Source organism: Lepisma saccharinum, unplaced genomic scaffold (assembly GCF_977018435.1).
Source record: "Lepisma saccharinum unplaced genomic scaffold, izLepSacc3.1 HAP1_SCAFFOLD_326, whole genome shotgun sequence".
NCBI classification, from domain to species: Eukaryota; Metazoa; Arthropoda; class Insecta; order Zygentoma; family Lepismatidae; genus Lepisma; species Lepisma saccharinum.
This window is the reverse complement of record NW_028143055.1, coordinates 1-72,089: the sequence shown is the minus strand read 5'-3', so window position 1 is coordinate 72,089 and position 72,089 is coordinate 1. Positions and strand designations below refer to the sequence as shown.

At 39.5% G+C, this 72,089-nt stretch overlaps 2 pseudogenes; both read left to right on the top strand.

Annotated features, from left to right (window-relative positions):
* Positions 1–30,950: 30,950 nt before the first annotated feature.
* Positions 30,951–32,346, top strand: LOC145982682 (large subunit ribosomal RNA; annotated as a pseudogene).
* Positions 32,347–70,318: 37,972 nt separating this feature from the next.
* LOC145982685 (large subunit ribosomal RNA) lies at positions 70,319–71,828 on the top strand (annotated as a pseudogene).
* The last annotated feature ends 261 nt before the right edge of the window (positions 71,829–72,089 follow it).

Sequence of the window (72,089 nt, the reverse complement as noted above, 5' to 3'; positions counted from 1 at the left end):
TGAGTATGTAGTTTTTGACCTTATCTGGAACCTCCTATCTGAAAATTTGAAAATTCTTAAAAAATTCGTCCAAAATCTTGATGTCTCCAATCTCTTGTTTTGTACGTTTTTTCCACGTGTCTCGACCTCCAATGTATCCCTGCAAAGTTTGGTGAAGATCTGAGTATGTCGTTTTTGACCTTATCTGGAACATCCTTTCTGAAAATTTGAAAATTGCTAAAAAATTCGTCGTAAATCTTGATGTCTCCAATTTCTTGTTTTGTACGTTTTTTCCACGTGTCTTGACATCCAATGTATCCCTGCAAAGTTTGGTGAAGATCTGAGTATGTAGTTTTTGACTTTATATGGAACCTCCTTTCTGAAAATTTGAAAATTCTCAAAAAAATCGTCCATAATCTTTATGTCTCCAATCTCTTGTTTTGTACGTTTTTTCCACGTGTCTTGACATCCAATGTATCCCTGCAAAGTTTGGTGAAGATCTGAGTATGTAGTTTTTGACCTTATATGGAACCTCCTTTCTGAAAATTTGAAAATTCTTAAAAAATTCGTCCAAAATCTTGATGTCACCAATCCTATGTTTTGTATGTTTTTTCCACGTGTCTTGACATCCAATGTATCCATGCAAAGTTTGGTGAAGATCTGAGTATGTCGTTTTTGACCTTATCTGGAACCTCCCATCTGAAAATTTGAAAATTCTCAAAAAATTCGTCCAAAATCTTGATGTCTCCAATCTCTTGTTTTGTACGTTTTTTCCACGTGTCTTGACATCCAATGTATCCATGCAAAGTTTGGTGACGATCTGAGTATGTCGTTTTTGACCTTATCTGGAACCTCCCATCTGAAAATTTGAAAATTCTTAAAAAATTCGTTGAAAATCTTGATGTCTCCAATCTCTTGTTTTGTACGTTTTTTCCACGTGTCTTGACATGCAAAGTATCCCTGCAACGTTTGGTGAAGATCTGAGTATGTAGTTTTTGATCTTATCTGGAACCTCCTATCTGAAAATTTGAAAATTCTTCAAAAATTCGTCGAAAATCTTGATGTCTCCAATCTCTTGTTTTGTACGTTTTTTCCACGTGTCTTGACATCCAATGTATCCGTGCAATGTTTGGTGGAGATCTGAGTATGTAGTTTTTGACCTTATCTGGAACCTCCTATCTGAAAATTTGAAAATTCTTCAAAAATTCGTCCAAAATCTTGATGTCTCCAATCTCTTGTTTTGTACTTTTTTTCCACGTGTCTCGACCTCCAATGTATCCCTGCAAAGTTTGGTGAAGATCTGAGTATGTCGTTTTTGACCTTATCTGTAACATCCTTTCTGAAAATTTGAAAATTCTTTAAAAATTCGTCCAAAATCTTGATGTCTCCAATCTCTTGTTTTGTACGTTTTTTCCACGTGTCTTGACATCCAATGTATCCCTGCAAAGTTTGGTGAAGATCTGAGTATGTAGTTTTTGACCTTATATGGAACCTCCTTTCTGAAAATTTGAAAATTCTCAAAAAATTCGTCCATAATCTTGATGTCTCCAATCTCTTGTTTTGTACGTTTTTTCCCCGTGTCTTGACATCCAATGTATCCCTGCAAAGTTTGGTGAAGATCTGAGTATGTAGTTTTTGACCTTATATGGAACCTCCTTTCTGAAAATTTGAAAATTCTTAAAAAATTCGTCCAAAATCTTGATGTCACCAATCCTATGTTTTGTATGTTTTTTCCACGTGTCTTGACATCCAATGTATCCATGCAAAGTTTGGTGAAGATCTGAGTATGTCGTTTTTGACCTTATCTGGAACCTCCCATCTGAAAATTTGAAAATTCTTAAAAAATTCGTCCAAAATGTTGATGTCTCCAATCTCTTGTTTTGTACGTTTTTTCCACGTGTCTTGACATCCAATGTATCCCTGCAAAGTTTGGTGAAGATCTGAGTATGTAGTTTTTGACCTTATCTGGAACCTCCCATCTGAAAATTTGAAAATTCCTAAAAAATCCGTCCAAAATCTTGATGACCCCAATCTCTTGTTTTGTACGTTTTTTCCACGTGTCTTGACATTCAATGTATCCCTGCAAAGTTTGGTGAAGATCTGAGTATGTAGTTTTTGACCTTATCTGGAACCTCCAATCTGAATATTTGAAAATTCTTAAAAAATTCGTCCAAAATCTTGATGTCTCCAATCTCTTGTTTTGTACGTTTTTTCCACGTGTCTTGACATGCAAAGTATCCCTGCAACGTTTGGTGAAGATCTGAGTATGTAGTTTTTGACATTATATGGAACCTCCTTTCTGAAAATTTGAAAATTCTTAAAAAATTCGTCCAAAATCTTGATGTCCCCAATCCTATGTTTTGTATGTTTTTTCCACGTGTCTTGACATCCAATGTATCCATGCAAAGTTTGGTGAAGATCTGAGTATGTCGTTTTTGACCTTATCTAGAACCACCCATCTGAAAATTTGAAAATTTTGAAAAAATTCGTCCAAAATCTTGATGTCTCCAATCTCTTGTTTTGTACGTTTTTTCCACGTGTCTTGACATCCAATGTATCCCTGCAATGTTTGGTGAAGATCTGAGTATGTAGTTTTTGATCTTATATGGAACCTCCTTTCTAAAAATTTGAAAATTCTTAAAAAATTCGTCCAAAATCTTGATGTCCCCAATCTCTTGTTTCGTACGTTTTTTCCACGTGTCTTGACATGCAAAGTATCCCTGCAACGTTTGGTGAAGATCTGAGTATGTCGTTTTTGACCTTATCTGGAACCTCCCATCTGAAAATTTGAAAATTCTTAAAAAATTCGTCGAAAATCTTGATGTCTCCAATCTCTTGTTTTGTACGTTTTTTCCACGTGTCTTGACATCCAATGTATCCCTGCAAAGTTTGGTGAAGATCTGAGTATGTAGTTTTTGACCTTATATGGAACCTCCTTTCTGAAAATTTGAAAATTCTTAAAAAATTCGTCCAAAATCTTGATGACCCCAATCTCTTGTTTTGTACGTTTTTTCCACGTGTCTTGACATGCAAAGTATCCCTGCAACGTTTGGTGAAGATCTGAGTATGTAGTTTTTGACCTTATCTGGAACATCCTATCTGAAAATTTGAAAATTCTTAAAAAATTCGTCCAAAATCTTGATGTCTCCAATCTCTTGTTTTGTACGTTTTTTCCACGTGTCTTGACATCCAATGTATCCCTGCAAAGTCTGGTGAAGATCTGAGTATGTAGTTTTTGACCTTATCTGGAACCTCCTATCTGAAAATTTGAAAATTGTTAAAAAATTCGTCCAAAATCTTGATGTCTCCAATCTCTTGTTTTGTACGTTTTTCCCACGTGTCTTGACATCCAATGTATCCCGGCAAAGTTTGGTGAAGATCTGAGTATGTAGTTTTTGACCTTATCTGGAACCTCATTTCTGAAAATTTGAAAATTCCTCAAAAATTCGTCCAAAACCTTGATGTCTCCAATCTCTTGTTTTGTACGTTTTTTCCACGTGTCTTGACATCCAATGTATCCCTGCAAAGTTTGGTGAAGATCTGAGTATGTAGTTTTTGACCTTATCTGGAACCTCCTATCTGAAAATTTGAAAATTCTTAAAAAATTCGACCAAAATCTTGATGTCCCCAATCCTATGTTTTGTATGTTTTTTCCACGTGTCTTGACATCCAATGTATCCATGCAAAGTTTGGTGAAGATCTGAGTATGTCGGTTTTGACCTTATCTGGAACATCCTTTCTGAAAATTTGAAAATTCTTAAAAAATTCGTCGAAAATCTTGATGTCTCCAATCTCTTGTTTTGTACATTTTTTCCACGTGTCTTGACATGCAGAGTATCCCTGCAAAGTTTGGTGAAGATCTGAGTATGTCGTTTTTGACCTTATCTGGAACCTCCCATCTGAAAATTTGAAAATTCTTAAAAAATTCGTCGAAAATCTTGATGTCTCCAATCTCTTGTTTTGTACGTTTTTTCCACGTGTCTTGACATGCAAAGTATCCCTGCAACGTTTGGTGAAGATCTGAGTATGTAGTTTTTGACCTTATCTGGAACCTCATTTCTGAAAATTTGAAAATTCCTCAAAAATTCGTCCAAAATCTTGATGTCTCCAATCTCTTGTTTTGTACGTTTTTTCCACGTGTCTTGACATCCAATGTATCCCTGCAAAGTTTGGTGAAGATCTGAGTATGTAGTTTTTGACCTTATCTGGAACCTCCTATCTGAAAATTTGAAAATTCTTAAAAAATTCGTCCAAAATCTTGATGTCTCCAATCTCTTGTTTTGTACGTTTTTTCCACGTGTCTTCACATCCAATGTATCCCTGCAAAGTTTGGTGAAGATCTGAGTATGTAGTTTTTGACCTTATATGGAACCTCCTTTCTGAAAATTTGAAAATTGTTAAAAAATTCGTCCAAAATCTTGATGTCACCAATCCTATGTTTTGTATGTTTTTTCCACGTGTCTTGACATCCAATGTATCCATGCAAAGTATGGTGAAGATCTGAGTATGTCGTTTTTGACCTTATCTGGAACCTCCCATCTGAAAATTTGAAAATTCTTAAAAAATTCGTCCAAAATCTTGATGTCTCCAATCTCTTGTTTTGTACGTTTTTTCCACGTGTCTTGACATCCAATGTATCCCTGCAAAGTTTGGTGAAGATCTGAGTATGTAGTTTTTGACCTTATCTGGAACCTCCCATCTGAAAATTTGAAAATTCCTAAAAAATCCGTCCAAAATCTTGATGACACCAATCTCTTGTTTTGTACGTTTTTTCCACGTGTCTTGACATTCAATGTATCCCTGCAAAGTTTGGTGAAGATCTGAGTATGTAGTTTTTGACCTTATATGGAACCTCCTTTCTGAAAATTTGAAAATTCTTAAAAAATTCGTCCAAAATCTTGATGTCTCCAATCTCTTGTTTTGTACGTTTTTTCCACGTGTCTTGACATGCAAAGTATCCCTGCAACGTTTGGTGAAGATCTGAGTATGTAGTTTTTGATCTTATCTGGAACCTCCTATCTGAAAATTTGAAAATTCTTCAAAAATTCGTCGAAAATCTTGATGTCATCAATCTCTTGTTTTGTACGTTTTTTCCACGTGTCTTGACATCCAATGTATCCCTGCAATGTTTGGTGGAGATCTGAGTATGTAGTTTTTGACCTTATCTGGAACCTCCTATCTGAAAATTTGAAAATTCTTCAAAAATTCGTCCAAAATCTTGATGTCTCCAATCTCTTGTTTTGTACGTTTTTTCCACGTGTCTCGACCTCCAATGTATCCCTGCAAAGTTTGGTGAAGATCTGAGTATGTCGTTTTTGACCTTATCTGGAACATCCTTTCTGAAAATTTGAAAATTGCTAAAAAATTCGTCGAAAATCTTGATGTCTCCAATCTCTTGTTTTGTACGTTTTTTCCACGTGTCTTGACATCCAATGTATCCCTGCAGAGTTTGGTGAAGATCTGAGTATGTAGTTTTTGACTTTATATGGAACCTCCTTTCTGAAAATTTGAAAATTCTCAAAAAATTCGTCCATAATCTTGATGTCTCCTATCTCTTGTTTTGTACGTTTTTTCCACGTGTCTTGACATCCAATGTATCCCTGCAAAGTTTGGTGAAGATCTGAGTATGTAGTTTTTGACCTTATATGGAACCTCCTTTCTGAAAATTTGAAAATTCTTAAAAAATTCGTCCAAAATCTTGATGTCACCAATCCTATGTTTTGTATGTTTTTTCCACGTGTCTTGACATCCAATGTATCCATGCAAAGTTTGGTGAAGATCTGAGTATGTCGTTTTTGACCTTATCTGGAACCTCCCATCTGAAAATTTGAAAATTCTCAAAAAATTCGTCCAAAATCTTGATGTCTCCAATCTCTTGTTTTGTACGTTTTTTCCACGTGTCTTGACATCCAATGTATCCATGCAAAGTTTGGTGACGATCTGAGTATGTCGTTTTTGACCTTATCTGGAACCTCCCATCTGAAAATTTGAAAATTCTTAAAAAATTCGTCGAAAATCTTGATGTCTCCAATCTCTTGTTTTGTACGTTTTTTCCACGTGTCTTGACATGCAAAGTATCCCTGCAACGTTTGGTGAAGATCTGAGTATGTAGTTTTTGATCTTATCTGGAACCTCCTATCTGAAAATTTGAAAATTCTTCAAAAATTCGTCGAAAATCTTGATGTCTCCAATCTCTTGTTTTGTACGTTTTTTCCACGTGTCTTGACATCCAATGTATCCGTGCAATGTTTGGTGGAGATCTGAGTATGTAGTTTTTGACCTTATCTGGAACCTCCTGTCTGAAAATTTGAAAATTCTTCAAAAATTCGTCCAAAATCTTGATGTCTCCAATCTCTTGTTTTGTACGTTTTTCCACGTGTCTCGACCTCCAATGTATCCCTGCAAAGTTTGGTGAAGATCTGAGTATGTCGTTTTTGACCTTATCTGGAACATCCTTTCTGAAAATTTGAAAATTCTTAAAAAATTCGTCCAAAATCTTGATGTCTCCAATCTCTTGTTTTGTACGTTTTTTCCACGTGTCTTGACATCCAATGTATCCCTGCAAAGTTTGGTGAAGATCTGAGTATGTAGTTTTTGACCTTATATGGAATCTCCTTTCTGAAAATTTGAAAATTCTCAAAAAATTCGTCCATAATCTTGATGTCTCCAATCTCTTGTTTTGTACGTTTTTTCCCCGTGTCTTGACATCCAATGTATCCCTGCATAGTTTGGTGAAGATCTGAGTATGTAGTTTTTGACCTTATATGGAACCTCCTTTCTGAAAATTTGAAAATTCTTAAAAAATTCGTCCAAAATCTTGATGTCACCAATCCTATGTTTTGTATGTTTTTTCCACGTGTCTTGACATCCAATGTATCCCTGCAAAGTTTGGTGAAGATCTGAGTATGTAGTTTTTGACCTTATCTGGAACCTCCTATCTGAAAATTTGAAAATTCTTAAAAAATTCGTCCAAAATCTTGATGTCTCCAATCTCTTGTTTTGTACGTTTTTTCCACGTGTCTCGACCTCCAATGTATCCCTGCAAAGTTTGGTGAAGATCTGAGTATGTCGTTTTTGACCTTATCTGGAACATCCTTTCTGAAAATTTGAAAATTGCTAAAAAATTCGTCGAAAATCTTGATGTCTCCAATTTCTTGTTTTGTACGTTTTTTCCACGTGTCTTGACATCCAATGTATCCCTGCAAAGTTTGGTGAAGATCTGAGTATGTAGTTTTTGACTTTATATGGAACCTCCTTTCTGAAAATTTGAAAATTCTCAAAAAAATCGTCCATAATCTTGATGTCTCCAATCTCTTGTTTTGTACGTTTTTTCCACGTGTCTTGACATCCAATGTATCCCTGCAAAGTTTGGTGAAGATCTGAGTATGTAGTTTTTGACCTTATATGGAACCTCCTTTCTGAAAATTTGAAAATTCTTAAAAAATTCGTCCAAAATCTTGATGTCACCAATCCTATGTTTTGTATGTTTTTTCCACGTGTCTTGACATCCAATGTATCCATGCAAAGTTTGGTGAAGATCTGAGTATGTCGTTTTTGACCTTATCTGGAACCTCCCATCTGAAAATTTGAAAATTCTCAAAAAATTCGTCCAAAATCTTGATGTCTCCAATCTCTTGTTTTGTACGTTTTTTCCACGTGTCTTGACATCCAATGTATCCATGCAAAGTTTGGTGACGATCTGAGTATGTCGTTTTTGACGTTATCTGGAACCTCCCATCTGAAAATTTGAAAATTCTTAAAAAATTCGTTGAAAATCTTGATGTCTCCAATCTCTTGTTTTGTACGTTTTTTCCACGTGTCTTGACATGCAAAGTATCCCTGCAACGTTTGGTGAAGATCTGAGTATGTAGTTTTTGATCTTATCTGGAACCTCCTATCTGAAAATTTGAAAATTCTTCAAAAATTCGTCGAAAATCTTGATGTCTCCAATCTCTTGTTTTGTACGTTTTTTCCACGTGTCTTGACATCCAATGTATCCGTGCAATGTTTGGTGGAGATCTGAGTATGTAGTTTTTGACCTTATCTGGAACCTCCTATCTGAAAATTTGAAAATTCTTCAAAAATTCGTCCAAAATCTTGATGTCTCCAATCTCTTGTTTTGTACTTTTTTTCCACGTGTCTCGACCTCCAATGTATCCCTGCAAAGTTTGGTGAAGATCTGAGTATGTCGTTTTTGACCTTATCTGTAACATCCTTTCTGAAAATTTGAAAATTCTTTAAAAATTCGTCCAAAATCTTGATGTCTCCAATCTCTTGTTTTGTACGTTTTTTCCACGTGTCTTGACATCCAATGTATCCCTGCAAAGTTTGGTGAAGATCTGAGTATGTAGTTTTTGACCTTATATGGAACCTCCTTTCTGAAAATTTGAAAATTCTCAAAAAATTCGTCCATAATCTTGATGTCTCCAATCTCTTGTTTTGTACGTTTTTTCCCCGTGTCTTGACATCCAATGTATCCCTGCAAAGTTTGGTGAAGATCTGAGTATGTAGTTTTTGACCTTATATGGAACCTCCTTTCTGAAAATTTGAAAATTCTTAAAAAATTCGTCCAAAATCTTGATGTCACCAATCCTATGTTTTGTATGTTTTTTCCACGTGTCTTGACATCCAATGTATCCATGCAAAGTTTGGTGAAGATCTGAGTATGTCGTTTTTGACCTTATCTGGAACCTCCCATCTGAAAATTTGAAAATTCTTAAAAAATTCGTCCAAAATGTTGATGTCTCCAATCTCTTGTTTTGTACGTTTTTTCCACGTGTCTTGACATCCAATGTATCCCTGCAAAGTTTGGTGAAGATCTGAGTATGTAGTTTTTGACCTTATCTGGAACCTCCCATCTGAAAATTTGAAAATTCCTAAAAAATCCGTCCAAAATCTTGATGACCCCAATCTCTTGTTTTGTACGTTTTTTCCACGTGTCTTGACATTCAATGTATCCCTGCAAAGTTTGGTGAAGATCTGAGTATGTAGTTTTTGACCTTATCTGGAACCTCCAATCTGAATATTTGAAAATTCTTAAAAAATTCGTCCAAAATCTTGATGTCTCCAATCTCTTGTTTTGTACGTTTTTTCCACGTGTCTTGACATGCAAAGTATCCCTGCAACGTTTGGTGAAGATCTGAGTATGTAGTTTTTGACATTATATGGAACCTCCTTTCTGAAAATTTGAAAATTCTTAAAAAATTCGTCCAAAATCTTGATGTCCCCAATCCTATGTTTTGTATGTTTTTTCCACGTGTCTTGACATCCAATGTATCCATGCAAAGTTTGGTGAAGATCTGAGTATGTCGTTTTTGATCTTATCTAGAACCACCCATCTGAAAATTTGAAAATTTTGAAAAAATTCGTCCAAAATCTTGATGTCTCCAATCTCTTGTTTTGTACGTTTTTTCCACGTGTCTTGACATCCAATGTATCCCTGCAATGTTTGGTGAAGATCTGAGTATGTAGTTTTTGATCTTATATGGAACCTCCTTTCTAAAAATTTGAAAATTCTTAAAAAATTCGTCCAAAATCTTGATGTCCCCAATCTCTTGTTTCGTACGTTTTTTCCACGTGTCTTGACATGCAAAGTATCCCTGCAACGTTTGGTGAAGATCTGAGTATGTCGTTTTTGACCTTATCTGGAACCTCCCATCTGAAAATTTGAAAATTCTTAAAAAATTCGTCGAAAATCTTGATGTCTCCAATCTCTTGTTTTGTACGTTTTTTCCACGTGTCTTGACATCCAATGTATCCCTGCAAAGTTTGGTGAAGATCTGAGTATGTAGTTTTTGACCTTATATGGAACCTCCTTTCTGAAAATTTGAAAATTCTTAAAAAATTCGTCCAAAATCTTGATGACCCCAATCTCTTGTTTTGTACGTTTTTTCCACGTGTCTTGACATGCAAAGTATCCCTGCAACGTTTGGTGAAGATCTGAGTATGTAGTTTTTGACCTTATCTGGAACATCCTATCTGAAAATTTGAAAATTCTTAAAAAATTCGTCCAAAATCTTGATGTCTCCAATCTCTTGTTTTGTACGTTTTTTCCACGTGTCTTGACATCCAATGTATCCCTGCAAAGTCTGGTGAAGATCTGAGTATGTAGTTTTTGACCTTATCTGGAACCTCCTATCTGAAAATTTGAAAATTGTTAAAAAATTCGTCCAAAATCTTGATGTCTCCAATCTCTTGTTTTGTACGTTTTTCCCACGTGTCTTGACATCCAATGTATCCCGGCAAAGTTTGGTGAAGATCTGAGTATGTAGTTTTTGACCTTATCTGGAACCTCATTTCTGAAAATTTGAAAATTCCTCAAAAATTCGTCCAAAACCTTGATGTCTCCAATCTCTTGTTTTGTACGTTTTTTCCACGTGTCTTGACATCCAATGTATCCCTGCAAAGTTTGGTGAAGATCTGAGTATGTAGTTTTTGACCTTATCTGGAACCTCCTATCTGAAAATTTGAAAATTCTTAAAAAATTCGACCAAAATCTTGATGTCTCCAATCCTATGTTTTGTATGTTTTTTCCACGTGTCTTGACATCCAATGTATCCATGCAAAGTTTGGTGAAGATCTGAGTATGTCGGTTTTGACCTTATCTGGAACATCCTTTCTGAAAATTTGAAAATTCTTAAAAAATTCGTCGAAAATCTTGATGTCTCCAATCTCTTGTTTTGTACATTTTTTCCACGTGTCTTGACATGCAGAGTATCCCTGCAAAGTTTGGTGAAGATCTGAGTATGTCGTTTTTGACCTTATCTGGAACCTCCCATCTGAAAATTTGAAAATTCTTAAAAAATTCGTCGAAAATCTTGATGTCTCCAATCTCTTGTTTTGTACGTTTTTTCCACGTGTCTTGACATGCAAAGTATCCCTGCAACGTTTGGTGAAGATCTGAGTATGTAGTTTTTGACCTTATCTGGAACCTCATTTCTGAAAATTTGAAAATTCCTCAAAAATTCGTCCAAAATCTTGATGTCTCCAATCTCTTGTTTTGTACGTTTTTTCCACGTGTCTTGACATCCAATGTATCCCTGCAAAGTTTGGTGAAGATCTGAGTATGTAGTTTTTGACCTTATCTGGAACCTCCTATCTGAAAATTTGAAAATTCTTAAAAAATTCGTCCAAAATCTTGATGTCTCCAATCTCTTGTTTTGTACGTTTTTTCCACGTGTCTTCACATCCAATGTATCCCTGCAAAGTTTGGTGAAGATCTGAGTATGTAGTTTTTGACCTTATATGGAACCTCCTTTCTGAAAATTTGAAAATTGTTAAAAAATTCGTCCAAAATCTTGATGTCACCAATCCTATGTTTTGTATGTTTTTTCCACGTGTCTTGACATCCAATGTATCCATGCAAAGTTTGGTGAAGATCTGAGTATGTCGTTTTTGACCTTATCTGGAACCTCCCATCTGAAAATTTGAAAATTCTTAAAAAATTCGTCCAAAATCTTGATGTCTCCAATCTCTTGTTTTGTACGTTTTTTCCACGTGTCTTGACATCCAATGTATCCCTGCAAAGTTTGGTGAAGATCTGAGTATGTAGTTTTTGACCTTATCTGGAACCTCCCATCTGAAAATTTGAAAATTCCTAAAAAATCCGTCCAAAATCTTGATGACACCAATCTCTTGTTTTGTACGTTTTTTCCACGTGTCTTGACATTCAATGTATCCCTGCAAAGTTTGGTGAAGATCTGAGTATGTAGTTTTTGACCTTATATGGAACCTCCTTTCTGAAAATTTGAAAATTCTTAAAAAATTCGTCCAAAATCTTGATGTCTCCAATCTCTTGTTTTGTACGTTTTTTCCACGTGTCTTGACATCCAATGTATCCCTGCAAAGTTTGGTGAAGATCTGAGTATGTAGTTTTTGACCTTATATGGAACCTTATATCTGAAAATTTGAAAATTCTTAAAAAATTTGACCAAAATCTTGATGTCCCCAATCCTATGTTTTGTATGTCTTTTCCACGTGTCTTGACATCCAATGTATCCCTGCAGAGTTTGGTGAAGATCTGAGTATGTCGTTTTTGACCTTATCTGGAACATCCTTTCTGAAAATTTGAAAATTCTTAAAAAATTCGTCCAAAATCTTGATGTCTCCAATCTCTTGTTTTGAACGTTTTTTCCACGTGTCTTGACATCCAATGTATCCCTGCAAAGATTGGTGAAGATCTGAGTATGTAGTTTTTGACCTTATCTGGAACCTCCTATCTGAAAATTTGAAAATTGTTAAAAAATTCGTCCAAAATCTTGATGTCTCCAATCTCTTGTTTTGAACGTTTTTCCCACGTGTCTTGACATCCAATGTATCCCTGCAAAGTTTGGTGAAGATCTGAGTATGTAGTTTTTGACCTTATCTGGAACCTCATTTCTGAAAATTTGAAAATTCCTCAAAAATTCGTCCAAAATCTTGATGTCTCCAATCTCTTGTTTTGTACGTTTTTTCCACGTGTCTTGACATCTAATGTATCCCTGCAAAGTTTGGTGAAGATCTGAGTATGTAGTTTTTGACCTTATCTGGAACCTCCAATCTGAAAATTTGAAAATTCTTAAAAAATTCTTCCAAAATCTTGATGTCTCCAATCTCTTGTTTTGTACGTTTTTTCCACGTGTCTTGACATGCAAAGTATCCCTGCAACGTTTGGTGAAGATCTGAGTATGTAGTTTTTGACTTTATATGGAACCTCCTTTCTGAAAATTTGAAAATTCTTAAAAAATTCGTCCAAAATCTTGATGTCCCCAATCCTATGTTTTGTATGTTTTTTCCACGTGTCTTGACATCCAATGTATCCATGCAAAGTTTGGTGAAGATCTGAGTATGTCGTTTTTGACCTTATCTAGAACCACCCATCTGAAAATTTGAAAATTTTGAAAAAATTCGTCCAAAATCTTGATGTCTCCAATCTCTTGTTTTGTACGTTTTTTCCACGTGTCTTGACATCCAATGTATCCCTGCAATGTTTGGTGAAGATCTGAGTATGTAGTTTTTGACTTTATATGGAACCTCCTTTCTAAAAATTTGAAAATTCTTAAAAAATTCGTCCAAAATCTTGATGTCCCCAATCTCTTGTTTCGTACGTTTTTTCCACGTGTCTTGACATGCAAAGTATCCCTGCAACGTTTGGTGAAGATCTGAGTATGTCGTTTTTGACCTTATCTGGAACCTCCCATCTGAAAATTTGAAAATTCTTAAAAAATTCGTCCAAAATCTTGATGTCTCCAATCTCTTGTTTTGTACGTTTTTTCCACGTGTCTTGACATCCAATGTATCCCTGCAAAGTTTGGTGAAGATCTGAGTATGTAGTTTTTGACCTTATATGGAACCTCCTTTCTGAAAATTTGAAAATTCTTAAAAAATTTCTTCCAAAATCTTGATGACCCCAATCTCTTGTTTTGTACGTTTTTTCCACGTGTCTTGACATGCAAAGTATCCCTGCAACGTTTGGTGAAGATCTGAGTATGTAGTTTTTGACCTTATCTGGAACATCCTATCTGAAAATTTGAAAATTCTTAAAAAATTCGACCAAAATCTTGATGTCCCCAATCCTATGTTTTGTATGTTTTTTCCACGTGTCTTGACATCCAATGTATCCATGCAAAGTTTGGTGAAGATCTGAGTATGTAGTTTTTGACCTTATCTGGAACCTCATTTCTGAAAATTTGAAAATTCCTCAAAAATTCGTCCAAAACCTTGATGTCTCCAATCTCTTGTTTTGTACGTTTTTTCCACGTGTCTTGACATCCAATGTATCCCTGCAAAGTTTGGTGAAGATCTGAGTATGTAGTTTTTGACCTTATCTGGAACCTCCTATCTGAAAATTTGAAAATTCTTAAAAAATTCGACCAAAATCTTGATGTCCCCAATCCTATGTTTTGTATGTTTTTTCCACGTGTCTTGACATCCAATGTATCCATGCAAAGTTTGGTGAAGATCTGAGTATGTCGGTTTTGACCTTATCTGGAACATCCTTTCTGAAAATTTGAAAATTCTTAAAAAATTCGTCGAAAATCTTGATGTCTCCAATCTCTTGTTTTGTACGTTTTTTCCACGTGTCTTGACATGCAGAGTATCCCTGCAAAGTTTGGTGAAGATCTGAGTATGTCGTTTTTGACCTTATCTGGAACCTCCCATCTGAAAATTTGAAAATTCTTAAAAAATTCGTCGAAAATCTTGATGTCTCCAATCTCTTGTTTTGTACGTTTTTTCCACGTGTCTTGACATGAAAAGTATCCCTGCAACGTTTGGTGAAGATCTGAGTATGTAGTTTTTGACCTTATATGGAACCTCATTTCTGAAAATTTGAAAATTCCTCAAAAATTCGTCCAAAATCTTGATGTCTCCAATCTCTTGTTTTGTACGTTTTTTCCACGTGTCTTGACATCCAATGTATCCCTGCAAAGTTTGGTGAAGATCTGAGTATGTAGTTTTTGACCTTATCTGGAACCTCCTATCTGAAAATTTGAAAATTCTTAAAAAATTCGTCCAAAATCTTGATGTCTCCAATCTCTTGTTTTGTACGTTTTTTCCACGTGTCTTCACATCCAATGTATCCCTGCAAAGTTTGGTGAAGATCTGAGTATGTAGTTTTTGACCTTATATGGAACCTCCTTTCTGAAAATTTGAAAATTCTTAAAAAATTCGTCCAAAATCTTGATGTCACCAATCCTATGTTTTGTATGTTTTTTCCACGTGTCTTGACATCCAATGTATCCATGCAAAGTTTGGTGAAGATCTGAGTATGTCGTTTTTGACCTTATCTGGAACCTCCCATCTGAAAATTTGAAAATTCTTAAAAAATTCGTCCAAAATCTTGATGTCTCCAATCTCTTGTTTTGTACGTTTTTTCCACGTGTCTTGACATCCAATGTATCCCTGCAAAGTTTGGTGAAGATCTGAGTATGTAGTTTTTGACCTTATCTGGAACCTCCCATCTGAAAATTTGAAAATTCCTAAAAAATCCGTCCAAAATCTTGATGACACCAATCTCTTGTTTTGTACGTTTTTTCCACGTGTCTTGACATTCAATGTATCCCTGCAAAGTTTGGTGAAGATCTGAGTATGTAGTTTTTGACCTTATATGGAACCTCCTTTCTGAAAATTTGAAAATTCTTAAAAAATTCGTCCAAAATCTTGATGTCTCCAATCTCTTGTTTTGTACGTTTTTTCCACGTGTCTTGACATCCAATGTATCCCTGCAAAGTTTGGTGAAGATCTGAGTATGTAGTTTTTGACCTTATATGGAACCTTATATCTGAAAATTTGAAAATTCTTAAAAAATTTGACCAAAATCTTGATGTCCCCAATCCTATGTTTTGTATGTTTTTTCCACGTGTCTTGACATCCAATGTATCCCTGCAGAGTTTGGTGAAGATCTGAGTATGTCGTTTTTGACCTTATCTGGAACATCCTTTCTGAAAATTTGAAAATTCTTAAAAAATTCGTCCAAAATCTTGATGTCTCCAATCTCTTGTTTTGAACGTTTTTTCCACGTGTCTTGACATCCAATGTATCCCTGCAAAGATTGGTGAAGATCTGAGTATGCAGTTTTTGACCTTATCTGGAACCTCCTATCTGAAAATTTGAAAATTGTTAAAAAATTCGTCCAAAATCTTGATGTCTCCAATCTCTTGTTTTGAACGTTTTTCCCACGTGTCTTGACATCCAATGTATCCCTGCAAAGTTTGGTGAAGATCTGAGTATGTAGTTTTTGACCTTATCTGGAACCTCATTTCTGAAAATTTGAAAATTCCTCAAAAATTCGTCCAAAACCTTGATGTCTCCAATCTCTTGTTTTGTACGTTTTTTCCACGTGTCTTGACATCCAATGTATCCTTGCAAAGTTTGGTGAAGATCTGAGTATGTAGTTTTTGACCTTATCTGGAACCTCCTATCTGAAAATTTGAAAATTCTTAAAAAATTCGACCAAAATCTTGATGTCCCCAATCCTATGTTTTGTATGTTTTTTCCACGTGTCTTGACATCCAATGTATCCATGCAAAGTTTGGTGAAGATCTGAGTATGTCGGTTTTGACCTTATCTGGAACATCCTTTCTGAAAATTTGAAAATTCTTAAAAAATTCGTCGAAAATCTTGATGTCTCCAATCTCTTGTTTTGTACATTTTTTCCACGTGTCTTGACATGCAGAGTATCCCTGCAAAGTTTGGTGAAGATCTGAGTATGTCGTTTTTGACCTTATCTGGAACCTCCCATCTGAAAATTTGAAAATTCTTAAAAAATTCGTCGAAAATCTTGATGTCTCCAATCTCTTGTTTTGTACGTTTTTTCCACGTGTCTTGACATGCAAAGTATCCCTGCAACGTTTGGTGAAGATCTGAGTATGTAGTTTTTGACCTTATCTGGAACCTCATTTCTGAAAATTTGAAAATTCCTCAAAAATTCGTCCAAAATCTTGATGTCTCCAATCTCTTGTTTTGTACGTTTTTTCCACGTGTCTTGACATCCAATGTATTCCTGCAAAGTTTGGTGAAGATCTGAGTATGTAGTTTTTGACCTTATCTGGAACCTCCTATCTGAAAATTTGAAAATTCTTAAAAAATTCGTCCAAAATCTTGATGTCTCCAATCTCTTGTTTTGTACGTTTTTTCCACGTGTCTTCACATCCAATGTATCCCTGCAAAGTTTGGTGAAGATCTGAGTATGTAGTTTTTGACCTTATATGGAACCTCCTTTCTGAAAATTTGAAAATTCTTAAAAAATTCGTCCAAAATCTTGATGTCACCAATCCTATGTTTTGTATGTTTTTTCCACGTGTCTTGACATCCAATGTATCCATGCAAAGTTTGGTGAAGATCTGAGTATGTCGTTTTTGACCTTATCTGGAACCTCCCATCTGAAAATTTGAAAATTCTTAAAAAATTCGTCCAAAATCTTGATGTCTCCAATCTCTTGTTTTGTACGTTTTTTCCACGTGTCTTGACATCCAATGTATCCCTGCAAAGTTTGGTGAAGATCTGAGTATGTAGTTTTTGACCTTATCTGGAACCTCCCATCTGAAAATTTGAAAATTCCTAAAAAATCCGTCCAAAATCTTGATGACACCAATCTCTTGTTTTGTACGTTTTTTCCACGTGTCTTGACATTCAATGTATCCCTGCAAAGTTTGGTGAAGATCTGAGTATGTAGTTTTTGACCTTATATGGAACCTCCTTTCTGAAAATTTGAAAATTCTTAAAAAATTCGTCCAAAATCTTGATGTCTCCAATCTCTTGTTTTGTACGTTTTTTCCACGTGTCTTGACATCCAATGTATCCCTGCAAAGTTTGGTGAAGATCTGAGTATGTAGTTTTTGACCTTATATGGAACCTTATATCTGAAAATTTGAAAATTCTTAAAAAATTTGACCAAAATCTTGATGTCCCCAATCCTATGTTTTGTATGTTTTTTCCACGTGTCTTGACATCCAATGTATCCCTGCAGAGTTTGGTGAAGATCTGAGTATGTCGTTTTTGACCTTATCTGGAACATCCTTTCTGAAAATTTGAAAATTCTTAAAAAATTCGTCCAAAATCTTGATGTCTCCAATCTCTTGTTTTGAACGTTTTTTCCACGTGTCTTGACATCCAATGTATCCCTGCAAAGATTGGTGAAGATCTGAGTATGTAGTTTTTGACCTTATCTGGAACCTCCTATCTGAAAATTTGAAAATTGTTAAAAAATTCGTCCAAAATCTTGATGTCTCCAATCTCTTGTTTTGAACGTTTTTCCCACGTGTCTTGACATCCAATGTATCCCTGCAAAGTTTGGTGAAGATCTGAGTATGTAGTTTTTGACCTTATCTGGAACCTCATTTCTGAAAATTTGAAAATTCCTCAAAAATTCGTCCAAAATCTTGATGTCTCCAATCTCTTGTTTTGTACGTTTTTTCCACGTGTCTTGACATCTAATGTATCCCTGCAAAGTTTGGTGAAGACCTGAGTATGTAGTTTTTGACCTTATCTGGAACCTCCAATCTGAAAATTTGAAAATTCTTAAAAAATTCTTCCAAAATCTTGATGTCTCCAATCTCTTGTTTTGTACGTTTTTTCCACGTGTCTTGACATGCAAAGTATCCCTGCAACGTTTGGTGAAGATCTGAGTATGTAGTTTTTGACCTTATATGGAACCTCCTTTCTGAAAATTTGAAAATTCTTAAAAAATTCGTCCAAAATCTTGATGTCCCCAATCCTATGTTTTGTATGTTTTTTCCACGTGTCTTGACATCCAATGTATCCATGCAAAGTTTGGTGAAGATCTGAGTATGTCGTTTTTGACCTTATCTAGAACCACCCATCTGAAAATTTGAAAATTTTGAAAAAATTCGTCCAAAATCTTGATGTCTCCAATCTCTTGTTTTGTACGTTTTTTCCACGTGTCTTGACATCCAATGTATCCCTGCAATGTTTGGTGAAGATCTGAGTATGTAGTTTTTGACCTTATATGGAACCTCCTTTCTAAAAATTTGAAAATTCTTAAAAAATTCGTCCAAAATCTTGATGTCCCCAATCTCTTGTTTCGTACGTTTTTTCCACGTGTCTTGACATGCAAAGTATCCCTGCAACGTTTGGTGAAGATCTGAGTATGTCGTTTTTGACCTTATCTGGAACCTCCCATCTGAAAATTTGAAAATTCTTAAAAAATTCGTCCAAAATCTTGATGTCTCCAATCTCTTGTTTTGTACGTTTTTTCCACGTGTCTTGACATCCAATGTATCCCTGCAAAGTTTGGTGAAGATCTGAGTATGTAGTTTTTGACCTTATATGGAACCTCCTTTCTGAAAATTTGAAAATTCTTAAAAAAATTAGTCCAAAATCTTGATGACCCCAATCACTTGTTTTGTACGTTTTTTCCACGTGTCTTGACATGCAAAGTATCCCTGCAACGTTTGGTGAAGATCTGAGTATGTAGTTTTTGACCTTATCTGGAACATCCTATCTGAAAATTTGAAAATTCTTAAAAAATTCGACCAAAATCTTGATGTCCCCAATCCTATGTTTTGTATGTTTTTTCCACGTGTCTTGACATCCAATGTATCCATGCAAAGTTTGGTGAAGATCTGAGTATGTAGTTTTTGACCTTATCTGGAACCTCATTTCTGAAAATTTGAAAATTCCTCAAAAATTCGTCCAAAACCTTGATGTCTCCAATCTCTTGTTTTGTACGTTTTTTCCACGTGTCTTGACATCCAATGTATCCCTGCAAAGTTTGGTGAAGATCTGAGTATGTAGTTTTTGACCTTATCTGGAACCTCCTATCTGAAAATTTGAAAATTCTTAAAAAATTCGACCAAAATCTTGATGTCCCCAATCCTATGTTTTGTATGTTTTTTCCACGTGTCTTGACATCCAATGTATCCATGCAAAGTTTGGTGAAGATCTGAGTATGTCGGTTTTGACCTTATCTGGAACATCCTTTCTGAAAATTTGAAAATTCTTAAAAAATTCGTCGAAAATCTTGATGTCTCCAATCTCTTGTTTTGTACGTTTTTTCCACGTGTCTTGACATGCAGAGTATCCCTGCAAAGTTTGGTGAAGATCTGAGTATGTCGTTTTTGACCTTATCTGGAACCTCCCATCTGAAAATTTGAAAATTCTTAAAAAATTCGTCGAAAATCTTGATGTCTCCAATCTCTTGTTTTGTACGTTTTTTCCACGTGTCTTGACATGCAAAGTATCCCTGCAACGTTTGGTGAAGATCTGAGTATGTAGTTTTTGACCTTATATGGAACCTCATTTCTGAAAATTTGAAAATTCCTCAAAAATTCGTCCAAAATCTTGATGTCTCCAATCTCTTGTTTTGTACGTTTTTTCCACGTGTCTTGACATCCAATGTATCCCTGCAAAGTTTGGTGAAGATCTGAGTATGTAGTTTTTGACCTTATCTGGAACCTCCTATCTGAAAATTTGAAAATTCTTAAAAAATTCGTCCAAAATCTTGATGTCTCCAATCTCTTGTTTTGTACGTTTTTTCCACGTGTCTTCACATCCAATGTATCCCTGCAAAGTTTGGTGAAGATCTGAGTATGTAGTTTTTGACCTTATATGGAACCTCCTTTCTGAAAATTTGAAAATTCTCAAAAAATTCGTCCAAAATCTTGATGTCACCAATCCTATGTTTTGTATGTTTTTTCCACGTGTCTTGACATCCAATGTATCCATGCAAAGTTTGGTGAAGATCTGAGTATGTCGTTTTTGACCTTATCTGGAACCTCCCATCTGAAAATTTGAAAATTCTTAAAAAATTCGTCCAAAATCTTGATGTCTCCAATCTCTTGTTTTGTACGTTTTTTCCACGTGTCTTGACATCCAATGTATCCCTGCAAAGTTTGGTGAAGATCTGAGTATGTAGTTTTTGACCTTATCTGGAACCTCCCATCTGAAAATTTGAAAATTCCTAAAAAATCCGTCCAAAATCTTGATGACACCAATCTCTTGTTTTGTACGTTTTTTCCACGTGTCTTGACATTCAATGTATCCCTGCAAAGTTTGGTGAAGATCTGAGTATGTAGTTTTTGACCTTATATGGAACCTCCTTTCTGAAAATTTGAAAATTCTTAAAAAATTCGTCCAAAATCTTGATGTCTCCAATCTCTTGTTTTGTACGTTTTTTCCACGTGTCTTGACATCCAATGTATCCCTGCAAAGTTTGGTGAAGATCTGAGTATGTAGTTTTTGACCTTATATGGAACCTTATATCTGAAAATTTGAAAATTCTTAAAAAATTTGACCAAAATCTTGATGTCCCCAATCCTATGTTTTGTATGTTTTTTCCACGTGTCTTGACATCCAATGTATCCCTGCAGAGTTTGGTGAAGATCTGAGTATGTCGTTTTTGACCTTATCTGGAACATCCTTTCTGAAAATTTGAAAATTCTTAAAAAATTCGTCCAAAATCTTGATGTCTCCAATCTCTTGTTTTGAACGTTTTTTCCACGTGTCTTGACATCCAATGTATCCCTGCAAAGATTGGTGAAGATCTGAGTATGCAGTTTTTGACCTTATCTGGAACCTCCTATCTGAAAATTTGAAAATTGTTAAAAAATTCGTCCAAAATCTTGATGTCTCCAATCTCTTGTTTTGAACGTTTTTCCCACGTGTCTTGACATCCAATGTATCCCTGCAAAGTTTGGTGAAGATCTGAGTATGTAGTTTTTGACCTTATCTGGAACCTCATTTCTGAAAATTTGAAAATTCCTCAAAAATTCGTCCAAAATCTTGATGTCTCCAATCTCTTGTTTTGTACGTTTTTTCCACGTGTCTTGACATCTAATGTATCCCTGCAAAGTTTGGTGAAGATCTGAGTATGTAGTTTTTGACCTTATCTGGAACCTCCAATCTGAAAATTTGAAAATTCTTAAAAAATTCTTCCAAAATCTTGATGTCTCCAATCTCTTGTTTTGTACGTTTTTTCCACGTGTCTTGACATGCAAAGTATCCCTGCAACGTTTGGTGAAGATCTGAGTATGTAGTTTTTGACCTTATATGGAACCTCCTTTCTGAAAATTTGAAAATTCTTAAAAAAATCGTCCAAAATCTTGATGTCCCCAATCCTATGTTTTGTATGTTTTTTCCACGTGTCTTGACATCCAATGTATCCATGCAAAGTTTGGTGAAGATCTGAGTATGTCGTTTTTGACCTTATCTAGAACCACCCATCTGAAAATTTGAAAATTTTGAAAAAATTCGTCCAAAATCTTGATGTCTCCAATCTCTTGTTTTGTACGTTTTTTTCCACGTGTCTTGACATCCAATGTATCCCTGCAATGTTTGGTGAAGATCTGAGTATGTAGTTTTTGACCTTATATGGAACCTCCTTTCTAAAAATTTGAAAATTCTTAAAAAATTCGTCCAAAATCTTGATGTCCCCAATCTCTTGTTTCGTACGTTTTTTCCACGTGTCTTGACATGCAAAGTATCCCTGCAACGTTTGGTGAAGATCTGAGTATGTCGTTTTTGACCTTATCTGGAACCTCCCATCTGAAAATTTGAAAATTCTTAAAAAATTCGTCCAAAATCTTGATGTCTCCAATCTCTTGTTTTGTACGTTTTTTCCACGTGTCTTGACATCCAATGTATCCCTGCAAAGTTTGGTGAAGATCTGAGTATGTAGTTTTTGACCTTATATGGAACCTCCTTTCTGAAAATTTGAAAATTATTAAAAAATTCGTCCAAAATCTTGATGTCCCCAATCTCTTGTTTTGTACGTTTTTTCCACGTGTCTTGACATGCAAAGTATCCCTGCAACGTTTGGTGAAGATCTGAGTATGTAGTTTTTGACCTTATCTGGAACATACTATCTGAAAATTTGAAAATTCTTAAAAATTCGTCCAAAATCTTGATGTCTCCAATCTCTTGTTTTGTACGTTTTTTCCACGTGTCTTGACATCCAATGTATCCCTGCAAAGTCTGGTGAAGATCTGAGTATGTAGTTTTTGACCTTATCTGGAACCTCCTATCTGAAAATTTGAAAATTGTTAAAAAATTCGTCCAAAATCTTGATGTCTCCAATCTCTTGTTTTGTACGTTTTTCCCACGTGTCTTGACATCCAATGTATCCCTGCAAAGTTTGGTGAAGATCTGAGTATGTAGTTTTTGACCTTATCTGGAACCTCATTTCTGAAAATTTGAAAATTCCTCAAAAATTCGTCCAAAATCTTGATGTCTCCAATCTCTTGTTTTGTACGTTTTTTCCACGTGTCTTGACATCCAATGTATCCCTGCAAAGTTTGGTGAAGATCTGAGTATGTCGTTTTTGACCTTATCTGGAACCTCCTATCTGAAAATTTGAAAATTCTTAAAAAATTCGACCAAAATCTTGTTGTCCCCAATCCTATGTTTTGTATGTTTTTTTCACGTGTCTTGACATCCAATGTATCCATGCAAAGTTTGGTGAAGATCTGAGTATGTCGGTTTTGACCTTATCTGGAACATCCTTTCTGAAAATTTGAAAATTCTTAAAAAATTCGTCGAAAATCTTGATGTCTCCAATCTCTTGTTTTGTACGTTTTTTCCACGTGCCTTGACATGCAGAGTATCCCTGCAAAGTTTGGTGAAGATCTGAGTATGTCGTTTTTGACCTTATCTGGAACCTCCCATCTGAAAATTTGAAAATTCTTAAAAAATTCGTCGAAAATCTTGATGTCTCCAATCTCTTGTTTTGTACGCTTTTTCCACGTGTCTTGACATGCAAAGTATCCCTGCAACGTTTGGTGAAGATCTGAGTATGTAGTTTTTGACCTTATCTGGAACCTCATTTCTGAAAATTTGAAAATTCCTCAAAAATTCGTCCAAAATCTTGATGTCTCCAATCTCTTGTTTTGTACGTTTTTTCCACGTGTCTTGACATCCAATGTATCCCTGCAAAGTTTGGTGAAGATCTGAGTATGTAGTTTTTGACCTTATCTGGAACCTCCTATCTGAAAATTTGAAAATTCTTAAAAAATTCACCAAAATCTTGATGTCTCCAATCTCTAGTTTTGTACGTTTTTTCCACGTGTCTTCACATCCAATGTATCCCTGCAAAGTTTGGTGAAGATCTGAGTATGTCGTTTTTGACCTTATCTGGAACATCCTTTCTGAAAATTTGAAAATTCTTAAAAAATTCGTCCAAAATCTTGATGTCTCCAATATCTTGTTATGTACGTTTTTTCCACGTGTCTTGACATCCAATGTATCCCTGCATAGTTTGGTGAAGATCTGAGTATGTAGTTTTTGACCTTATATGGAACCTCCCTTCTGAAAATTTGAAAATTCCTAAAAAATCAGTCCAAAATCTTGATGACCCCAATCTCTTGTTTTGTACGTTTTTTCCACGTGTCTTGACATCCAATGTATCCCTGCAATGTTTGGTGAAGATCTGAGTATGTAGTTTTTGACCTTATCTGGAACCTCCTATCTGAAAATTTGAAAATTCTTAAAAAATTCGTCCAAAATCTTGATGTCTCCAATCTCTTGTTTTGTACGTTTTTTCCACGTGTCTTGACATCCAATGTATCCCTGCAAAGTTTGGTGAAGATCTGAGTATGTCGGTTTTGACCTTATCTGGAACATCCTTTCTGAAAATTTGAAAATTCTTAAAAAATTCGTCGAAAATCTTGATGTCTCCAATCTCTTGTTTTCTACGTTTTTTCCACGTGTCTTGACATGCAGAGTATCCCTGCAAAGTTTGGTGAAGATCTGAGTATGTCGTTTTTGACCTTATCTGGAACCTCCCATCTGAAAATTTGAAAATTCTTAAAAAATTCGTCGAAAATCTTGATGTCTCCAATCTCTTGTTTTGTACGTTTTTTCCACGTGTCTTGACATGCAGAGTATCCCTGCAAAGTTTGGTGAAGATCTGAGTATGTCGTTTTTGACCTTATCTGGAACCTCCCATCTGAAAATTTGAAAATTCTTAAAAAATTCGTCCAAAATCTTGATGTCTCCAATCTCTTGTTTTGTACGTTTTTTCCACGTGTCTTGACATCCAATGTATCCCTGCAAAGTTTGGTGAAGATCTGAGTATGTCGTTTTTGACCTTATCTGGAACATCCTTTCTGAAAATTTGAAAATTCTTAAAAAATTCGTCCAAAATCTTGATGTCTCCAATCTCTTGTTTTGAACGTTTTTTCCACGTGTCTTGACATCCAATGTATCCCTGCAAAGATTGGTGAAGATCTGAGTATGCAGTTTTTGACTTTATCTGGAACCTCCTATCTGAAAATTTGAAAATTGTTAAAAAATTCGTCCAAAATCTTGATGTCTCCAATCTCTTGTTTTGAACGTTTTTCCCACGTGTCTTGACATCCAATGTATCCCTGCAAAGTTTGGTGAAGATCTGAGTATGTAGTTTTTGACCTTATCTGGAACCTCATTTCTGAAAATTTGAAAATTCCTCAAAAATTCGTCCAAAATCTTGATGTCTCCAATCTCTTGTTTTGTACGTTTTTTCCACGTGTCTTGACATCTAATGTATCCCTGCAAAGTTTGGTGAAGATCTGAGTATGTAGTTTTTGACCTTATCTGGAACCTCCAATCTGAAAATTTGAAAATTCTTAAAAAATTCTTCCAAAATCTTGATGTCTCCAATCTCTTGTTTTGTACGTTTTTTCCACGTGTCTTGACATGCAAAGTATCCCTGCAACGTTTGGTGAAGATCTGAGTATGTAGTTTTTGACCTTATATGGAACCTCCTTTCTGAAAATTTGAAAATTCTTAAAAAATTCGTCCAAAATCTTGATGTCCCCAATCCTATGTTTTGTATGTTTTTTCCACGTGTCTTGACATCCAATGTATCCATGCAAAGTTTGGTGAAGATCTGAGTATGTCGTTTTTGACCTTATCTAGAACCACCCATCTGAAAATTTGAAAATTTTGAAAAAATTCGTCCAAAATCTTGATGTCTCCAATCTCTTGTTTTGTACGTTTTTTTCCACGTGTCTTGACATCCAATGTATCCCTGCAATGTTTGGTGAAGATCTGAGTATGTAGTTTTTGACCTTATATGGAACCTCCTTTCTAAAAATTTGAAAATTCTTAAAAAATTCGTCCAAAATCTTGATGTCCCCAATCTCTTGTTTCGTACGTTTTTTCCACGTGTCTTGACATGCAAAGTATCCCTGCAACGTTTGGTGAAGATCTGAGTATGTCGTTTTTGACCTTATCTGGAACCTCCCATCTGAAAATTTGAAAATTCTTAAAAAATTCGTCCAAAATCTTGATGTCTCCAATCTCTTGTTTTGTACGTTTTTTCCACGTGTCTTGACATCCAATGTATCCCTGCAAAGTTTGGTGAAGATCTGAGTATGTAGTTTTTGACCTTATATGGAACCTCCTTTCTGAAAATTTGAAAATTATTAAAAAATTCGTCCAAAATCTTGATGTCCCCAATCTCTTGTTTTGTACGTTTTTTCCACGTGTCTTGACATGCAAAGTATCCCTGCAACGTTTGGTGAAGATCTGAGTATGTAGTTTTTGACCTTATCTGGAACATACTATCTGAAAATTTGAAAATTCTTAAAAAATTCGTCCAAAATCTTGATGTCTCCAATCTCTTGTTTTGTACGTTTTTTCCACGTGTCTTGACATCCAATGTATCCCTGCAAAGTCTGGTGAAGATCTGAGTATGTAGTTTTTGACCTTATCTGGAACCTCCTATCTGAAAATTTGAAAATTGTTAAAAAATTCGTCCAAAATCTTGATGTCTCCAATCTCTTGTTTTGTACGTTTTTCCCACGTGTCTTGACATCCAATGTATCCCTGCAAAGTTTGGTGAAGATCTGAGTATGTAGTTTTTGACCTTATCTGGAACCTCATTTCTGAAAATTTGAAAATTCCTCAAAAATTCGTCCAAAATCTTGATGTCTCCAATCTCTTGTTTTGTACGTTTTTTCCACGTGTCTTGACATCCAATGTATCCCTGCAAAGTTTGGTGAAGATCTGAGTATGTCGTTTTTGACCTTATCTGGAACCTCCTATCTGAAAATTTGAAAATTCTTAAAAAATTCGACCAAAATCTTGTTGTCCCCAATCCTATGTTTTGTATGTTTTTTCCACGTGTCTTGACATCCAATGTATCCATGCAAAGTTTGGTGAAGATCTGAGTATGTCGGTTTTGACCTTATCTGGAACATCCTTTCTGAAAATTTGAAAATTCTTAAAAAATTCGTCGAAAATCTTGATGTCTCCAATCTCTTGTTTTGTACGTTTTTTCCACGTGCCTTGACATGCAGAGTATCCCTGCAAAGTTTGGTGAAGATCTGAGTATGTCGTTTTTGACCTTATCTGGAACCTCCCATCTGAAAATTTCAAAATTCTTAAAAAATTCGTCGAAAATCTTGATGTCTCCAATCTCTTGTTTTGTACGCTTTTTCCACGTGTCTTGACATGCAAAGTATCCCTGCAATGTTTGGTGAAGATCTGAGTATGTAGTTTTTGACCTTATCTGGAACCTCATTTCTGAAAATTTGAAAATTCCTCAAAAATTCGTCCAAAATCTTGATGTCTCCAATCTCTTGTTTTGTACGTTTTTTCCACGTGTCTTGACATCCAATGTATCCCTGCAAAGTTTGGTGAAGATCTGAGTATGTAGTTTTTGACCTTATCTGGAACCTCCTATCTGAAAATTTGAAAATTCTTAAAAAATTCACCAAAATCTTGATGTCTCCAATCTCTAGTTTTGTACGTTTTTTCCACGTGTCTTCACATCCAATGTATCCCTGCAAAGTTTGGTGAAGATCTGAGTATGTCGTTTTTGACCTTATCTGGAACATCCTTTCTGAAAATTTGAAAATTCTTAAAAAATTCGTCCAAAATCTTGATGTCTCCAATATCTTGTTATGTACGTTTTTTCCACGTGTCTTGACATCCAATGTATCCCTGCATAGTTTGGTGAAGATCTGAGTATGTAGTTTTTGACCTTATATGGAACCTCCCTTCTGAAAATTTGAAAATTCCTAAAAAATCAGTCCAAAATCTTGATGACCCCAATCTCTTGTTTTGTACGTTTTTTCCACGTGTCTTGACATCCAATGTATCCCTGCAATGTTTGGTGAAGATCTGAGTATGTAGTTTTTGACCTTATCTGGAACCTCCTATCTGAAAATTTGAAAATTCTTAAAAAATTCGTCCAAAATCTTGATGTCTCCAATCTCTTGTTTTGTACGTTTTTTCCACGTGTCTTGACATCCAATGTATCCCTGCAAAGTTTGGTGAAGATCTGAGTATGTCGGTTTTGACCTTATCTGGAACATCCTTTCTGAAAATTTGAAAATTCTTAAAAAATTCGTCGAAAATCTTGATGTCTCCAATCTCTTGTTTTGTACGTTTTTTCCACGTGTCTTGACATGCAGAGTATCCCTGCAAAGTTTGGTGAAGATCTGAGTATGTCGTTTTTGACCTTATCTGGAACCTCCCATCTGAAAATTTGATAATTCTTAAAAAAATCGTCCAAAATCTTGATGTCTCCAATCTCTTGTTTTGTACGTTTTTTCCACGTGTCTTGACATGCAAAGTATCCCTGCAAAGTTTGTTGAAGATCTGAGTATGTAGTTTTTGACCCTATCTGGAACCTACTATCTGAAAATTTGAAAATTCTTAAAAAATTCGTCCAAAATCTTGATGTCTCCAATCTCTTGTTTTGTACGTTTTTTCCACGTGTCTTGACATCCAATGTATCCCTGCAAAGTTTGGTGAAGATCTGAGTATGTCGGTTTTGACCTTATCTGGATCATCCTTTCTGAAAATTAGAAAATTCTTAAAAAATTCGTCCAAAATCTTGATGTCTCCAATCTCTTGTTTTGTACGTTTTTTCCACGTGTCTTGACATCCAACGTATCCCTGCAAATTTTGGTGAAGATCTGAGTATGTAGTTTTTGACCTTATCTGGAACCTCCCATCTGAAAATTTGAAAATTCTTAAAAAATTTGTCGAAAATCTTGATGTCTCCAATCTCTTGTTTCGTACGTTTTTTCCACGTGTCTTGACATGCAGAGTATCCCTGCAAAGTTCGGTGAAGATCTGAGTATGTCGTTTTTGACGTTATCTGGAACCTCCCATCTGAAAATTTGAAAATTCTTAAAAAATTCGTCGAAAATCTTGATGTCTCCAATCTCTTGTTTTGTACGTTTTTTCCACGTGTCTTGACATGCAAAGTATCCCTGAAAAGTTTGGTGGAGATCTGAGTATGTCGTTTTTGACCTTATCTGGAACATCTTTTCTGAAAATTTGAAAATTCTTAAAAAATTCGTCCAAAATCTTGATGTCTCCAATCTCTTGTTTTGTACGTTTTTTCCACGTGTCTTGACATCCAATGTATCCCTGCAAAGTTTGGTGAAGATCTGAGTATGTAGTTTTTGACCTTATCTGGAACCTCCTATCTGAAAATTTGAAAATTCTTAAAAAATTCGTCCAAAATCTTGATGTCTCCAATCTCTTGTTTTGTACGTTTTTTCCACGTGTCTTCACATCCAATGTATCCCTGCAAAGTTTGGTGAAGATCTGAGTATGTCGTTTTTGACCTTATCTGGAACATCCTTTCTGAAAATTTGAAAATTCTTAAAAAAATCGTCCAAAATTTTGATGTCTCCAATATCTTGTTATGTACGTTTTTTCCACGTGTCTTGACATCCAATGTATCCCTGAGAAGTTTGGTGAAGATCTGAGTATGTAGTTTTTGACCTTATATGGAACCTCCCATCTGAAAATTTGAAATTTCCTAAAAAATCCGTCCAAAATCTTGATGACCCCAATCTCTTATTTTGTACGTTTTTTCCACGTGTCTTGACATCCAATGTATCCCTGCAAAGTTTGGTGAAGATCTGAGTATGTAGTTTTTGACCTTATCTGGAACCTCCTATCTGAAAATTTGAAAATTCTTAAAAAATTCGTCCAAAATCTTGATGTCTCCAATCTCTTGTTTTGTACGTTTTTCCACGTGTCTTGACATCCAATGTATCCCTGCAAAGTTTGGTGAAGATCTGAGTATGTCGGTTTTGACCTTATCTGGAACATCCTTTCTGAAAATTTGAAAATTCTTAAAAAATTCTTCGAAAATCTTGATGTCTCCAATCTCTTGTTTTGTACGTTTTTTCCACGTGTCTTGACATGCAGAGTATCCCTGCAAAGTTTGGTGAAGATCTGAGTATGTCGTTTTTGACCTTATCTGGAAACTCCCATCTGAAAATTTGAAAATTCTTAAAAAATTCGTCCAAAATCTTGATGTCTCCAATCTCTTGTTTTGTACGTTTTTTCCACGTGTCTTGACATGCAAAGTATCCCTGCAAAGTTTGGTGAAGATCTGAGTATGTAGTTTTTGACCCTATATGGAACCTCCTATCTGAAAATTTGAAAATTCTTAAAAAATTCGTCCAAAATCTTGATGTCTCCAATCTCTTGTTTTGTACGTTTTTTGTACGTGTCTTGACATCCAATGTATCCCTGCAAAGTTTGGTGAAGATCTGAGTATGTCGGTTTTGACCTTATCTGGATCATCCTTTCTGAAAATTAGAAAATTCTTAATAAATTCGTCGAAAATCTTGATGTCTCCAATCTCTTGTTTCGTACGTTTTTTCCACGTGTCTTGACATGCAGAGTATCCCTGCAAAGTTTGGTGAAGATCTGAGTATGTCGTTTTTGACGTTATCTGGAACCTCCCATCTGAAAATTTGAAAATTCTTAAAAAATTCGTCGAAAATCTTGATGTCTCCAATCTCTTGTTTTGTACGTTTTTTCCACGTGTCTTGACATGCAAAGTATCCCTGAAAAGTTTGGTGGAGATCTGAGTATGTCGTTTTTGACCTTATCTGGAACATCTTTTCTGAAAATTTGAAAATTCTTAACAAATTCGTCCAAAATCTTGATGTCTCCAATCTCTTGTTTTGTACGTTTTTTCCACGTGTCTTGACATCCAATGTATCCCTGCAATGTTTGGTGAAGATCTGAGTATGTAGTTTTTGACTTTATATGGAACCTCCTATCTGAAAATTTGAAGGTTCTTAAAAAATTTGACCAAAATCTTGATATCCCCAATCCTATGTTTTGTATGTTTTTCCACGTGTCTTGACATCCAACGTATCCCTGCAAAGTTTGGTGAAGATCTGAGTATGTAGTTTTTGACCTTATCTGGAACCTCCCATCTGAAAATTTGAAAATTCTTAAAAAATTCGTCGAAAATCTTGATGTCTCCAATCTCTTGTTTTGTACGTTTTTTCCACGTGTCTTGACATGCAAAGTATCCCTGCAACGTTTGGTGAAGATCTGAGTATGTAGTTTTTGATCTTATCTGGAACCTCCTATCTGAAAATTTGAAAATTCTTCAAAAATTCGTCGAAAATCTTGACGGAAGGCGTAGAGGTCGCAGCAATGTGGCGTGCCTGGCAGTGTCCCCCCGTCTCCCCGGTCGTCCGGCGGGGTTCGCCGGGGGCGTACTGTGAGCCCCTGGCCCGTGCGGTGTTCAACGAGTGGCCCATCCGACCCGTCTTGAAACACGGACCAAGGAGTCTAGCGCGTGGGCGAGTCTAAGGGAATCACTAAACCCGAAGGCGCAGTCAAAGCGACTGGGACGATCGAGGTGACCCGGAGTCGCTCAACGAAGGGCCCTCGCGCAGTCCCGGGGCGATCCCCCACCTCCGGGTGCGGGGATCGTACCTAAGAGCCCACTCGCTGGGACCCGAAAGATGGTGAACTATGCTCGGCCAGGACGAATCCAGGGGAAACCCTGGTGGAAGTCCGAACCGCCTCTGACGTGCAAATCGACCGTCTGAGCTAAGCATAGTGGCGAAAGGCCAATCGAACCGTCTAGTAGCTGGTTCCCTCCGAAGTGTCCCTCAGGACAGCTGGCGCTCGCAAGGGGGGTCCATCCCGGTAAAGCGAATGACCGGGGGCCTCGGGGCCGAAACGGCCTCGACCCACTCTCAAACTCTGAACGGGATGGAGGTCCCGCTTGCCCCTAGGGCGAAGCGGGGCCTTCTTTTCAGGACCCGAGTGCTCAGTGGGCCGCTCCTGGTAAGCAGGACTGGCGCTGTGGGATGAACCAAACGCCGGGTTAAGGTGCCTGAATCGACGCTGCTCAAACCATGAAAGGCGTCGGTTGCTCAAGACAGCAGGGCGGTGGCCATGGAAGTCGGCATCCGCTAAGGAGTGTGTAACGACTCACCTGCCGAAGCAACCGGCCCTGAAAATGGATGGCAATCGAGCGTCGTGCCTATACCCGGCCGCCGCCGCAATGCTCCATGCATAGGCAACTATGTAAGAATGACGCGGCGGTGAGTAGGAGGGCGCGGCGGTGAGCGTGGAAGGGTCTGGGCGCGAGCCTGCCTGGAGCCGCCGTCGTTGCAGATCTTGGTGGTAGTAGCAAATAATCTGATGAGACCTCGCTGAGGTCAGACGTGGAGAAGGGTTCCGCCTCAACAGCAGTTGCAGGCGGGTGAGCCGGTCCTTAGACCGCGGAGAACTCCCACCGATGCGTCGGGTCAGTTTCGCGACTGTCACCGCACCTTCGGGTGTAGTGGTTAGCGCGACGCGCCGACGTCTCGGCCGCGATCGAAAGGGAAGTGGGGTATCCAGCCCTCCGCCGCGTCTCGGGACCGGGAGTGCGTCGCGGGTTCCCTCGAAGTCCGTAAGTCCAGGTAACTGGTGGCACCAGGAGAATCCGTCGGGTCCCGGGGGCAGAGTTGTCTGTTCTGTCAGAGCGATCCCCTACGCTCCCCGGAATCTTCCCAGAAGGAGAAGGGGACACTGGGGAAAGCTAAGAGAACCGTAGTTGGGTGCGGTTTCCCCGGGTGCCCGTCGGACCTTGAAAATCTTGGTGGGAACAGCGCAGCAGAGTCCCGAGGCCTGGCCGTACCCGAATCCGCATCTGGCCTCCGAGGTAAAGAGCCTCTTGACGATAGACTAATGTGGGTAAGGGAAGTCGGCAATCTGGATCCGTACCTTCGGAACAAGGATTGGCTCTGAGGACCGGGGCCGGTCGGGGCCCGGGGGGCCACCGCGGGTTCGGTCCGGCGTGGGTCTTCGCGAGGGGCGGGCAGTTCCTGCTCGTCCCGAGCGTGGACCGCGCGTCGGACTTCCGCGAGCGTCCCTGGGCTCTCTGAGGGGAACGCACCGAACCCCTTGCCCCCCTCGGGGGCGCCGGGGGGAACGTGCCTCCCCTCGAGTCGGCCGCCGACGAACGGTCGACTCAGAACCGGCACGGACCAGGGGAATCCGACTGTTTAATTAAAACAAAGCATCCCGACAGCCCGAGAGGGTGTTGACGGGATGTGATTTCTGCCCAGTGCTCTGAATGTCGCGCTGAAGAAATTCAGGGAAGCGCGGGTAAACGGCGGGAGTAACTATGACTCTCTTAAGGGAGCTAAGTGCCTGGCACTACGAGGGTAGAGGTGAAACTCGTCGATCCTTGCACCCAGGTACTACGGGGCGAGGGATGGTACTCGTTGACCCCCGCATGAAGGTTCCCTTAAGAACCCTGCCTCAGGGTACAGAGCGGGTCACAGGTGGCGGATAGTGATACGGCTTGCAGATATGTGAGCTAGTGGTGTACACCACCCCGGACCAGAGGCTAGGGGAGGAAACCCCGACAACCCGCTGCCTTGCGGGCGGGTTTTGACCCAAAGGCTAAGGGAGAAAACCCTGACAGAAAACCCTACTCCCAGAACAGCGAAGGGGGTAGGTGAAGCCGCACTCTCGCTTTGTCATGGGGGGATGTTGAGTCCAGAATGCCTAGTACTGTTCAAAACCTCATCCATAAGGCTGGGGCTGGATGAGGAGACCTGCCCAGGGGGGACTGGTGACAGGAAACCCTTAGGGAACGAGCCAAGCGGAGATAGAGGCAGTGGTGGGAGAGAGAAGGACTAGGAAGCATGGCAAGTTCATTGAACGGGGTCCACAACACTGAAGACTCGGTGGTGCCGACCCTCGGCCTGATTAAGCTGGGGGTCCTTGGCGTAACAGTGGCTAAGCCTGGGGAGTAGGTGGAGTAGGGCGATTTACCCTATACTCCGGGGATCCGGGTCTTTGATCAGGAAAGGCAGGATGGACAAAACTGAAACCTATGATGAGTGATAGGGCGAAGGGACTTCTGGGAGCGAAAGCTCCTGGAAAACCAAGTAACGAATGCGGAGACCAGGCAGCCCTTGATGTCGGCCGGCGACATTGGTGGGTATCGTTACAGAAAGCCGGAACCGGGCCTGTAGGTTGGCCGCGGTGAACCGAGCCGACCTTCAAACAACCTCCTGACTCTATTATGGCCACGACTAAAAGTACTAAGTATAATGCGTCTGAAGCCAGTCAGCGAGTTGAGGTTGGAGGAGGAGAGAGCAGGAGAGAGGTGAGAGATGGAGAGAGGAAAACGGGGAGGAGGAGTGAAGAGAAGGTGAGGATAATGTACCCATTCGAAAGAGTGGACGGGGTGTACACTTGCCACACACATTTCCACCTGGTATTCACGTCGCAGAAGGGTGTAGCGAAGCATTATCGCGAGCTGCATCTGACGGACGTGATATACCAGTGTCGGAAGTGTGGCAAAGAGAAGGATGGGCTTCATGCGATGGAGACCCATGCCCCGAAATGTCGGCAGTCCGACATGCCAGTGGTAGAAAGTGGACCAGTGACGCCCGCAGTAATAGCCTGCCAAGTCGTTACCGATGGGAAACCATGCGGGAGGACATTCCAGAAGCAGGTGGGCCTAAGTCAGCATCAACGCAAGGCGCATCCTGACGCTTGGAACGAGGTCAAGATCTCACAAGAAAAGGTTCCAAGACCTGGTCCAGCCAGGAGTAAAGTGTGGTCAGTGGAGGACACACATACCTTCCTGGAAATCGAGAGGAGGGATCTCGATGCGGAGGGTAGACGGCGGGAATTAACAGCTGCGTTCCCAACAAAAACACTCAGGCAAATCCGGGACAAGAGGAGACACCTTGCCCAGCAGGGACTCCTTACAGCACCGGATAAACCTAGGCCCGAGCCGTCCGATACCCCCACCGCCTGCAGAGGCGAGGACCAGAGCCAGGCTCTGGTACATCCAGAACAGGAAGTAAGAGGCCCAGCGGAACTGAGAGAACTCGGGGGCTCTAAGGAATCGGCAACAGCGGGGGTAGAGGTGAAACTCGTGGATCCCCGCTGCCCCGAAAGCAAAGAGGGGAGAGGTGACACTCGTCGATCCTTGCCAGAAAGAGCCCCAGAGGCCACCAAAACCACAATGGCAGTCAGACTGGTCGAACCGGATGAGACAAGCTCGGATTCAACGGAGGAGCTCGAGGGAGCCAGGCACCCGGCAGCAGTGGGGGGAGAGGTGAAACTCATTGATCCCTACTGCCCCGGGAGGAGAGACGAAAGGGAAGGCTCCCTTGAGAACCCGGCCTCTCAGGAGACCGAACCGGAGGCGGCAACGCCAAACCCGGAGCCGAAGATGAAAGAGCACACGGAAGAACCATACGTTATCAATGTCCATCTTATGGTGGATAAATTGGTAGACGTGAACAGCCCAGAGGATCCTGGACCCACAAATATCCTAGCGGAACCATTTGTGGAGTACCTGGAAGGGATTCCTCCTAACCCGGAGTCACGCTTGCGCGAACTCGACAGGGGAATAAGGGAGCTGTTCGACCTAGGAAAGGAACGGGCAGGTGAGAAACTGGAAGAGATAGTGGACGTGCTCACCAGTGTGCTGAAGGCGGGGGTGGTGGCTAGCACTCCACCCCCAAGAACAGCAACACCAAAGAAGGGGCGAAGGAAGTCGAGGTGCAAGAGACCTGACCAGCTCTACGCCAAAACTCAAGCAATCTTCAAAAAGTGTCCACAGAAGATTGCGGACTCCATCGTTCAGAACTCCAGTGAGTTTCTGGACGAACAGGATGTCAGACCTGGGAACAGGGAATTCGTCGAGTTCTACCAGGATCTGTGGAGTCAAGAAGGCTCCTTCACAGCCAACTTCAAAGAAAAAGGAATTGACGAGGAGAGTAGATTGGCAATGATGCTTCCGATTTCGGTGGACAGTGTCCGTAAAAGGTTAGCCAATCTCAAAGACAAGGCCGCAGGCCCCGACGGTCTCAGGAGGGTCCACCTGAGACAACTAGGGGTCACAACAACGCTCACCCACCTCTTCAACTATATCCTATATGCGGGCTCGGTTCCGAAGAGGTGGAAGCAGAACCGAACGATCTTCCTTCCCAAGATGGGAAAGGACAGATCCCAGGTTAAGAACTGGCGGCCCATCACGATAAGCTCAATCGTATGCCGGACCTTCACCGGCATTCTTGACGAGACCCTGCGACGCTTCATTAGTTTCACGACTGAGCAGAAGGGGTTTGTCAAGGGCGAGGGGTGCGCGGCGAACTGCTTTATCTTGGATAAAGCGATAAGCCACGCCAAAAAGCAAGCCCGAAGAACCCTCACCGGCTGCGCGGTGGACATAAGTAAAGCCTTTGACACCGTTCCACACGCAGCAATGATTGATGCTTTGACGAAGAAAGGTGTCAATCAACACCTGATATCCTTAATTGCAGATATGTACGACGGAATCTGCACAACAGTATACGGCGAATCCATCGAGCTGCGAAGAGGGATCAAGCAAGGGGACTGCTTGAGCCCATTCCTGTTCAACCTCGTAATGGATGAGCTAATTGAGGATATCAAAGGCGCCGGTGCTGGCTATGATCTGGGCAACCAGAAACTAGCAGCATCAGCATACGCCGACGATCTCGTGATTTTCACGAACAACGCTGCTGGAATGAACACCCAGCTTGCCCGAGTGAGTCAATTCCTTGACAAACTCGACATGGGCATCTCGACTGAGAAATGTGTGGCCTTTCAAATTGAAGGCACACACAAAACATGGGTTACTGGTTCCCCTCAGCTCACGCTGGGCGGTATGCCCATCAAGGTGGTGAAAACGGGAGAGGTCTTCAACTATCTCGGGTGCCAATACACTCTGGCACAAGGCCTCTCGAACAAATATCACCTGCGGGAGGTCAAGGAGATCCTGATCCGCGCCTCCAGGCACAAGTTAAAGCCACACCAGAAGGCGAAACTTATCGGCACCAACATCCTGCCTAAATTCCAATATGCATGGGTGAATGTCGGGGTTTCAAAGAACTTCCTGGAATCCATTGACTTGGAAGTCAGGAGGTTCCACAAACGGGCCTTCAAGTTACCTGAATCCACCACCGATCAGTTATTGTACTGTAAAAAGCGCGATGGTGGTCTAGGCGTTCCGCGCCTGACCACCATCATTCAGCTGGGGATACTAGGAAATCTCTGTAGACTGAGAGACTCGCGGGACGAGGTGGTAACACACCTCTTCCAAGAGACAGACATGGGCGCCAGAATCGAAGGCATTGCCAGAGTGACTGGCGTCCAAACACCTGTTACGCTGGACACCATTGCTGCGGCCAGAAAATTAATAACTGGTTCGGAGCCGGAGCGATGGAGCCAGCAGCCACTACATGGCTTGGGAGTCAAGAACTTCTTCAACGACCCCATAGCCAACGCAGCTCTCGTCAATCAGGGACTACTAAAGCCCGGTCAGCTCAACGACTTATTGAGGCTTAGATCTAACACGGTTGGACTCAACCATGTCCTCAAAAGCGCTAAGGTGGTGGAGTCCGATGAGTGCAGGAGATGCCATGCGGCGCCCGAGACCCTAGGGCACGTAATAGGCGCCTGCACAGCATCAAAAGGACTGCGGATCAAGCGTCATGATGAACTGCGGGACATCATAGAGGCTTCCGCAAAAGGGTACACTGTGGCTAAAGAGCAAACCTTCTCCATACCTGCGACCAAGGAGCGTCTTAAGCCGGACCTCGTCCTAGTGAAGGATAACGTCGCGTACGTTACCGACATGACGGTCAGGTTCGAAACTGAGAATTCACTCAAGGAAGCGGGGAAGGAGAAGGTGGATAAATACAAGAAGTTGGACGAGGTGGTAGCGTCCACACTTCAGGCCGATCGGGTGATCCATACTCCCATAGTCCTGGGGTCAAGAGGAGCTCTACCTCCAATCACACGTGCTGCGCTAAGACAGCTGGGCATCAGCAGCAACGAGCTCCTCATGACGCTGAGCTTAACGGCAATCCGAACGTCTATCAAGATTGTCAATCAGCACTTGGACTACAAATAGACAACTACCAAAGGGTTCACGGGGGGAACCACGTGCCTGGCAACGACGAGGGAAGAGGTGAAACTTGTTGATCCTCGTCACCCAGGCTAAAGCGAGGGGAGACCTGAAAATCCGAGATCCCCGCAAACGGAAGAAGGTTCCCCCCCCAAAGGAGAGACGAGAGGAGAGGTGGTGTCGGTAACGAGGGAGATAGACACAATCATGCGCTCGGAGGAGCCAAGCGCCCGGATACCATAGGGGGAACTCGCAGATCCGCGCGCACTAGACAGAAATACAGAAATACATAAAGAAGGAGGGTAAAGGACGAAGAGAGTCACACAACTATCTATATTATACAAGAAATTCATATATAAAGAGTTATATCTATATACAACTTAACTTATTTTAATTTATTATTATTTATTTATTTATTTATTGGTCGTACTATTGTATGACCGGCAGAGGTGAGAGAAAGGTGGAGTAGGAGTTGGAAGATCAGTAAAAATCTTGAGTATTAAAGTACCTATGCTAACATAGGGAAGAGACGGGGCTAATGGGCTCAGTCAGAATAGCCAAATGCCTCGTCATCCAATTAGTGACGCGCATGAATGGATTAACGAGATTCCCTCTGTCCCTGTCTGGGGCGACTCGATACGTGGAGACGGTCTAAACTCGGCACGCACGCGTTACGGTAGTCCGAAACGCGTCCAAAAAGTGCGAATTTCGATCGGGAGTGGTCCGCCACTGTGCAAATACGGGTTTGTGAACGTGTCAACCACACTCTGTGAAAAGGTGACGAATTTTGATAAAGTGGTTCCTGAGATATCACAATTTCAAATTTCGGATGTGAAGTGAAGCGTGAGATTTCTCAAGAATCACGGAAAAAGTGCACGTCCCGGGGAAGTTTACCCCCCCTGGAGCCCCCCAATCCGTTATACCTTGGAGACCGACTGGATTCGCTGCGGGAAGCTCCAAGCTACATTTTTAACCCCCGACCGACTCGAGGTGGTAAGTACTTTTTAGACAATAGCAGAAAAACCACCCCCATGCTATCCTTATGGCGTAAATGAATGCGAACAAATTAAGGTGAAAACAAGTACCGAAGTAATAGTGTTTATGAACCCTTATCACCTGAAACGATTTTAATCGACGCAGGAAGGATCAAGGAACACACTCAAATTTACGCCATCACGCTCCAGTAGTGTGTTTGGTGGGGGCATAAACCCAAGAAAGGAAGAGCTCCTCTCAAGCAGGTTTGGCTATACTTAAAACTAGCTCAACATGAGCATATGAGCTTTTTGATCAAGTGTGGAACTCTGTCTAGTCCAAGATTTTTGTAAAAATGCCTCTTCAGAAAGGAAGAGCCTCCTCAGATTGATTTGCTTATACTTATAAAAGTTGCATCAACCAGATTTTTGTTCATAAACTTGTCAAAAATTGATATTTTTTTGGCTATACCTGAAATTAAGCCAAAAACCCACCCACCCACCCACCCACACACACACACACACACACACACACACACACACACACACACACACACACCCACACACACACACACACACACACACACACACACACATGTAATGCAAGAGCTCTTGCATCATGCTGTGCAACACCAGCAACAAATTATGATGCAAGAGCTATTGCATCATGCTGTGCAACAAATTATTATCCAATGCAACAAATTATTAGCCATGTATTGTTTTTTAATTGCTTAATTATGATATAATATGATGATGTATTATATTCTGATTGGTTTATTGTTTCAGAAGTTTTAATCTGTGCTTGGGGTATATAAAGAGATTTTGCATTGCATATCAGCCAGTATTGTGAGAGAGCTTGAGAAGAACAGACGTGTTGTTACAGTGCTTGAGAAGAACAGACGTGTTGTTACAGTGTTTCTCATACTTACAGGCTTGTTTGTTTTAATTCATATTTCTGGTATATTGAACAATATTTTGCCTGATATCCAGCTTGTTTATTGTAATCCACTCATATTTAGGGTCAAGCTTATATCTATCCCAGCCTGTTATACAAAAATCAATACATAACAAGGCCATTGAGCTAGACATGCATGTCCGCGCAGGCATTTGCGGAAGGTCAGTTTAGATCAATATTTCCACTTGTGGGCCATTGGCCTTACAACCTGTCATAAGATAGGCATAGAGTTTTGATTTAAAACCCAAAAAATTATATAATAAAACCGAGGATAAAAATTAATAATAATATTAATAATATTAATATTAAGTATATACACTAAATATACAAATCACACAGCCGAACCTAACTGTTAAGTATAAAGTTTTGAATTGAAGCCCAGAATAAACAACAAGTAAAATGCCAAAACAAAAATATTGTAACCAATGCAATAAAAATATATTTAGCTCTAATTGGGCCAGACACCAAACGATTTGTAACCCAGACAAATGCAGAACTCCCACAAAAACATGCCCCAAATGCCATATAAAATACAACATGCAATATTTCGCATATAAACATAAAGATACTTGCTCTGCACAGTCATCAACACAACCATCCACATCTGCTCTGAAAAGGAAGCACGAAGCACCTCTTAATGCCAGAGCAGCAAAGCAGCCACGCAATGCACCACCTATCCATAGCAGTTTTAATAGCCAATTAAGAGATTATCGGTTTGTATCAGAGCCAAGATGTGGCATTGAGAATTTTTTGAACAGTGTAAATCCTGATGTGCAGGCAATTCTAAATGCACAAAATGGCTCTTATAAGCTGTCCCTCAAATTGTATACTCAATATAAGAAACCAAATGGCACAAAATTTACACAGCCCCACATAACAGAAACTGTACCTGTATATTCAAATACAAATTCAGACACAATAATAAGCAGTTTGATGGATCAATTGAACATTAAACACTCTGAATTTGCTGCAAAAGAGTCTGGATGGACCCTATGCGGTTCATCACACAAATTATATGTTAATATTTCTGAATTCAGCTCATTACAAGGATCTACATATCTGCCATTACCTGATAATATTAAAAACAAAAGAGCCGTGGTCAATATTGAAAATACCGACCAGAAATGCTTTTTGTGGTGTATATTAGCTGCTTTGTATCCAGTTTCAAGGCATCCTGAGAGAATAAGTTATTACAAACAACATGAACATCAATTTGATGATGCAATGGAGGGTTTAGAATATCCAATGTCTGTTCAGAATATTGATAAATTTGAAAAAAGAGCCAGGCATATCAATGATAAACAATTATCTATTAACGTTTTTATTTGTTCCACTGGTCGTGACAATTGCTTGATAGAACCTCTCAGAATCAGTACACTTGATGATGAATCTGCTGTTCCAATTGATCTGCTCTTAATTGAAGGGGATGACACACACCATTACACTCTGATACATAATTTTGAAGCTTTGGTGAGAACACAACTAGACAAATATAAAAAAATATTTAAGTTGTGCAGAAGATGCTTAACTGTATTTGATGGTAGAAAAATGGTGAATGGGGTTCGTGAAGAGAGTGCAGAAATTGCAAAAAATAAGTTAATTGAGCATCTGAAATATTGTGGCAACCATAAACCTGTTCATATGGTGATGCCTAATCCAAGTGAAAAAGCAAAATTCAATAAGTTTGAAGCCTCGTTGGAACACCCAGCATATATTGTCTGTGATTTTGAATCAAATCTCAAACCTCTTGCATATTGTAGCCCAGATCCTGAAGATTCTTCAATTACACCATACCAGCTACATGAACCTTCCAGTTTTTGTTATATAGTTATACGGGATGGTGTAGCTAGTGAGCCACACTTAAAGATGGGGCCAGATGCCATCAAAATATTTGCACATAGAATAGAAAATGAGTGCCGTGACATAGCATCTAAGATCTTATTAAAATCAGAGCCTATGTTGCCTTTAACAGAGAAACAGATTGAAGATTTCAACAAAGCAGAAAAATGCCCGGTATGTGAATCTGAATTTTCAGATACAAATATCAAGGTACATCACCATTCTCATACAGATGGAAAATTCTTAAGGGCCCTGTGTAATAGCTGTAATATTAAGATCAAGAGACCAAGATTTGTCCCCATATTTTGCCATGGAGCATCCAATTATGATTTCCATCATCTGATTAGATATGAGGGATTTGACAAGCAGAATTTAAATATTTTAGCTGAAAATGATGAGAAATATATTGCTATTAGCAAAATAATTAAAGTTAAAGATGTTCCTATTCACATAAGATTTCTTGATTCTTACAGAATTTTATCTGCTAGCCTGGCCACACTGGCCACTCAATTATCTGATGACCAATTCAAAATCACACGTGCATTGTTTCCAAATCAGGACCTGAAATTAATTAGGCGGAAGGGTGTATATCCATATCATTATGTTACAGATTTTTCTAAATTTGATGAATGTTCTCTGCCACCACAAGAAGAGTTTTACAGCAAAATCAGAGGATCTGGAATCACTGATGATGATTATCACCATGCCCAATTGATGTGGAACAATTTAAAATGCCAGACATTTGGTGATTATCACAAGGCATATTTAAAACTTGATGTGACCCTCTTAGCTGATGTAATGCAGGCATTCAGAAAATCTTCTATGCAAAATTATGGGTTGGACCCAGTGTATTTTTTCAGTGTTTCGGGCCTAGCATGGGCTGCAACGTTTTTCAACACCAAAAAGCAATTAGATCTGATCCAAGATCAAGATACGTATCTGTTTATGGAGAAAGGTATAAGAGGAGGGATGGTGCAATGTTCCCAGAGATATGCCAGAGCAAATAACAAATATATGCCTGATTATGATCCAGCACGGCCATCAAATTATATAGTGTATGTAGATGCAAACAGCCTCTATGGTCATGCCATGATGCAAAAATTGCCACATGCAGAGCTTGAATGGGTCGAAGATTTCAATATTGAAGATCTTAAGGATTTTGATGACAGTGACTATGGCCTCTTCTTAGAGGTTGATCTGACAATTCCTGATGATTTGCACAACAAATTTTCTGATCTGCCCCCAATTCCCGAGGTTCAGTGCTCACCTGGCTCTAAACAGAAGAAGCTCATGATGACTCTGGAGCCGAAACAAGGTTATGTCATATATTACAAAAACCTCCAGTTCCTGATGCATCATGGTGTTCAAGTGACCAAACTTGGCAAAGTTTTGAGGTTCAGGCACTCAAGATGGTTGAAGCCATACATTGATACAAACACAGAGCTTCGAACATCTGCAAAGAGCCAATTTGATAAGGCCTTATTTAAATTGATGGTCAATTCTGTGTATGGCAAAACAATAGAAAATGTCAGAAAACATACCGATGTTAAAATAATTACTGACCCCAGCCTGAGCAAAAAATGGGTTGCAAAGCCTAATTTCAATTACAGAAGAATTTATGATGAGCACATGGCACTTTTCAACATGAAAAAACAAAGATTAAGTTTGATAAACCTATTTATGTAGGGGCTGTGATATTGGATTTGGCCAAATTACACATGTTAATATTGTATTATGATGTGTTGAAACCTTTTTATGGTGATAATGTAAAATTGATGTACATGGACACGGATAGTTTTATTCTTGATATTAAAACAGAAGATGTTTATCAAGATATGGCACAACCTGAATTATTTAAATATTTTGATACCAGTGAACATACAAAGATTCAACCCCACAACAAAAAAGTACCCGGCATGTTAAAAGATGAGACACTTGGTGATGTTATTGTGGAATTTGCTGGGTTAAGTGCCAAGATGTACAGTTTTGAGACATGTAGTGGTGCTGTTGCCAAAAAAGCCAAGGGCATTGGCAGAGTAACTGTTGAAAAAGAGCTTGAATTTGAAGATTATAAAAATTGCATCAAATCCCAAAATTTAATCAGAACATCAGAATCCAGAATTCAGAGTGTGGATCACTTATTGACTTCAAATGTTGTAAGAAAAGTGGCTCTGGACCCACATGATGATAAGAGATGCATTTTATCATGTGGCATACATACTCTACCGTGGGGTCATTGTGATTTGAAAAGTGGGAATCAATGCCCAATTACAGAGCATGATTTGAAATAAATAAACATGCCTATGAACTTATTTGGGTTCAAAAAACAAGGTATTATGGATCTGCCAACACCACAACCCTCTCCTGATATGCTGTCTAAACTGAGTGGCTTGTTAATTATTCATCTGAACAGCATACTTACAGATATTGATGATGAAACAGGCAAAATATTGTACATATTTAACAATAATTTAAATCATTACCAATTACCTGTAGGTGGGCAATTGCAATTTATTACAACCCCTGAGGGTGATGTTAAAATTTCAGTAGGGAGAAATATTTACAGAATTAAGCACTCAAACATGGTTTCTGGCACTGTTTATACTGTTTCTGCTGGTGACTGCTTATATATTGAGGTCCCGGGATCCTATGACAAGCTTATACCTTTTTTTATAGAATTAAGAATTAGATATTCAATAATAAATAACCGCTAAAACAAAAATGCCTAATGATATATTTGGCCATACAAGACATGAAGATCACAGTGATGAGATTCTGATGCTTGATGTCAGAGTCAAGAAATTAAGAAGCGATTTACAAGCTTTACAAACCACACTGAATGCCAGTCTTCAACTAGAAATTACAAATTTGCAATCACAATGCATGGACCCTCTTCTTAAAATTGATTCTGAACTCAAATTGTTGCTTCAGAAATATACTGATTTGGCCACATTAGATAATTTTCAAAGTTTGGAAGAAGCTGTAGCAGCTCTTCAAGCCAAATTTAAGACCCAGGCTAACAACTCTGAGCAATTGAAACAGCAATTAGAGGAGCAGATTAATAATGTCCAGACACAACTCCAAACAATTGTCAAAAGCATAAAATCACAAGAAGATTTTGATATAGTGATTTCCACTCTAAAAGAACAGATTCAGTCACTCCAAATACCTAATCTGGACCCTCTGAACAATGCCATAGCCGAGGTTAAAGAAAAAATTGAGACACTTGAAAATTTTATGAACAATTTGCCATCTTCTGATGCTTTGAATGCAATAACTCGGAGTGTAGGAAATATTAAGCTGCAACTTGAAACATATGAAGATTTTGGAAAAATTCAAAGTTCCATAACCCATCTTGAAGGTACAATAGCAGCAGTGCAAAGTGATTTGGCAAATGTACTAGAATCCCGATTGCCTGGGATTGTAGATACCCTTGTCAGTGTCCAGCAACAGATCACAAAGCTTGAAAACCTCAACACTGAATCTGAACTATCTCATTTCCATCATTTGATCGATGATATCCAAACAAAACTTGAAATTTTACAACATTCAACACCCTCTCAGGCAGATATAGCCCTGCTCCAAAATGCTATGCAAAATGTGGCTGATGCTTCTGAATTAAACAATGTAAAATTGGCACTTGAATTTTTGCAAAATACAGTATCAAATCTTCCCACATCACAGGAACTTAAAAATATTAAGAGGGCAGTGAATCGCATATTGAAATCAGAAGATATCAAGAATATCCAGGCAGAGATCAAACAACTCACTCAGACAGTGGCCACTCTACCAACCAATCAACATATTAATGAATTGCATGCCCTGTTTGAGGATATCAGAAGACAGGTCCATGATCTTACTGCTCAAAATTCAAAATTGGCAATTGTTGAAAATTTGCAACAAATTGTAGCTAATATCAAGCAACAGCTAGGGACCATGGAATCCAATCAAGCAAATGCTCTGTCTGTTTTTGCCACACAGCTTCAAGATATTGTACAACAATACAAGAAACTTGCTATAGACATAAAGATCAAGCCAGGCCACGATGATGTTGTTAGGACCATCAATGAGCACCTTGAATCTGTAGCAAGCAGATTGCTCACAGCAGAAAAAGAAATAACAGGCATAATCGAGAATCCAAAACATACAGTAATTCTTGAATTAAACAGCATCCCCAACCAAGAATATGATTCTCCATTTACACCAGGTGGCAAAATATATAAGCTGTCCCCTGCACAATTTTATTACCAGTTTTTTGTTGGGGGCACACTGAGACCAATCAAAATCAAATATTGGTTTCAGCCACAGGCACACCACTACCCTATCTTATCAATAACAAATGCTGACAACAAACCAAAAGTCACCAGTGTAGAATTGGAGGATTTTACCGACCCCAATACATTGGAAACAGCCTATACTGAAGATGATGGCTCTCTGGAATTTAAAATACATATTGGGGACAAATTATATTTAGAAAATCCTGCAGTATCAGCTGCTGAACACCCTATAGTTGCAATATTCTTGTTTACATATTATGTCTAGAAAAATTATTGTTGATGAATTACACAGACAGGCCAGACATAATTTTAAGAGACTCCCAGTAGTCACAAAGGGCATAGATGATTTATGGCAAAGCGACTTGATTGAGTTGTCAAGTGGGCAGTTGAAAAACTTAGACAAAATCAACAAGGGCTACAAGTATTTACTTACTGTAATAGACACATTTTCAAAATTTGCCTGGGCTGTGGCACTTAAATCCAAGACTGGAAAATGTGTTACAGAAGCTTTTAGAACAATCATAAATCAGAGTGGAAGATCCCCGCGCTATTTGCAAACAGATAATGGCAAAGAATTTTATAATTCAGTGTTTCAACAATTTATTAAAAGCCAGGCAATAAAACATTACTCGAGTTACAGTGACCTCAAGGCCTCAATTGTAGAGAGATTCAACAGAACCTTAAAAAATCTTATGTATAAACAATTTACACTGCAAGGTAATTATAAATGGATTAATATTCTTCCAGAACTTCTACATAAATATAACAACTCGGTCCATTCCACAATCAACATGAAACCCTCTGAAGTAACTTCATCTGATGAGCAAAAATTGATCAGCACTGTTTATTATCCTAGATACCAGCCAACAACAAGAAAGGCCAAATACAGGGTGGGGGATCAAGTAAGAATCAGCAAATATAAGCACTTATTCAAAAGAGGTTTTACAAGGAACTGGAGTAGAGAATTATTTACAGTGGCTCAAATTAAACCTGGGAGCCGATACACATATATAATAAAAGATCACCGAGGAGAAATTCTCAAAGGCAGGTTTTATGAAGAAGAACTCAACAAAACTAAACAGCCTGACACATATCTCATAGAAAAAATCATCCGCAGAAAAGGCAACAAGTTACTTGTCAAATGGCTAGGACTTCCAGAACACAGCTGGATCGATGCAGACAAAATAATAATATGAACGCCTGGGATGTTATAAAAAGGCTGCCAGAGCCTGAACAGCAGAATAAGAGAAATGGCAAATTGCTCCCTGATAATATTAGGTGTCTTATTGTTGGGCCATCTGCTTGTGGTAAAACTACACTAATGGTTGATAATTTTTTATTGGCACCCAACTGGCTAGACTGGAAAAACAGGCACTTGTATATCTTCTCTAAGAGCTTGGAACAATTAAAATATCAGCAGCTGATGAAGCTATATGATGGATTGGATATAGCCATTTTTGAACCAGATGTTAAGCCACTTGATGAATGTCTCGATAATTCTGTTGTTGTGTTTGATGACATTATACTGGATAATCAAAACAAGGTTAGAAATTTCTTCACACAGGGCCGGCACAAAAACATTGATTGCTTCTACCTGGCACAGACTTTTTCTAAAATTCCCAAGCAGCTGATCCGAGACAACAGCAATTTTATATGTGTGTTTCATCAAGATCATACAAACCTCAGGCACATACATGATGAATATGTAGGTGGGGACCTGAGCTACAATGATTTTTCTAAATTTTGCAGCAGGTGCTGGAACCAGGACAGTTATGGGTTTGCCACTATTGATATGACAAGAACACCCAATAGTGGCAAATACAGAAATAAAATCAACGATTTTCTAGACGTAGAGACGTATATAAACAACCATGAAAAGGCCAATAATTGATGATCTTAAGTTAAGAGATTATCTTGTAAAAAGATTTAAGGGATGGAAATCAGAGAACCGTGGAATTTATGAAAAACACAAACAAACAGAACAGCCTGTAATTGATGCTATTAATAATTTAGGTAAGAATATCAAAACTGTTACAGAGCAAAATCAAAACTTGATCACAGAGCTTGTACCTGTAGCTGCAAGGAACATATTAGATTATCCATTCACCCCACTTTCCAGTATTCATACACCTAGTCCTATTGCTCCTAGAAGAATTGAAGCTACTCAGGATCCTATTGAATTGGGTCTTCTAGCTCAAAAATATTTAACAACACCTAAAGACAATAAAGATGAGGTTTTTGGCTTATATGCTGACACAGAGCTTGATGGCAGCATTATACATAGAATTGGCAATTTCAGGGTAACATTTATGGGAGATGATATAATTGTATATTCAGAATCTCGTCTCGGAGAAAAAGGTGCTTTTGTTAAGTACCCCGGCACACCTGGATTGTGGGAACTGATTACTCGGAAAAGGCCTGGCAGCTATACAGATCAAGATTATGAACATTACAAAGAAATATTAATAAAATCAGATGCTCTATACCAGAACAATGATCCCACACAAAAAAGAGTCAAGTCTAGCAGTGGGGCAAAATACAATAATTTAATCAAGCCCATATGGTCACAAATCAAGACTGGCAGTGGAATCAAACAATACAACACCCTGCCCAAAGAATTTGTGTGGGTTGATGATGTCAGGAAACTTATAGATAGGTTATTGGTGATAGCTGGGGAGGAAAATGCTGGGAACCACAATTTTTACAATGAAAAGGTTGGAATTATGGACATGATAAGCACCAAATTGTCTAATTTTATAGTGAATGACACTAAGGGGATTGGATATCTCATAAAAATTATTAATACTCTACCACCTAAATTTTGGAATATTTCTGAGGGTCGGGGCCTTGTTAATGACATTATAAACAAACTGCCATTTGAACTACATATTCCAGGCTATCAGTATTGTGGTCCCGGTACAAAATTGGACCATAGATTAAACAGAGGGGATCCTGGTGTTAATCCTTTAGATGCTACTTGCAGAGACCATGACATAGCATACAACACACATTCTGATCTTGACAAGAGACATGTTGCAGACAAGAAATTAGAAGAGGCTGCATTTGGCAGATTTGTAAGCAAAGATGCTTCTTTGAGTGAGAGAATATCAGCATTGGGAACCACCATAGCTATGAGCACCAAACAAAAACTGGGGTGGGGGTTGTGAATATGTATATAATAAACCTACAATGAAGGCCAAGGGTGTTATGTATCAAATACCTTATGCAGGTCTCAAATCTCTTAAAACTATTGACAGCCTTTTGACCAAAAAGCAGCGCAAGAAAAAAAGCTCTTGTATTGCCAAGGGCCATGGTATGAAATTGTTGCTTAGTACCCCCCAATTAAAAAAATTACAGCAATCAAGAAAAAAATCACATGTGGGGGGTTTCATATTTACCATCCCGGCCATCTTAGCTGCTCTCGGGGCTGTGGGGAGCTTGGCCGGGGGATCAGCCGCCATAGCAAAAACAGTAATAGATGCCAAGAAAAATAGGGCAGAATTAGATGAGCAGAGGCGCCATAACCTGGCAATGGAGAAACAAGGCAAAGGTGTTAAAAGAGCCATGAATAAGTTTAAAAAAAACAAGAGCCGCTTACAAACCAAGATATTGAAGCTTTAATCAAGCCACTGGGCATCAAACATTTTAGAGGTGTGTACATGTCTGATTCTTTGCCAGAACAACCACTCAACAAAGAGTGTGGCATTGTTAATTTGGATGAGTACAAAAATCAGGGCACTCACTGGATTTGCTATCTTAAATATTTAAAAAATGAGGCATTTGTGTTTGATTCATTTGGAGGTGTTCCACCTGAAAATTTAATAAAATATCTAAATTCAGCTAATCTTTATTACAATAATGCCCGTGTTCAAAACTTCAAAGATGTTAATTGCGGACATCTGTGTTTATCAGTTCTTAGATATATGTCTCAAATAAATAAACCATCAATTGAAAATTTTCAAAAAGCCTTGTGGTATCTGAAACATCATGGGGGTATTCCATCTCACCAGCCAAAATTCAATATTGAAACTTAGATTACATGACGACATAGTGTATCCCAAAACAATAGCTCTCAGAGCATTTTACGGCATGTACTTGATCCCTAATATTACACACCACAACAACACAATTGCAGTTGGGGATCAAAAAATTGTTATTACTCCAGGGCAGTATAATCTATCTACTCTAAATGCTCAATTACCCAGAGGTGTAGTGTTAAGTCAAAATTCTGTCACTCACAGAGTAGAGATTGTATCTGCTACAGAAACAGTGAATCTGGGTACTATAGGAGAGCTGTTAGGCTTTGAGAACAACACAAAACTTGAACCAGCCATTAAACACACTGCTATGAATATACCCAAATTCTTAGCTATAGAAACTCTGAATATTCACTGTAATGTGGCCGAGGGTATGATCACCAAATCAAATGGCATAGGCACTCACAAACAAACCGGAATCATTGCAACATTCAAACCTAATTCTGAATTCATGGAGCCCATCATCTACAATCCATCCCCAACATTATATTTTCCTGTGTGTCATAATAGAATAGATTACATTGAATTGATGGTCACTAATGAAAAAGAAGAATTAGTTGATTTTGCTGGAGCCACAACAACTGCTATCATAGAGATTAATATTTAAATAAAAATACATACAATGGAAAATATTGAGAGTTATGAGCTGCAATCATTCCCCCCAAACAGGAGGACATTTGCAAATTTAAATCAACCCAACACAGAGATTGAAATTGATCTGGACGTGGGGGATGGATTTATACACCCCCACAGAGCAGATCTATACATCAAATTTGATGTTGTAAAGCTCGATGGTACAGATTATCCGGCAAATTCAAATATAAGACTTGTGGACAATTTTGTGCCGCATCTGTTTTCTGAAATTGAGATCAGAAAGCACGGCGTTGTTATAAACAGAGTGGATTATCCCGGCATTACCTCCACAGCTATGGCCACATTAAAATTATCCAAAACCGAGGCTTCTTACTACAAAATAGGTGGATTTGAGGCTGGTGAGAAAATATTATCTAAAAACCACACAGTGCTGTTCCCCATGCGCCTGTTGCCAGGATTCTTCTCAGATTACAAAGAAATTATGTGGAAGGGTGGGTTAAGAATCACATTTAGAAGAGCTGCAAATGATAACAATGCTTTGATGAGGTACAGTGCAATAAATTCTACAGGAGAAGCTCTGCCTAATACCCTACCAAATGCCTTATTCAGACTATGGAGTTAAGAATCCCTGTTGTTGAATATGAGGCCAGTTATGCTCTTAAACACAAAGCTGGTATAGTAAAAAAATCCACAGATTTCTCTGCAATTTTATACATATCAATGCGTACAGAAGCCCGCATCTGGTACATATTATGAGTTTGATGCTACAAATTCATTCTCCAGTATTCAATATGACATGCCTGATTTTGTAGTGGTACTGTTTCAGACTGGAAGACACAATAATCAGGAAAAAAATTCAAGTAAATTTGATAACTGCAACATGAAGAACATATATCTTAAAAATGGCAGAAATGAGGTCTTTCCTAGAGAAAATTATAATTTAGACATGTCCAAGAATGATTTCCTCAAATTATATGAGGCATTTTCGGCATTCAAAAGGGTCACTACTGGCAATACTGACATGTATTACACACCAGATGAATTCAAAGCACAGAGACCCATGTTTGTAATAAACACTTCAACAAGGAAACAAGTTGTGGTGAATGACAGGACAAACATTAAAATTGTCTGTGAATTCCATGAAGCATTACCTGATGACACCATATGTAGTGTTATTCTCATAGGAGAAAAATCATATGTTTATGATGTAAGAAATGAGAGAGTCACAGAGCAATTCTAGAAGATATTTGTTCTATTGTGCTGTTGTACAACACACAAACCTCAACTGTATATCAGCTAGCAGTGAATATCTCATGTGTGGCATATTATTTTGTTGCATGTATTTCAATCTTACATATTTTATCAGAACTCAAACCCAGAGCTCCTGATTACAATGCAGCAATATTAACACTTCTCCATATGGAATATATCCACATTTTACTGGGTTCTGAGACCCTAATACAGACAAAATTGGATTTTGATCTGTCATAATATTCTCCAAGTCTTGCCTAGGCTCATATTAACAGAATAGAATTGCTTTCAGCATGAAGAACAGTTCATTGGCACTGTGTCAGAAAATTTGTATCTTTATCTCAATAATCTTTGTTACACTTTTACATGTTGCACAGAAAAATTAATGGCCTCTTCAGTGAATCGCACAGAAAAATCATTAATGCTCTCTTCTAGCTGTATAGATTATATCTCTTGCGTGCCGGCAAGACATGCAAGCAATTAATTATGCTTACCCGTTCTTCTTCTATTGTATTGAGCGAGTGGTTATAACACATGAGAAAATAAGAAAATTGAGAAATTCAGTTTTTGTACAATATATTGTTGTAAAATACTTTTTACCAGGTTTTCAGATCTGGGAGTTGTATATCAACTAGCAGTAATTATTCTCAAAATCTCACGTATGGAATGCCACACATATTTCAATCTATCAGGACTCGAACCCAGAACCCCTTGTTTACAAGACAACAATATTAACATTTTGCTATCAGAGAAGGCTTCACATTTTACCAGGATTCAAACCCGAGCTTTTTGATTACAAGGCAATAAAAACCATGCACCACACTCTACTGGGTCTCCTGGGATTTTGACAGAAAACACACTATAAACAATAAGATAATAAGAGAACTTGCCATAGTTATAAGTATAAGCAAATCAATCTGAGGAGGCTCTTCCTTTCTGAAGAGGCATTTTTACAAAAATCTTGGACTAGACAGAGTTCCACACTTGATCAAAAAGCTCATATGCTCATGTTGAGCTAGTTTTAAGTATAGCCAAACCTGCTTGAGAGGAGCTCTTCCTTTCTTGGGTTTATGCCCCCACCAAACACACTACTCGCTCATCCCCATAATAAGAAAGTTCCTGTGGAAAAACTACCCCCATGTTATCCTTATGGGGAAATAGCTTTTTTATATACGAAAAATAATATTTGTGTTAACCTGACTGTTAAACAAAAACTAAGCCCCAATAAGAACCTGGACATAGACAGTGTCTTAGCCCCATCCCTCTCCAGCTTGAAGAACCCACCCCCAACCCTTAGCTTTTAGGGGTGGTTTTTCTGTTGAATTTCTTGTGAAGTGGTGCGTGGCTCGTTGCACTCGGCTTCGATAGCGTGTCATCTGCCGCGTGGGACCTGAAGGAGACGTGTGACATCCGGGTTCTTAGTGACGTCACAGATTGCGTAGCAGTTCCTTCACCGGGACGGAGCAGCACGTGCGCTTTGTTGTTGTTGTTATGTGGTGACAGCTGGGCCACGTGCGTTTTGTCAAGCGCGGGAACTCTCTCAGTGCGGGTATTTGACAATTACAAGTGCTAAAGAGTGACCCAATAAAGATGGCTCCTGTAGGGGCCACTCCCAAGAATAAAGGGGGACCCAGACCGGACCCACCCCTCGAACAACCCCTCGACCCCTTCAAAGGGGGTGGTTTGGTACATTCACCCCCTGATTTAAACTCTCCTCATTCCAAGAAAAGACACCACTCTGGTAATGGCGAATCAACTTCAACTGTCAGGGAAAACTACCCACAACCCACCCCCGGAGTTTCGGGAAGCCAAATAGATGAAATTCTGCCGGATTCGTCTGCTATACAATTGGGTATATTTCAGAAAATACACTTGGAACTGACCACGATGGTTTCAAAGGAAAAAGGTATGTCAACCGAGAAAAGGGCAATATTTTTAGAACTTCTTGCAAAACAAAATCAGATCTATATGGAAAATGTAGCAGATTCCAGATCTTTAAGGACTGCATGCAAAATTCTGGAGGCCAAGCCACAACCAACGCAGATGCCGGATGCGGCTCCTTCATATGCGCATATGGCCGCTCTCCCACAACCACTAACAAATAAGGTGCAGCAAATCCAGAAAATAACGCAAAATGCTAAACATACCGTTTTCATAACGGCACAGGACAATCAGTCCGGTCGTGAAATATGGGATAATTTCACCACTTTGGTGAACCCAGTTCGGGAGAAAGTCAGGATCCAGGGAATGAGATACACTCCCAAAACCTTGATTGTGGAAACACCATCTGAAGAGGACGTTCAAAAAATTATCAACAACCCCAACCTCAAAAACAAAAAGCTAAATGCTGAACGCCCCAAGAAAAGAAATCCCTTAATGATTGTTTACGATATACCTACAAGGAAACAGGAAGAAGATATTACGGACGAATTATATGTTCTTAATGGCTTCAATGAATATATGTCCCCTGAGGAGTTCAAAGTACAATTTCAATTCAGATTTAAAACTGGTCCAAAGAATAAAACAACGTGTCACAGGGTGTATGAGGTAAACCCCACCTTAAGAAAGAAGCTATTAAATATGAACAAGGTCCATATGGCCTACCTTTCTCTACCAATTAAGGATTTCCTGGTTGTCCCCTTCTGTGGCACGTGCCAGGATTATGGTCACGTCTCAAAGCACTGCAAGGGTGTTAGATGCTGTGACAAGTGTGGATCGGAGGAGCATGAAAGGCAGGGGTGTTCTGCTGAAAGGTCAGAAAAAATATGTATCCCATGCAAAAAAAGGAAGAGAAACTGCAACGAAAATCCTAAGGAGTGTCCCACCCTAAAGTTTTTCCAACAAAGGTTAATAGAAAGAACTAATTATGAATAGTAGCAAACAAAATAAAAGGAAAAACAAAAACACACCTAGCCGTCGCAGAAGAAACGCAGCTCGTGCGGCGGCTTATGAAAGAAAAATAAAAAATGATCTCCAGAACACTCTAAATAACACTTTTGATACTGAAATCACCCACCACCTAAGTAATCTAAACGAAAAACACTTATGTAAACCCTCGCCAGAACAACCTTCAGACAATTTTACGTTAAACCACCCCTGCAAATATGAGATAGAATACTCTACCTTGCCACAACAAATTTTATGTAACCCTATACCTGGTCTAAAGCCATGTGCCTTTTTCCTTCCAGAAACTTTTCCACCTCTTCCCCCCTTAATAAATATATCTAATCCAGAGTCTCTTCACTCATCCAAAACGACTTCCCCCCAACTGTCCCCCCTAAGCAATGTTGATAATCGCTCCCAGGTACAGTCCCCCTCAAATTTAAACTCATCTTACAGTTACACCTTCGACTTCCCTATTTTGACTCCCACCACCTCGCAGGAATCGCCTAATTTGACTTTTACTCTAACATCAAAACCTCCCCTCCTTTTGGAAAATTCCACCCCAAAACCGAGTCACAGACCCAATTTTGATATTCCCACTCCCCCTGAAAGCCCCTTAAACCCGGAAGCTCCAGCTTTCAAGAGTGCACTTGACCCTGAAGCCCCTCCTTTCCACTCCAAAAAGAACAAATATCCCAATTTTACTAAACCAACTGTCATGCTACCTGCCAAGCCTGATACTCCAAATACCCAAATATCTAAAATCAACCGAGATGATATATATCCAAACTTTGAGCTAAACCTGCGCCTAAGCAGACTAGAAGAACGAGACAACTTAGTTACGGCGATGCGTCTATTGGTCAGAAACAAACACCCGAATGGAAGATCCATAAACTTCCCTTACCCGGAAGCGGTTGACAAAATGCTTCTTAGATGCAGTAACATCCCGGTAGAGCCGGATTATTTACTTGACTTAATGAACCAGGCATTTCAACGAAGAGACCTGGAATTAGATTTGGACGAGATCTACAGAGACTTCGCCAGAGGATTGGGGAGGGTTATTGAGGACACAAGCAAACCCTGGCCACAGTGGAGTTCAGTGATAAGACACTGAATATCAACAACGTGAGCTGCCTACAGATAAACCTAAATGGAGCCGAACTTGCAACCGAGGAAATCTTTATCTATGCTAAAAGAAATCATCATGACTTATTATTTTTTCAGGAACCTTATACTTCAAACGGAAACATAATTCACGCGCCCATAGGAGCCACACTTGTTTATAACAAACACCAAAACGCAAAAGTTGCAATTATATCATTAAATCCTGCAATAAAAATCCTAAAAATAGCGCAATTCTCGGATACGCATGTAAACTGTGTGGAGATTAGCATAGATACCGTAAGCTTTATTGTGGTTAACTGCTATTGTCAGTATAGCCACAATATAGAGCAATACATAAACAAGATTAGAAGGATCTGTGCTGCTTATGCCAACAAGAAAATCTTGTTAACCTTAGATAGTAACTCCTCCTCTCCCCTCTGGTTCGGTAGGGAAATAGACCACAACGGTGAAAAGATGATGGATCTTCTTGCCGAAGCAAATCTAGAAATTCAAAATCAACAGGGAAATCCTCCAACATATAGAGGAAGATCTGGTGCCTCTAGTAATATAGATCTGACTCTAACCAACTCCAAAATGAGCAAGTGCATAACCAACTGGAGAGTACTAGACATGGTTACTAGAAGTGACCATAATGTCATTCTTTTTGATTTAGTTTTAAAAAATACAAACACAATTAATTCTGAGCTTAATCCTTCCTATAACTGGAGAAAAACCGACCATACCGCTCTGTTAAACTGCATCACTCTGCCTGAGCACCTTAACAATGTACACACTCTAGATGAATGGGCAATGGAGTTAACCAAACAAATAGACACTGCAGTTAAAGCGTCAACCCCGATAAAGTTCAGAAATAGCCAAAATAAACCCTGGAATAAAAAATTAGCTAAGTTAAGAGAAACGATGCGAAAATCCAGGAAAAGATATCAGCAGATTAATTTACCGGGAGTAAGAGAAATTCTACTGGAAGAATATCGAAAACACAAAAGAAATTATGCAGAAGAGCTTAAAAAATTTAAGGTAAACAACTGGCAAAACTTTGTAAGTAAAAATCTAAACAAGGATAAATGGGGACTACCGTACAAAATTTTAACTAATAAAATTAACGGGGATCGAGGGATCACCACAATCAAAAGACCTGATGGCTCAATATCCACGAATACAGAGGAAACAGCCTGGACCCTGTTGAACAGCCTCCTGCCAGATGACGATGAAAATACGGATAATCGGGAAAATGAAATTACAAGACGGAGTATAGGACATTATCCAAATAACAATCCGATTCTCCCTTTCACCACTGAGGAAGTCCTACAGGAACTACAAACTATGAAAAGCTACAAAGCTCCAGGGCCAGACGGCATTCCTGCGGGAATCATTAAAATATCCATTCCAAAAACATTAAACTTTATAACTGAATTGTTCAATCTATGTTTGGCAAATAAACACTTTCCAAACCCGTGGAAGGAAGGCAATCTCGTTGTGTTAAAAAAAGAAGGTAAAACTGATGATACTGACCCAAAATCATATCGGCCAATCTGCCTATTAAACAACATAGGAAAACTACTAGAAAAACTAATAAACAAAAGACTACAAGAATTTTTAAGAATGGTGCAGAATAGTGGTGCTCAATATGGTTTTACAAAGGGATGCTCCACGGAAGACGCTATTAACTCTCTAAAGAATGCTGTGTCAGTCTCAAATAGGAAAATTGCTATAATCATCTTCATAGACATTAAAGGGGCTTTTGATAATCTATGGTGGCCTCACCTCTTTGCCACATTAAAACAACTTAATTGTCCCGTAACACTAATTCAAATACTGGAAAGCTACTGCTACAACAGAAGGGTCCACTATAACCTAAACGGCATAAAAATATCAAAGATACTATCAAAGGGATGTCCTCAGGGATCCGTTCTGGGTCCCCACCTCTGGAATATCAACTTGGAGCCGTGTTTGAAATTATTGGAGAACAATAATAATGTAGATAAAGTAATAGCATACGCGGATGACGTGACTCTCATTTGCACAGGCAACTCAAGAGCACAAATTGAATTCAAAGCCAACAATGCCCTCGAAGAATTATTAAAATGGTGTCGGAGCGCAAAATTGGAACTCTCAGCAACAAAAACTAAATACCTTTTTGCCAAAGGCAAAATTAGTAATAATAGAAACCCAACAATCAAAATATCAGGCAAAAACGTTCAAAGTGCCAGTGTTGTAGATTACCTAGGAGTCAGATTCGAGGAGGGAATGAAATTTAGTGAACACATCAACTACATAACAACGAAAGCAGAAACAGCAATGATGAAACTTATTAGGCTTTCTTCACAGGACTTCAATATACATCCGAACATCATGACAACGTATGTCAAAACAATTTACAATCAAATTATCACTTATGCTTCCTCGGTCTGGGTGGAGAGTCTAGTATATAAGAAAAACGTTAAAACACTTAGAGCATCGCAGAGAAGAATTCTTATGAGAACATCCGGTGCGTTTGGAACTACGTCGACCGAGGCGGTTCTAGTGGTCACAGGACATCGTCCAATTGACATAGAAGCCAAATGGAAAGCAGCCAAATACTTCTTCAAGAAAGGCGATGAACACAAACTAGTGAAAATCACTGGAGCCTTCTATCCAACTCTCCAAGAAATAAACAATAAACTTAATATTGTGTGGCAAAAAGAATGGGAAGAAAGTACTAACGGGAGAAGAACCTTCAGCTTCATCCCATCTATAAACATTCCGCTACCCACATGTGATCAACCAATCAGGGGTCTCATGCAATTTTTGACAGGGCATGGTCCTTTCGGGACACATCTTTGCCGGATTGGGAGCAGGGCTACTCCGGTTTGTGTTGCGTGTGGTTCACTAGAGGATTCACCGGAACACAAAACCTTTTTTTGTCCAGCGGCGGACGATCAAATAAAACTACTGCGTAAGGAACTTCCAACTTTTAATGTCACCATCCTAATTGGACCTAAACAAATAGAAAATCTAGGTCGTCTAACGAACAAAATCTCGAATGAAGAGCTAAGAAAATTTAATCAACAGGTCCAAATATTGCCTTCTTCTGCCGGCGCCTCTGCATCTAACAACACTAGTCCGATTCCCAACAGGGGTAAGGACAGACACCAACCTCCAAGACAAAACAGACATGGAAATATTAGCACACGAACTTCCAGTGAAGAAACAGCTAATAACCAGGATGAGGAAGCGCCGATTGGTGCCACAAGAAGGAAATACTACTTTGTTTCCAACGGACGCAAGGAAGCAGCTGAGAGAAGACGGATACGACCAGTGCGGCAACCGGAGGAGTCCCACAAAGAATATATGAAAAGAGTTGTGGCTTCAAGATCTACCAACTAAATCCAGAGACAGGTTTCTTGAATATACTGGTATCCCAGTATATTTAGTACCGGTATCCGGTACTTAATCTTAAAGTAATTTTATAATAAACTAATTTCAATAAACATAAAATGAAAATTTTACAATATAATAGTTTTCAAACTTTAAGTAACAAATAACAGGGCTGAAGTGATGTCATTATCGGCCGTTTAAAATTTAATTTTTTTTTTTTTTTAAATTTATAGTTAATTAAAGCTTATTGTTAAACCCTATTTTGAATTAACTCTTTATTACTCTTGTTTTCTTTATTTTGATTAAAAAAATTTTATTTTAATTGTACTACTAAATGCAGATTCGTAGTAACATAACCGACTGATCAAAGTGGTAAACATTTCCTCCGGGAAAGGGAGTAGTCGCCGGGGAGGGAAACACCAGCCTCTGAGGTGAGCAATTCCCAAACAGCTACAAACTACAATGAAGGTCCTCAACCTTTGCGGTTCCGTCCCTGGCGGCTGGTCCTAGGACCCGGCAAAATAATATTATAGATTCCGGAAGTCCGGAATCCGATATTCAGCGGGTAAAATCTACTAAACACTATACAAACAAATTTTCAGTAAAATATTAAGCAGGTAACAAATAAATTTTTCTGCTGTGTATTGTATCTTGAGGTATTAGACTAATTTTGTATCAATATATGCTTTATGTTAGTTAATTATTGTATGTAATCATATATATATATATGTTTGTATGTTTATTATGTATGTAACAACAACTTAACAATAAAGGTATGGCACAACAATATAGGGGGAACCGTAATACGAAAAACTGCCGTCCCAGTTTATATCAGAGGCACTGGGACATAGCGCATGCCCTCGAAAGTATGCGGGTGGAGGTTTGAATACTTTCGGGGGTTCCCCCCATATTGTCCCTGTCTGGGAAAAAAACCTGACTGAAAACTCAGCACGCACGCGTTACGGTAGTCCGAAACGCGTCCAAAAAAGTGCGAATTTTGATCGAGAGTGGTCCGCCACTGTGCAAATACGGGTTTGTGAACGTGTCAACCACACTCTGTGAAAAGGTGACGAATTTTGACAAAGTGGTTCCTGAGATATCACAATTTCAAATTTCGGATGTGAAGTGAAGCGTGAGATTTCTCAAGAATCACGGAAAAAGTGCACGTCCCGGGGAAGTTTACCCCCCCTGGAGCCCCCCCAATCCGTTATACCTTGGAGACCGACTGGATTCGCTGCGGGAAGCTCCAAGCTACATTTTGAACCCCGACCGACTCGAGGTGGTAAGTACTTTTTAGACAATAGCAGAAAAACCACCCCCATGCTATCCTTATGGCGTAAATGAATGCGAACAAATTAAGGTGAAAACAAGTACCGAAGTAATAGTGTTTATGAACCCTTATCACCTGAAACGATTTTAATCGACGCAGGAAGGATCAAGGAACACACTCAAATTTACGCCATCACGCTCCGCCCCATAATAAGAAAGTTCCTGTGGAAAAACTACCCCCATGTTATCCTTATGGGGAAATAGCTTTTTTATATACGAAAAATAATATTTGTGTTAACCTGACTGTTAAACAAAAACTAAGCCCCAATAAGAACCTGGACATAGACAGTGTCTTAGCCCCATCCCTCTCCAGCTTGAAGAACCCACCCCCAACCCTTAGCTTTTAGGGGTGGTTTTTCTGTTGAATTTCTTGTGAAGTGGTGCGTGGCTCGTTGCACTCGGCTTCGATAACGTGTCATCTGCCGCGTGGGACCTGAAGGAGACGTGTGACATCCGGGTTCTTAGTGACGTCACAGATTGCGTAGCAGTTCCTTCACCGGGACGGAGCAGCACGTGCGCTTTGTTGTTGTTGTTATGTGGTGACAGCTGGGCCACGTGCGTTCTGTCTTTCGCGCGGGAAATCTGCGGCGCCGTGCGTTGCCGCTGAAGAGTGCTGAACGGAGAGGAAGATGCCGGCTCCGCCCGGAGCCACCCCCAGGACCAAAGGGGGGTCCTGCTTTGACCCCTCAAATGAGAAACAACCCTCTGACCCCTTCAAAAGGGGTGGATTAGTGCACTCACCCCCTGATTCTACCCCCCCTACCCTAAGAGAAGAAATCATCCCGGAGGAGCTAATACAGATTTACAACTCGAATATAACGTTAACCCCACCCCCTCACCCACCCCCACCCCCCATGGAAGTAGCATTGAAGATATATTACCTGATGTATCAGAAACACAACTAGGAGCATACCAGAAACTCCAATTAGAACTTACAACCATGATTTCCAAAGAAAAAAGCATGACAGGAGAAAAAAGAGCACAGTTCCTGGAGCTGCTTGCCAAACAAAACCAATTATATATGGAAAAAGTAGCAGACGAAAAATCCCTAAGAACAGCATGTAAAATTTTGGAGAAGAAACCCGAACTGGCACCCAGAAAAATCACATATGCTCAATCCCTGGCAGCGCCTGCGCAACAGAGTGCAAAGGTCACCCAAATACAGAAAGTCACAGAAAAGGCGAGACACACTGTTTTTGTCACGGCACAGGGCAACCAAAACGTAAGGGCAATTTGGGATACTTTTACACAGTGTGTTAACCCTGTCCGGGAGGGTGTGAAGATACAGGCGATGCGCTCAACCCCGAAAACCCTTATTGTGGAAACTGCCACCAAGGAGGATGCACAAAAAATATTGGGGAATCAAACATTAAAATCAAAACACCTTAATGTGGAATTGCCTAAAAAACGCAACCCATTGATGATTATATACGAGGTGCCTTCTAGAAGAGAAGAAACAGATATTACTGAAGAATTCTTCGTAGTAAACGACATTGAAAAGAAACTCAACATGAAATTTGAAGAATTCCAAACTAAGTTTAAATTCCGCTTTAAAACAGGCCCAAGGAATAAAACAACCTCACACAGGGTGTATGAGGTTGATCCCAAAATTCGAAAACTAATTTTGACATTAGACAAAATTCATCTGGCTTACTTGTCACTGGGAATGAAGGATTATTTAGTCGTCCCGATCTGCAACAACTGTAGAGACCTCGGACACGTCGGAAAATACTGCAAAGGACCACGCTGCTGTGATAAATGTGGCGATTCGGGGCATGAAAGAGAGGGATGCAAAAGAGAGAATCCAACACGAGTCTGCATCCCCTGTTTAAGAAGAAATAGAAACTGTAATGACAACCCCAAGGAATGCCCAACAATGAAATTTTTCCAACAAAGACTAATAGAGAAAACTGACTATGGAGAGTAAGAATAAAAAACAAAGAAAGAACAACACCCCTAGCCGACGCCGCCGCAATGCGGCAAGGGCGAAGGCATATGAAATACGTGTCATGCAAGAACTTGGGATTGTCCTTAAATATGCAAACGAAACCACTATACCACTGCAACTAAAGACAATTAAGGCTATAGATGGATGTTACCTCCACCCTCACCCCCCCTACAGTAACTTCTCCTATTATATCAATGTAAGACTTTTTAGTTTTTATCAACAGCACAATCAACCGCTAATCAGCGACACCATACCTGGATTGAGGCCATGCGCCTTCATCATCCCCCCACCTATCTACAATAACCCATACCATACACCACTGACCACACCTCCTGAGTCGATTATACTTACACCTCCACCCTCCCCATCAAATTCAGCCCTATGTGGCCCTTGGTCTACACCGACCGGCGCCCTTGATAGCCCAACATGCACACCTAACAACAACCTTAATCTAGACAAAATAGAAAATACACTTGCTATAAGGGACATTAAACAATTAAACCCTGAAGCGACCCCCTTTTGCCCAAAAACAGCAAATAACTCGGTAAACAAATCATATGTGACGAATAACCAAATTGATAAGACTGATAACGTCCATAACCTTTCTCCCGATGCCACTGAGACGGATCACCCTAATTCGGAAAACAAATAACCAAACTTCTGCAAACCCACTCTAATGAAACCCCAATTACCTGAGATCCACAACCCTCCCCTCCCACCAGCAAATCCTAAAAATATATATCAAAATTTTGAATTAAATCTTCGCCTGAGCAGGTTAGAGGAGAAGGAAAATCTAATAACTGCATTGCGACTGCTAGTCCGACTGAAGAAGGATGGAGGGAAGACCATTGCATTCCCACATCCGGAAGCCGTCGACAAAATGCTCTTGCGGTGTAGCAACATCCCAGTGGATCCGGATCAATTGTATGATATAATGAAAGCTGCATTTGAACGTAGGGACCTGAAACTCGACCTGGATGAAATATATGCTGACTTCGCCAAGTGCCATGGAAGAGTTGTACAAAATACAGCAAATCCCTGGCATCTATGGACCTCAGTAGTACGCCATTGAATATGGAAGAAAAAAACAGACTAAAAATTCTACAAATAAACCTTAACGGAGCGGAGTTGGCAACGGAGGAGATATTCATGTATGCAAGAAGCAGCAAAGTGGATATACTTTTGTTCCAGGAACCTTATCTCTTAAATGGAAAAATGATTCATGCTCCAATCGGAGCAAATTGTAATTATATCCAAGACCCCAACACAAAATCGGCAATGATTTCATTAAACAAAGATATTACAATCATGAAAATCGCACATCTCTCAAACACACATATAATTTGTACAGAAGTAAATTATTACACACTCAAATTTATAATAATCAACTGTTACTGCCAGTACAGCCATGATATTGAAATATATATAGCACAAATTAGAAATATATACCTCGCGTACCAGAATGAAAAAATACTACTGGTAATGGACAGCAATGCTTCCTCTCCCGCGTGGTTTGGCAAAGAACTAAATAACAATGGAGAACAAATCATGAACTTTATAGCCGAACAAAACTTAGTAATAGAAAACATTGAAGGTAACCCGCCTACATTTAGAGGACGAGCGGGAGCTAGTAGTAACATTGATTTGACACTTACAAACAATAAAATGACAAATTTAATACAAAACTGGATGGTACATGATATGATCACCACAAGTGACCACAACGCAATCACCTTCAATGTTAGTCTGCAAACCACACTAACAGTATCCGACCAAAAAGCCCCTGAGTATAACTGGAAGAAAATTGACAAGGCAAAGTTTCTAGAAAACATCAATCTAACAGAATATCCAGGACCAGGGAAAACCGCAGATGAATGGGCGGAAATCCTGGAAAATAATCTTCAGGTCGCAATAGCGGCATCAACGCCGAGAAGAATAAAGAATAATCGAAGTAAACCCTGGTCTGCAAAATTAACTAACCTGAGAGCTAATATTCGTCACGCGAGGAAACAGTACCAAAAAACAAACATCCACAATAGAGAGGAATATTTACAGGCCTACCGTAGAGCCAAAGAACGCTATGCTGCAGAATTAAAAGAATTTAAACAAAAAAACTGGCGTAATTTTGTGAACAGGAACTTAGAAAGGGACAAATGGGGCCTACCAAACAAAATCATGACAAACAAAATAAAGCCTAAGGAAAGCATTACCACATTACGGAAACCCGATGGTTCATTTACAAAAAACACGAGGGAGACTGGGGAACTACTGCTTCACGGATTGCTCCCGGACGACGAGGCGAACACAGACAATCAAAGAAACAAAGAGATCAGAGCGAACAGTAATAAATGTTTAAATACCACACCTATTTTACCATTCGAACCTGAGGAGGTCCTGAGAGAGCTAGGAACAATGAAAAATGGCAAGGCACCAGGACCAGATGGTATCCCAGTGGAAATTCTTAAACTATCTATCAACAAAACGATCAACTACATAACGGCCCTATTTAACCTCTGTCTGATCCGTAAAGAGTTTCCTACGCTGTGGAAAGAGGGAAAGTTGGTAGTTGTCAAAAAAGAAAACAAAAAGGATGATACTAGCATTAAATCTTATAGACCTATCTGCTTATTGAATACAATAGGGAAGCTCTTTGAGAAAATGCTTAACAAAAGGCTTCAAGAATTTCTCATAATGTGCAACAATACCGGCAACCAATATGGCTTCACAAAAGGCCGATCTACAGAGGATGCTATTAACGCCCTTAAGGAAGAAATTGCGAATTCAAACAAGAAAATAGTAATAGCCATATTTGCCGATATTAGCGGGGCATTCGACAATCTATGGTGGCCAAATCTGTTCCACACCCTCAAGGACTTAAACTGTCCGTCAACCTTATTTCAGGTACTGCAGGATTATTTTAAAAATCGTAAAATATCCTTGAAAATAGGAGACGAAGAACTGACTAAAGTAATAACAAAAGGATGCCCACAGGGCTCAGTGCTTGGTCCACATCTGTGGAATATCAATCTTGAACCATGTCTGAAACACCTTGGCAGTAATCCGGAGATAACAAGAGTTATTGCATATGCAGACGACATTGTCGTTATATGTGCGGATGATTCAAGAGCCAAAATAGAACGAAGTGCAAATAATGCCATAGCGGCCCTGGAAAATTGGTGCAATAACGCCAAACTGAAACTTTCGGCAGAAAAAACGAAATACCTCATTGCCAAGGGTAATATTAGTACCAAAAGAAATCCGACAATTAGATTAATGAGAACGAACATACAACGCTCAACTAATTTTGAATACCTCGGAGTAACCTTGGAGGAAGGCATGAAATATGGAACACACATACAAAAAACAACAACTAAAGCAGAAATGGCAATAAGCAAAATTATTAGGGTAGCGTCAACGCAGTTTGGCCTAGAACCTGGGGTGGTGGATACGTACATCAGAACCATATACTATTCAATCATAACATATGCGGCCTCTACCTGGGCTGAGGGACTCGCATTGAAAAAGAACACCAGACTTCTGAGGGCTTCACAGAGAAGAATTCTGATAAGAACAACGGGCGCTTTTGGTACAACATCCACCGAAGCATTATTAGCCCTAACGGGACACCTGCCAATGGACCTGGAAGTCAAATGGAGAGCGGGAAGGTATTTCTTCAAAAAAGGAGAAGAAAATAAAATGACAACTTGCATTGGAAAGTTCACCCCAACCCTGTTTGAAATGAGAGAGACCTTACTGGATAATTGGCAGGAGGAATGGAAAAATTCACAGAATGGAAGAAGGACATTTAGTATCATACCTAAAATCCGAGACAACACACTGATGAAAAAACACTACACCAGGGGACTTCTGCACTTTCTTACCGGACATGGGCCATATGGGGAGTATCTCCACCGCGTTGGCGTTGCCCTGGAACCGAGCTGTGCTTCATGTGGAGCTGAGGTGGATTCACCGGAGCATAGGGTCTTCTACTGCCCGGAAGCAACCGCCAGAATAAAAACCCTACGTAGAGGATTACCTACCTTCAACCTCAAAATCTTGCTATGCGAACAGCAAATAACAAACCTAAAAACCCTGGCCGATGAGGTCTCCGAAGAAGAGAAGAAGAAATTCAACCAACACCAATACCTCAACAGACCCCCTCAAAATAACCAAACACAACCGGAGGCGCCAAGGAGAAGCGAAAGGGAAAGAACGAAAACTCGAAGAGTAAGTCCTACCCCCGAGCAGGAAGAAGGGACCGAAGAGATAGAGGCACCGCCAACAGCTGCAAGAAGAAGATTTTTTGTGGTATCAACCGGAAGACAGGAGGCCGCAGCAAGAAGAAGAATTCGTCCAGTTCGAATGCCGGGGGAGAGACATAAAGAGTATTTAGCAAGAGTGGCGGCCGCCAGGATGAATGAATAAATAAATAGATTTATGACGTGCTGGAACTCCAGCACAAGTGATAGCGGCATTCCGATATCATATTCCAAATTGCCGAAATTTAAACCGTAAAATATAAATAATTTAAATAATTTAGATGCTAAAATTATTTAATATTCAAATAATCAAAATATTCATCATGTAGTGGAAATAATAACCATATCTGTTAATAACAAATACTACAAAGTAGCTTGGTATCATAGAATATAATTTGTCCTTGTCTTACTAATAAAAGCTGTTATTAAATAATTATTAATAGTAAATATCTCTTATCTCTTCGTATTGATTTTTTGTATCATTATTATAGCATATTAACTTAGAGATCAGAGTGTAGTCATTTTGATCAAATTATCCAACATTTCCTTACATATTATGTAATTATCGTGAAGTCTGAGACTGAAGAAACTGGAGTAACCTTGGAGGTGCGGGACAAACCGACAGGGATGGGAAGACCCAGCCTCTGGGGTGAGCAATCTCCCAAACGTTTAAAATACCAAAGGTCCTCAACCAATTGCGATCTTGTCCCTGGCGGTTTCGTCCTGTAACAAGGACCAATTATTTCATAGATCTCATAGATCCCGGGAATCCGGAATCCGGATCTCAGAAAATGCTCTGATGTCTGTAAGGGAAATTAGATTATGTGTATCAATTAAATGGAGTTATATATATGTGTTTGTTGGCTTTATGTTAAGTGTTATATTTTATATTATGTTACGTCTATATATGTATTGTACTCAAGAGGAATTAAATAAAGGTAATGTGCAACAATAATGGGCGAACCGTAATACGAGCAACTGCCGTCCCAGTTTATCTCAGAGGCACTGGGACATTGCGCATACCCTCGAATGTATGCGGGTGGAGGTTTGGATACATTCGGGGGTTCCCCCATTATTGTCCCTGTCTACCCTCATGCGGAGCAAAGGAGGACACACCTGAGCACAAAACTTTCTTCTGCCCAGCGGCTGAGGAGGATGTAAAAAAACTACGCATGGAACTACCAACTTTCAATACAAAATTGCTACTTTGCCCACAGCAAATAGAAAATCTAACAAAATTAACCAATCTGGTATCATTAGTGGAAATGAACCGATTTAATAATCAAGTCAACCCATCCCACGCCCCTGACACACAAACGAACACAAGTCCTAGGAGAGGAAAGGAAAGATTCCAGCCACCTAGATCAAGAGATGGAGTAGCCTCCTCAAACACCTCAACCCAACTACATGATTCCAGCTCATCGCAGGATGAGGAAGCACCAGCAGGAGCTTCCAGAAGAAGATTCTACATGGTATCAACAGGACGTAAGGAGGCTGCAGAAAGAAGACGAATTCGGCCGATTCGGATGCAAGGGGAATCACATAAAGAATATATGAAGAGAGTGGTGGACTCCAGAACCAATTAAAAAGTGTAAACTACATTTAAACCTATTCCCTAAATTCAAATTAAACTAAATAGAATTAAATTATTTTTCAATTATAATTATTAACTGGTATACCAGTTAAAAGAGCGCCGGCACTCCGGTGTTTCTATCTTCTAACTTTTTAACTATCATTTAAACTTTAAACCCTAAAACATATAATCAAAACTCCCAAATGTAAATTATTATACCTCATAGCAGCATCAATTTGTATGTGGAGAATTTTAATCACTTTATTATTGTTAACCCCTAAATAAACTTATTGTTAATTGAATTATATATATATATATTTTTTTTTCTCTCTCTCTTTTTTTTTTAAAATAAATCCTAATTTTAATTTAATTATTTAACCCCATGTATTTAAGGCTAAAGTGTATTCATTTTGGTCTAGTTTATTTTCTTTGGTTTTATTACTAGTTAAATGTTCAAGGTCAAACTTAATTCTAAATGCAACGAGCTAGTAAATTACATATAATCTGTGTAGCTTTCATCTCTACCTGGTAGGGAGCTGGGAACAGTCGCCGGGGACAGGAACACCTAGCCTCTGGGGTGAGCAATTCCCTACATAGTCCTCAACTAGTAAAAGGTCTTCAACCATTGCGGTCGGTCCCTGGCGGCTTGTCCTAGATCCAATTCCATTTTACTTAGATTCCGGTACTTCGGAATCCGATACTAAGCCGACGCAAACAATGTAATTAATGAGAAACAATTTTAAAAAAAATAATAATAATAATAATAATAAAGTAAAAAAAAATAATAAAATAAAAAACAAAATAAACATGAAACCAATTCTAGAATTGTACATTAGTTTAAAAAAAACAAAATACACTGGCTTTGTATTGTATTTTCAATTGTTAATTTATAGTCTTCAATATATTAAATGGTGAAATGCTCTTTGTTTTTTGTATTGTCTTATATATGTTTTATGTATGTATTTAATGTAAATTTTTCAACAAATAAAGAGGTAGTACAACAATATCGGGGGAACCGTAAAACGATCAACTGCCGTCCCAGTTTATATCAGAGGCACTGGGACAAGCGCATACCCCTGAATGTATGCGGGTGGAGGTTAGGATACATTCGGGGGTCCCCCCAATATTGTTTGTCCCTGTCTACCGGAGGCGCCAAGGAGAAGCGAAAGGGAAAGAACGAAAACTCGAAGAGTAAGTCCTACCCCCGAGCAGGAAGAAGGGACCGAAGAGATAGAGGCACCGCCAACAGCTGCAAGAAGAAGATTTTTTGTGGTATCAACCGGAAGACAGGAGGCCGCAGCAAGAAGAAGAATTCGTCCAGTTCGAATGCCGGGGGAGAGACATAAAGAGTATTTAGCAAGAGTGGCGGCCGCCAGGATGAATGAATAAATAAATAGATTTATGACGTGCTGGAACTCCAGCACAAGTGATAGCGGCATTCCGATATCATATTCCAAATTGCCGAAATTTAAACCGTAAAATATAAATAATTTAAATAATTTAGATGCTAAAATTATTTAATATTCAAATAATCAAAATATTCATCATGTAGTGGAAATAATAACCATATCTGTTAATAACAAATACTACAAAGTAGCTTGGTATCATAGAATATAATTTGTCCTTGTCTTACTAATAAAAGCTGTTATTAAATAATTATTAATAGTAAATATCTCTTATCTCTTCGTATTGATTTTTTGTATCATTATTATAGCATATTAACTTAGAGATCAGAGTGTAGTCATTTTGATCAAATTATCCAACATTTCCTTACATATTATGTAATTATCGTGAAGTCTGAGACTGAAGAAACTGGAGTAACCTTGGAGGTGCGGGACAAACCGACAGGGATGGGAAGACCCAGCCTCTGGGGTGAGCAATCTCCCAAACGTTTAAAATACCAAAGGTCCTCAACCAATTGCGATCTTGTCCCTGGCGGTTTCGTCCTGTAACAAGGACCAATTATTTCATAGATCTCATAGATCCCGGGAATCCGGAATCCGGATCTCAGAAAATGCTCTGATGTCTGTAAGGGAAATTAGATTATGTGTATCAATTAAATGGAGTTATATATATGTGTTTGTTGGCTTTATGTTAAGTGTTATATTTTATATTATGTTACGTCTATATATGTATTGTACTCAAGAGGAATTAAATAAAGGTAATGTGCAACAATAATGGGCGAACCGTAATACGAGCAACTGCCGTCCCAGTTTATCTCAGAGGCACTGGGACATTGCGCATACCCTCGAATGTATGCGGGTGGAGGTTTGGATACATTCGGGGGTTCCCCCATTATTGTCCCATTATTGTCCCTGTCTACTAAAAACTATACAAACAAATTTTCAGTAAAATATTAAGCAGGTAACAAATAAATTTTTCTGCTGTGTATTGTATCTTGAGGTATTAGACTAATTTTGTATCAATATATGCTTTATGTTAGTTAATTATTGTATGTAATCATATATATATATATGTTTGTATGTTTATTATGTATGTAACAACAACTTAACAATAAAGGTATGGCACAACAATATAGGGGGAACCGTAATACGAAAAACTGCCGTCCCAGTTTATATCAGAGGCACTGGGACATAGCGCATGCCCTCGAAAGTATGCGGGTGGAGGTTTGGATACTTTCGGGGGTTCCCCCCATATTGTCTGTCCCTACCTACTGTCTAGCGAAACCACAGCCAAGGGAACGGGCTTGGAGAATGTCAGCGGGGAAAGAAGACCCTGTTGAGCTTGACTCTAGTCTGCCGCTGTCGGGAGACGTGACGAGGTGTAGCATAAGTGGGAGGGCTCCTTCGGGTGCCCGCCGGTGAAATACCACTACTCTCACGGTTTCCCGACTCACCCGGTTGGGCGGGACGCGGGCGTCGGGGCTCCGGCCTCGTCGCACGCCGTTCACGAACCAAGGCCCCACCGGCCGGCCGTGCCTCGCGTGCGGACCGGCCAAGGGGCCGACCCGATCCGGGGACAACGGCAGGCGGGGAGTTCGTCTGGGGCGGAACATCTGTCAAAGGATAACGCAGGTGTCCTAAGGGCGGCTCACCGAGGCCAGAAACCTCGGGTAGAGCGAAAGGGCAAAAGCCGCCCTGATCCGCACCCTCAGTACGGGTGGGACCCGGGAAACCGGGGCCTATCGATCCTCCCCGTCCGAAGGATCTTCGGCGGGAGGTGACAGAAAAGTTACCACAGGGATAACTGGCTCGTGGCCGCCAAGCGTTCATAGCGACGCGGCTTTTTGATCCTTCGATGTCGGCTCTTCTTACCGTGGGGACGCAGCGCTCCCCGAGCGTATGATTGTTCACCAACCAACAAGGAACGTGAGCTGGGTTTAGACCGTCGCGAGACAGGTTAGTTTTATCCTCCTGGCGTTTAGAACGCGGCCAAGGTAATCCTGGTTAGTACGAGAGGAACCCCAGGTTCGGACCAATGGTACCGCGCCGGTTCGATCGAACCTTGGTGCGAAGCTACGTCCGACGGCTGAAGCCTGAACGCCTCTAAGGCCGAAGCCGTGCCCGGAGCTGCGTGACCGTGGGTCCCTGCACTCTGAAAGGCAGAACAACCAACGCTGGACCCCCTCACGGGGGACCGGTAAGGCGGGGAGCCAGCAACCACCCCCCCAACCCGGGGGGTGAGGCTCCCCGCGAGTAGTGCCATCGAGACTCCGCCCACTTGCCCCACTGACCGAGGTCTTTGGGATTCTAGATGGGGATTCACGGGGTAATCAAGCACTCGGAAGTTGGGACCCTTGAACCACTCGTAGACGACTTGAGTATCTGGCGGGGCGTCGTGAGCGGTGAAGCCTCCGTACGGTGGCGACCCGTTGAAAGGCAGCCCTCGCTTGCAGGTTCGTGCTGTCGGCTGCACGGCACCTGAAACAACTCCTATTCTCTTTCAGGAGGTCCCTCCGGGACCTTCGCCGGGAGTCCAGACCCCAGTTTCGACCGGGGGAGGACACCCAAACCGGAAGCCGGCACACCTTCACCGGTTGCTGGCAACCGGGGCTTCCAGCAGGTGGCGGATCGCTGGACTCGGGGTTTCGACCCAGCCGACCAAAGAACAAGAAGAAGGACCTCCCTGTTTAGCCTGGGAGGCAACAACTTGACTCCAAG